The sequence below is a fragment of the Mya arenaria genome, chromosome 10 (assembly GCF_026914265.1).
Source record: "Mya arenaria isolate MELC-2E11 chromosome 10, ASM2691426v1".
Classification (NCBI taxonomy): domain Eukaryota; kingdom Metazoa; phylum Mollusca; class Bivalvia; order Myida; family Myidae; genus Mya; species Mya arenaria.
The window spans coordinates 11592553-11662570 of record NC_069131.1 but is presented as its reverse complement, the minus strand read 5'-3'; the positions used below and the strand labels follow the sequence as shown (position 1 = coordinate 11662570).

Genomic DNA, 70018 nt, shown 5'->3' with positions numbered 1-70018 from the left:
TAAAGCGGCATAATCTGCCCTTTGTTGCAATTAAAATGGTGTAGTAAAAAAAAAGTTATCTTTGTCGTTTCATTATCGGGGTTTGATAAGGTGATTAGTTTCATCAAACACTTTGACAAACCTGTTTCCAAAATAATGTTTTGACAGTGCTCCGTCAGACGGCCGTATTGTGGAAAGATTTGTCGAAGTGTTTTAAGAAACTACACCCGCAATCAAACTCTTGTAATAGACCTAAGGCGGGGCTCCGTAAGCGGCGTAGTCTGCGCTATGTTTCATTTGAAATTGTGAATAAATAGGAGAGTTATCTTTGTTATTCTTCATTTTAAGCAAAATGTTGCCTTCCGACGTAGCGTATATCACGTAAATTATCCCGTGGTATACACACACTGTACGAGTATGTTTCGCATTTAAAGAGGAACTTTTGCCTGCTGTGCATGTCCCTATACGATATGTTTGACTTTTATTCACAATATCCGTTACAATAGGCTCTGAATGTCAGCATTTACATTGATTTCATGACAAATACGCGGCATATGTAAGCATCCGTGTCCTATGGACAGAAATTATATCTAGAAGTTGATTGACAAACACCCATTCACATACAAAATATAATAATTGCTCTGCCAAACTCAGGTATAAATAAACATAGTTATGCATAAGACATTTTACAGTGTAATATTCACACGTTTTCTTTATAAAATTAGATTATTTAGAGTAAGCCTTGTTGTATTACCTAACGACAAAATGTTGTTTTTACATTTCTGGAAACAAAATTGTTAAGATAATTTCATCGTTTCATGTTCAATGCTATTATTAAATTGACTCGCTTCAGAAAACATAGACTTCGAACAAAATAAATACACCAACTTGCAATCAAAAGTTTATTTAAGACAGTTGTTAGTTATAATTATAACGAAAATTTATTCAGCACTATTCTTAAGACATATATCATGGAGATTAATGGCCGCTTTTAAGGGTTCGATAAGTTCCCATTGAGGCTGTATCTGAACCCTACGGAAATTCCACCAGCCCCTGATTGATCCTATATATTATATAGTTAACTGTTCGCTGCTATAACTTTTTATGTTCGTATTACCAACACATTATTACCACAACCATATAATTACCACAACCACATATTACCACAAACCACACATGTACCACAAACGACACAAGTACCACCAACCACACAAATACCACAACTGCATTAATAGCACCACCTTTTTAATATTAGCACAACCACATAAGCACCACAACCACTTACAGCCAAATAATAGCCAAACATTTAAGTGATACACGGGACTCACCTAGTACATATACTTTACGAGCGAGACCCTGGCCCCTAAATTGTTACGTTAGATTTTGAATTTAGGAAGCAGCGATTTATTCCATAGACAATACAATTCATTTTTCTCGCTCTAGTTTTCCTAAAGTAATGACTTTTGTAGAGAGAAAATGTTCCTAATTTGGGACCAATCCGTCCGGCTGCTAGAATTTCCGCCACAATAAATTCTACGAATTTATCCACAAATTCTAGCCACGCATTAAAATAATCGACATAAATTGGTATCTAAGAATTCGCATACAGTGAAAAGGAACATATTGATACCGACGTCGGACAAATGAACCCTGTCTGGTCTATAAAACCCGGCAGTTGTGTAGTCAATATCTACCGAAAGACACCTTACCCTATAAATGGACATGACGGCCGCATTGCCGAACCCATTAACCCCCTTTCGTTTTCTTTCCATTGTTTGGTTAACATTTACTCCAACACCACAACATCCCCGACGTTGTAGAATATCGCACCAAATAATCGTTGTATCTGTAAACACAGAGTATAAGTAATTTATTTCGTGCTTAATAATACGACGTAATTTGTAGAGGCTCACAGTATCAAGATCATTTCCCCCGAGATGAAGCAGTATTGCTTTTGGTTGTATGTCGCTAAATAATATCTCACGTTGAATAATATGATGGACGTCGGTCCACTTCATTCCACGCACACATTTCCATCCTATTACATTGCCAGGAAGCTTAAGGTTCGCCATGTTCCGGTCCATTGCTCTGCGGCCAGCCCAGTACAAAATGGAGTCGCCTATTATCTATATGTCTATAATGAACAATAGCGTATATGGATGCAGTCACAACGGGCTCTACATTTAGTATGAATTATAAGACTTCCAACGGCCGAGCCGTTGAATAACGTCCATACTAACGCCATCATTAGCTAACTGCGTTACCCTGCCTATTCTAAAGCTATGAGAACGGAAATGAAGATCATCAAACTTCGGTTCGGATAGCTTTTAACAGTATACTAGAAAATTGTGACCTTTTGAGCGGGGATCCGTCTTTATGGCTGAACAAATAGCCAGCATAGGTTGGACGACAGTTTACGTAATGTCGTAAACTACGGATCGGACAGAATTTAGCGTCTGTTTCGCAAGGTATTATCAATTCAATTGGAGACCCCTTATTTGATGTCTTTGAGATTCGGATTCTAATTTTAACGAGCTGATCGTTGTTTTGGAATGATATATCATCAATCATTAAAGGGCGATCGCTATGTAAGACTGTCGTAAAAACCAATTCACTGATGCGAAACATTCCAAAATAAGCCAGAACAGATGCTGCATTGAAGAGTAATAACTCGTACTTATCATAACAAAGAAGCGGTTGTTTATTACATATTAATTTTAACTTGTGCAGTAATATTGGGGCCCTATTGTCTTTTGACGTTTTTAATTTTGAACATCCCTCAAGCAATTTCTGAATTAAGAATACACCATTCGGGTCGTACCAGTTACATAGCTCATGCTGGTATGCTAACCCGTTAACATATGTTCGAATTGTGCTTGATGCGTAACCTTGCTCAAAACAATATGATATGAACAATACTATTTGTTCCGGTGGTGCCGGCCATTGCGTTGGCAAATTGTAAAGTATCTTAGATTTTTTAAAAGCTTTAATCGCAACGTTGTATATCAAACTGGTATTAATGGCTAAACTACTGGACAGTAGCTTGGGAATTCTGCTTTGAAGACGTTCCATAGGTGGCTGGGCATTTTGTCGGACTGCCCCTCGGCGTCTGGCGCTAGTTGTCGGAACGCCTGTAACGCAATATTGTACTCTAAACATTGCATTGTTAAGAAACGGACAAGAACCATGACTGTCTCCGATTAAGATGACTTTGCATTAATGATGGGGACCACCGCCTTATTATCGCAGATAAATCGGATTTTCTTATTCTGCAAGTTCGAGCCCCAAAGGTGGACCGCGACAACAATAGGAAACAGCTCAAGAACTGTTATGTCAGACGTTATGCCAAGCACGTGCCATTCATGCGGCCATGGGGAGGCACACCATTTTCCTTCAAAATAACATCCAAATCCGTGGCTTCCGGCCGCGTCGGTGTATAATTGAACATCACCATTCGATATCCAGAACCGGTCATGGAAAACCGAAATACCATTATACTTTTTGAAAAAATGTAGCCACATCTTTAAGTCCTCTTTAATCGATTTGTTTATGCGAATATGGTGAAACGGCCTAGTTACTCCGCACGTGGGGTTTATGAGCCGCCTACAGAACTGTCGCCCTTGGTAAATAACTCTAGCAGCGAAATTGAGCATTCCAATAAGACTTTGCATGGCCCGTTACGTGACCTTCTCCTTTGTCAACATAGCACTTATTCATTCTATAATACCATCTGTTTTGTCTTGAGGCATACGCACCACCATTTTGGCCGAATCAAGCTCTAACCCAAGAAAGCATCATACAGTAGTCGGACCTTCCGTTTTGTCGTCAGCAATAGGAATTTTTAGCGATATCAGTACATCGAGTGCCAAATTCAGTAACTCCTGACAAGATTGTGGCGTTGTGCTACCGCCAAGATAGTCATCTAAATAATGCAATATCTCTCCAAATTCCATTCTACGGCGGAAACAAAATTTGATAAAGCAGGCAAATTTCTCCCATGTATTGCAAGCCAGTGAGCATCCGAAAGGCATACTTTTATGAACAAAGTATTTTTTATTGAATTTGAAACCAAGTAGATCGAAATCTTGTGGCCTGACAGGGAGCAACCGGAATGCATTTTTTATATCAAGTTTAAGCAAGGAACAATGTTTACCTAAATCTTGTAACATATGAACGGCATCATCAAACTGAGTGTATTGAACGATCGCTAACTTGGGATCAATAAAAGCGTTTACTGACTGTCCCTCGGGATATGATAGATGGTGGATCAATCTATATTCCCCTTTTGTTTTCTTTGGAACTAAGCCTATGGGTGAGACGCGCAATGTTGGCATAGGGATATCATCATATGGTCCAGCGACTCTTTTAGCAATGACTTCTTTATCATTTTTTTCTGCGTTATATATCGTAATTGGTTTGCTGACTTAAGATTTCGATATTCTACGTACAGGCGGGGGCCTGTATAGTGCAAAGGAAAGCCACCAGTGAAACCCGTCCATAAAGCGTCACGATCTGGATGATAATAAAACGAAAGTTCATGTTTTAACTGACTAATATTGATTGGTGAAATAGCGATGCGCGTAAGCTCCAGGTGTAGGTAAGAATCTGTAGTATGAACCTCGTGAGAAGCGCCTAGCGCCCCGAAATCCGCCCCTGTTGAAGCGAAAATAATTGTTTCCCGCTGCCTTAGACCCATTATTTGCTTGAAAAGGTGCTTGATGAGGGAGTGATTGAGTAACTGAACTTGACACGTTATTCGTACTCGCAACGGTTGGACAGTATATGCGTGGGTGGGCTTGACCACACACTGTGCATACATGTAAATATTTACAGCTTGGCCACGGACAATGACCTTTGTTAAACTCAAAACACTTTCCTATGGAGTTTTGTGACGTACGTACGTCATTGCTGGATTCCCTCGGTGACATACATCTTAACCACAAGTCATGATTAATGCAGACCATGAAGAAGGGTACATCGATTGCCTTAACCGGAATTGTTCGTCGTATGAACGCCAAGCATACCCAACTTGCCTTCTAGCACATTCTCTAATGAGGGACATATATTGAAGCATTTCGCATGCGCTGTGTGGATGTTTCTTTATGTAAACAGACATATACACGATGTAATCATCGGTCCATTTTTCAATAGAGTTCAGTTTATCCTTGCATGCATTGGACTTGGATTCAAGCACGCTATTCTCAGCCAAACGCAAATTTGTCCCCCTTCAGAAATCAATCAAACCAACTGCCCCTTTAAGCATCAATGCCAAACTTATGTATTCGCCCGCCTGAATCTGATTAACCAATTTATTTGGAATATGTATCGCCAAATCATCCCCAATACACCGACTTCGTTCTATTTCGTTAACCGTACCCTGGCCCCTAATAGATCCATTATCAACCAGTTTTGCCGAATTAGGCTGGTCAGTCATATAAGCTGGACAGACATTTGCCAAGGAGTTTGGACTTGGGTCAACAGTTTGAGAGCCCATGGGAGGGCCCAGAAAATTCACACCGCCACATCCAGAAATTTTGTCATTGGTTACCAAAGTGCAAAAATCAACAGAATTTGAACAAGAACGCACTATACCTGCTGGAGTCTCTGCAGGGCCCGACGACAACACCACGTGCTCAGGTTCGACTTCAGGTCCCACGCTAGGTTCAACGTCCCCATCAGTTTTCTTTCTTGAATTAGCTGCCTGCCGTTTCTCGTTCAACAGATTTGCCAAAGAGCCATATGGTTTCCTTCTTCTTACACCTTTGCCCCTCATTGTATCGTTTATCTGACGATTACTTTGGATTTTGAAGAGAAAAAATATTTTGCTTCTTGTTCGGCTTGATTCGGTATTGAAAAGGAAGTACTGGGTCACGTGATAAACACTAGTCTATGACGTCACTTAAATGACGTATTACTTTTGCCTGTAGGATAACTCTTAAAGCTTAATTCACTTAACCGATAGAGGTAACCTCCCATAAGGTGCTACAATTATTATCCCCCCTGAAAAAACAAAGCTCGCAAAATAAATGTGGTTATTTCCTACTGAAATAACCAGTATTTATGTATGCACCAGATTTCATATTATATAGGAATTATGTCAAATGTCACTACAGGGAGCTGAGCTAATTTAGCATTTTCATCCGCGTGGACATGTATATTAGGATTAAAAGCTGAAACTAACAATTATATTAATTTACAATGCACCAATTTCATTTGACTTTGTTTTTGTGTAAACCGGTATAATATGTAAACATACAATATCAATGATTATATTGATAAGATTGTATAAAAATGAGGCTAACTAATAAGGAAGTTTTGGTAGTAATATTGACTACGCCAATTGAATTTGCCACGATTGGCGTGCATGTTATAGGCCAGGCTATATGCTACAAATATATGTTCTTTCACGCTCCAGCCCTTGTAACTGAATCAGGGCGACTTATTTTACGTATATGTCTTATAGAATCAAACTCAGTGACAATTTATTTGTGTGGGGACATACTTATATTATGTAAAGGTTATTGTCGTTATCATTAATTTGTGAAAACTATCCACTTACTTGGCCAGCCACTGTTAATATCTACCACTTCGCCTGATTAAAATAAAAAACGACTGCTGATTTACTGGAAAACTTAACAAATACTGATGTCTCGACGAATAGGTGTTAAGATACGGAACACGACAGGTCACCAGAAAAGCGTCCTATCATAATACCCCCTATGTATTCTTATAAATATGTATCCTTCCATAGATCAATAAATAGAGCATATATAGTTTTTAATATTTAAACACATTTATAAAGTGCAATCATATATATTGTTTGTCTGTCATTTACTGATTACATAATTATTCTTCATGAGTTAAGCAATAATTATAAAACAATTCATTTTGAATCACTCATTTGAGCATCATATAAAATTTATATATATATATTATTACTTATATTCAATATCAATGTAATACTTGTTTGTTTACACATTAAATAATTATCATCTGCAGCAGAACTGCTGGTTATTATTTTAAAATAAGGTGAAAGACATCCAAGTTGCATTAACATTGGAAAAACGTATGATTAGAAAAAATTAACTATAACGGCAATAATACTTCATGACCGGAGATGTAGTGCCTTAGTTAATTTAAGTTATCTCATTTTGTATAAACAATCTAGGCAGACATTTCTTTAAGAAAATGTTTGTTTTTTTGGAACAGATTAGAAATTCGAAAGTTGAATTAGTCATAGAACTTTTAGCGTTGATAAAGATTACAGTTTTGTTCAAAATACGAGATCCATTAAACGCTCAGTTTCAAGTTGACTTTCAGAGCCTGTTTTAACGAATATTCTGAAAAGTTATCAAAACGGTATGATAGGGACTCGCTCAGCAGTCAAAACAAGCACTTCTTTTTGCATATTTTAATGCCAAACGTACTCTCATCGACAGCCGCAAAACATCAGAGCGCACCTTACATAGATTACACAATCATAACAACATTCGTTATCTTCACGGAAGTCCGAGTTAAGAATAAACGACTCGATAAAGAAAATCTGATATTTTATCAATTCCAGTTTAGACTTCCTAGCAGAAAACTGAACGTGTACAATATCACTGTTATTTACTGTTACCTCATAAAAGACATGATTGTTTTGTTTCGAAATCGATTTTGTACTTAAAATTAAGAGACAGATTTGTGGTCATGAGCTCAGGTAAAATAATACAATAAAAATACAGGGATAAGCTAAGAAGTCAAAAATTTATATATTAACCCTATTGAAAAAACAGGGAATTTAACTAAACAAACGCTATGCCCTTCTTTGAGGGAATCATCAAGGCAGTCAGTTAAAGTTGCACTCTCACAGATAAACCATTTTACAACTTTTTCATTTTTTGTCTTGAAAGAGATTTTTTGCGTAAATATCTGCAAACCAATGATTAAAGATTGCTGACAAAAACTCAGATCGTAGATTTTCATATTTCCATTACTAACGATCTAAGAAAAATGCATCAATTTTTTAACTTCAAAATAAAAATCTGCGAACTAAATTTTTATTAGCAGTCTTATATAACTGGTTTCCATGAATTTTCGCAAAAAATTGCTCATTCCAAGACAAAAATTAAAAAAGTTGTCAAAACGTTCAATCTGTGAGATTGCAGCTTAAAGGGATTTATCCGAAAACTAGATCTTAGTCAGTCTTTTTTCAAAACAAAAGCAAATATGAACATTGATTGCCAAGGATACATTATTTGAAAATAAGTCAAGCGCAATAAATTTAGCACTGTATGAAAAAGGAGCAACTTTTTATTTCAAGATCTCAGGACTTAATATTATTATCTTATGATATTATGAGTTGGAAAAGTTAAAAAGGTACAAATATCAAGATCACAACAACAACACAGTGAAGTTAAACCTTTAAAATCATTCTCAGTAATCACTTGATATTAACCTGCCAAAATAGTTGTCAAATAAAGGAAATAAGCAATCGTCTTTTTAAAGCGTCAGTTATTAACTATTTAAAACGTTTACGGAAAACAGTAAGATGATGACGAGCGTTATCGGTAAACAGCGTAATCATATGATAGGTACTTATTGGAATGACACGTGTAAACAATAGTTCGAAAAAGGCGATCGGTTTAAGCTTGGAATTGAAGTCGCATATTTGTCTAGACCAGACAAAATAGGTTCCGAATGATTTTGTAATACAAATTTATTCAATTCTGAGTTAGTTCATGTTTAAAAAAAGATCCGACGGTGTAAAACAACAATAATATTACCAGAACAGTTTGCGGTGTATTATAGAGGGAGACTAGAAGGTTGTATAAACATTCGGGACTTCGTTTCATTGTACGTTGATGTATTTTTACCAAATGCTTTTACACAGCTTACACAAATATTATAATAGCAATAGTGAATGAATCAACTTGAGAAAGTTATACAATCTGAATCAAACATTTGTTTGTGCAATTCAAAATAATATATCAAACTCATAGAATTTACCAAAACACGTCGAGAATATTAACCATATACTTTGTAAATTGATCCGCTTAAATGGATATATCGTTAACATTTAATTTCGTTCAAGATTTAGTTGAAAACATAACACGTTTATAAAAAACCCCAAAACATTCTTATAACGAAATGCACTGTAAAACTAGCATAGGATGTATATCTCTTAACATAATATTTGTTCTTGCAGTTGAAAACAAATTGAGTGATAAAAATTACCAATAAATGTCGAGCATATTTAGTGAATTCTTTTACATGAATTCGTTTAAACCTATCCTTATCCTTTACTCTCGTTTTATTTTAAGTTGAATAACTTTTTTAAATAGACATCTCATTCTATAGCTTATCATTTATGAAATGCACTGTAGACTTTACAAATCTCTTAAAAAGTAATATATGCGTCTCTTAACATAAAGACGTACATCAAAACATGCACAAAAATCGACCATGCAGGTTAATATTTTGTTTCAGGTTTTCGGGATTATCCTTTGCAGTTCTTGCTTAGTGAAAGGTAAAACATTTCAACAATATATCTTAAAAGTAATATTTCCGTAAAAAATAAAACAAATGTTATGTGATGTAGAAAACTGATCGAACTTTTAAATTACATACAGGTACAGTTTGCAAATCAAAGGTTCTTACAATTACGCGATTGTTGATGGCAAATAGTTTACATATGCTATTAAGGATTATTATTACGAGGATCTTGTACATTGATGTAGTCTTATACATCGTGAGCTTTTGCATATGGTGATTATTCAATTGAAAGGTGAATGTCGATAAAGGTAGATACCAGTTACAACAGTATTACCTTCAAACACTGTTTCAAATACAACGATAATAACTGAGAATCATCATTAACCAAGTATTGGGAAGAATGAAGAACCATAACTGAAACTTAAAATGTGTCAACATACAAATACTCAAGCGATTGCATGTGTTGTGAATCATCATAAAATCGTTTACTCATAGTCATTTTTCCTCGCGATATTTCATGTTAAGTCTAAACTCAATATCTAAGTAAAATTATTAACATAAAATACTAATCGAATACTTCCATATATGTTTGCCTAAATCAATGTATTTTCAATTACTTCCTTAAAAACTTTGTTACTTGTACTTTATTTTTAGGGGGTTTCTACGCTGATAAAGTAAGAGACCTATTTGAGAGACATTTCACCAACAAAGATAATGAATGTTGGGAAACGACAGGAGCAGATAAAACCACGGATGACAAGGGCATGGCTAAAGCTCTGGTCAACGTGTACACACAAGATTGTCTCGTCTACAATCATCAACCCAAAGATAGTTTTTTTTTACGCAGAACTGAATGAAAAACTTCGGGACCATACAAAAGAACAAATTTGGCTGGACACGGAACAATTGCTTAATGAAGGGTTGGATATTTTAGGCCTCAAAACATGGGATCTTCTTTACAGAGCTTGTAAATGTGACAATATCAAACAAGGACACACTTTTACAGTTGATGCCTTCTGGAGCACTTCGTTACTTCGAGAGGAGGCTAACGAATTTCTTACTAAAGATTCTTTGTCTATATTTTTTGAAATACATACTACATGTGGCGCAGATATTTCGTCTTATTCAGAGTTTCAAACGGAAAAAGAAATCTTATTGCAATCAAACCGTACGTTTTATGTGACCGAATATGTTGCAGATGAGGCGGGCATAAAAACCAAGAAAGAAGGAGTTAAGGGTGAATTCGAATGGGAACCAATGAAGGCGTTTGCAGTCGTGACAGGCATTATTCCAGCAAGTAGTTCCAAGTCAGGCTATTGCGATTGCTCTGATGGCGCGCCATCTTATGGCACCAGCAGATCTGCTGCTTCGATGCCTACGAGCTTCCTTAGTGCCGTAATTTTCGTTGCTTTTCGACTGGTTTATTGAACGAAACAAAGTAACTTTGTACTTTTTAAGGTCAACATTAAAGTAGTGAACACTTTTACGATTTCGTGGAAAAATCACATAATTATATACATAAATGCTAGTGCATATATATCTAGGTCCCATAAAGCTTGTCGTGTTTCATTACTGATATTTTATCACATCCGTAAATATACTGATTACTTTAAGCCTTTAACTTAAAGTTTAAGAGTCAGCACTTTTGCTAACACTTGATTTAAGTGTTTTCCTGTGATGTATGAATCCGGTCGTTGAGTACCTATATACTTGTAGTACTTTATACCTTATGCTTTATTAAGCTAATGGTAGCACTTGTGGGGCCTCAAGTTTAATTTTGTAATAACTGCTGCGGCAAGTTTGAGGTAATGGCGTTAATATTTAGGTTAAAACCCACGAAGACTCGTATCCCAGTGAAAGTAAGTCACTATATCAATTCTTACCGACCAGTCAAAGACGATACTCGCATCATTTATCGGCAAAGCTATGTTTATGCATGTGTGGTCCTTGTGTGGATGTTTAAATGGCTGTGTCTCTAGTTCAGTGTCTTTAGGCCATTTTCCTCAAAATGGTTTAAATGAATTACTTGGATTTTATTTAAACCGGGGATATTCAGGCTATAATTTGAAGAGCTCATGTTTTTGAAGATGAATTCCCGAAACAAAATATAGGGTTGAATATTGCATCTTTCCATAATTTTGCTTTCAGTCCTTTGATTTTCTGAAAGTTTTGCAATTTCATGTTATTTTTAAAACATTCTTTGGCTGATTCGGAGTGTTTTGGCATGTGACGTCATTTTCTTCAAATATTTTACATAGGTTATCATTTGGGAGAAAAGATTAGCTAATATATGTCGCTATTATTTTTAATGATGTTTTCTTTATTTGTTCCCAGTTTTAGTACAATGGTGCTTTATATTATGAAACTCTATGATCACACAGTTTTAAACCTTTTATTTTATATGGCAAACTGTGTGTGATGCACATAGTTTCAAAACATGACTGCATCGTATCTTTGAAAAGTTTTTGCATTAGGTGCTCTGAATTGTATTCCTCCCTCTGCAAATGTAGTTGGGATCTCTAATCATTGAAGTACTTGGGGTCTACCTATAAGTTCATCATTATTTGTTTTATTATTTAGTTTCCTCAAGTTAATGCATACTTTGATAAGATTTGCCTTTTACGTTTTTCTTTATTTAGGATTGTTGGGACAAAAGTGATGTTTGTGCACATAAACCCCCAGTAAATTTAATTTACATTTTACTGACGGCGGTACCTAACAATCCTTGATAAACATAACTATTTTATATATATATATATATATATATATATATATATATATATATATATATATATATATATATATATAGTATTTATGCACTATGCCAGTGTGTGTATACCACGTGATGTATTGCGTCATAAATGCTTCGTCAGAAGGCAATACCATGCTTCCATTATAGACTTTAAACAAAGATAGCTTCATAAATATCTTAAAACATAGCGCAGTCACAGTCGTTTACAGAGCCCCGCCTTCTGTACCTGTGATTGATCAAGAGTTTAATTTCTTAAATAATTCAAACTTTAAAACCTTTTCACAAAACATGCGCTTAATAGAGCACTGTCTATACATTATTTTGTAAAGAAAGACAGGTTTGTCGATGTGTTTGAGGAAACTAATCACCTAGTCAAACTAAGGTAATAAAACGAAAGCGGCTTAGACTGCCCTTTGTTTCATTTAAAATGGTGAATAAAACAAAAAAAATATCTTTGTATCAAGTTTTCTTCCGATATAAAATAACCGCTTCCGTTATAGCATTTATGACGTAATTTATCACGTGGTATAGGCTCACTGTGTGCTGTTTGTGGAGTTTTGTGCTGTTCTTCCTGTTCTAAGTCTTTGGTGTTTACCCGGTGCCATTAAACCGGGTTTATGTTTAAACATTTTGCTACAGAGTTTGTTTCTGTAGTTTTCCAAAAAAAGTATTAATGCTAGAATGATCAACTATTGAGCTTGTCCCTGGAGATTTCATTGTAGTATTGTTTTGTTTTTATGTTTAGGTTTTCAATGTACATCCATAAAAAGTATATACTTACTCACGAAGGGATGAAATTATTTTATCTTACAAACAGTCCTATGACAGTTGCTTCACAAATTTTAATTTTCATTAATTATGTATATACAATACAATGACATTTTCCGGGACACGCTAAGTTGTCCAAACCGTATTGGAAAGACAGAGAATTCCACATTTTTTCTGCTCGACTTTACAGGTTACCTAAAAACATAAGCAAGTTTATAAATCCCCAGAAACCCTTATGATAGGTCTTTATTGCAATGATACTTTCCCTCAGTAGAAAACTTGTATTCAATAGATCATTTTTATTTGTCAGTCCTATATCTGCCATAATATGACAGCTGTTTAATCTATGAACCACTGCCTTTTTACTCCTTGTTATAAACTTTAAACGGGGTTTATGTGTAATCGTTTGGCTACTGAGCTTGTTTCTGCAGTTGTACACATAAGTATTGGACTTCATAACAATTCAGTTCCTTATATGTATGACCATAACTCTTTAATTTACATTCAATGTTATGCTATGAGCTATTGTTCTTCAACAAGCATGGGCTCAAAACGTTGCCATTGGGCTATTCCCTGTTATTTTAATCACAATAACATACTATTATAGTTGACTTTATTACCAATGATGCCGAAAGAAAGCTACAGGATCATGCATACCGGTCAAACATTTTATGATGATCATTTTTAAAGGTACAAGGTCACTAAACATGGACTAGGAACTTTGAAATCAATACAAACAAAGCACATACACACCACTACAACCATACCACACATCAAAATGTATTTGTTTAAAAATATTGTAGTTTGGCTATGTCATTTAGATATTTGGTTGACGTTCATTTCTTACAACAAGCAATACATCTATTGCATGATGCATTTTATGTTATTTGACATTATATATTTTCGTCAAATAAATTCTTAAAAAATGTTCAGAATTCTATTTTACCCTTTTGCAACAAAACTCGTTCTTCTTGTTTGAATATACTATAGTTGTAGTTAGTTTAGTCACCTGGCCCAAATTTATCGGAGCTTTTTAAGCGTAATTGGCTTAAAGCTGATTAAAGCACTCTCACAGATTGAACGTTTTGACAAATTAATATTTTTTGTCCTGAAAAGAGCCGATTTTTGCGAAAATGCATTCAAAAATTGATGTTTTATGCATTTTTCTTAAACCGTTACTAACGGTTTAAACCATAAAACATTAATTTTCGAACGGAAAAATGAAAATCTGCGATCTGATCTTTTGTCAGCAATAAAAAAATTAGCTCTTTTTAAGACAAACAATAAAGAAAGTTGTAAAAACGATATATCTGGGAAAGTACAGCTTTCAGTAGCTTATTTTGATAGGCCAACATACATATTTAAATTGAATTTTGATAAATGAAATGGTTTATTGTAATTCTCATAAAGATAACTCCTATCGTAAGTTTAAAAAACAATAGTAAATATTACATAAATTATTGAAAAGCAAAAATAGTGAGCTTAGCTTAATCCTGTTATTAAGGTCTTAAGACGTTTCGAGAAATTGGGGCCAGCAGGTCTTATCTTGTTATCGACATTCACAAATAAGTAAGACAAAGGAAGGAGAATCAAGAAACCAAAATTTCAAATATATTGAATTTTATAATGTGCTTCATGCTAAGACATGTCAATATTTCAGAACAAAAGTGTTCTTTGAGGTATTTATTTAGCCCACAACGGAAGTAGAATGATGTAATTCTGACGTCATGCCTTGAAGGGAACATGTCCCTGAATTTTTATGTAATTGAAACACTTGTTATTATTAAGTAAAACACAAATATACAAACATAAATTCAACTGGTAGACTTTGTATGTTATTAAGCATTAGCAGGCACATTTCTGCATATACGTACACATATTCTAATTTTTGCAATATTCATTTTTTTTTCACTAATGACTTTCTGTCTTCTCGAGTAATATTTTGTAAACAAAGTAGCAAAAGGCACGTCAAAATTAGGCACTTTTCGATCCGCTGAACATGATAAATATATTAAAAGGTATTAATCCCCAACAATGGTGAAACAAAATATATTTCTCTCAAAATATATATTTTAAGAATACCTTTCAGCAAATACGTTTGGCCTGACATTTAAGTCACTGACGTGCTTCGATGATTGACTGTTTTCCATTAAAATGAACGCTGGTGCTGATGTTCAGAATGCAAACCACGCGGAGCATGCATATTATCATGTCCTATAAAATGTTTGTTTTCGCTGAAACATTTCACCAAATATGATAATCACTGCCATATACAGTAGTGGATCTACCGGGGAGGGGGCACATAGGGTCCGTGCCCCCCCCCCAGCTGGCCGGCATTAGCCTACTTATCCGTCGACCGTGGTTCGATTTCCCAAAACGGTTAGATATCTTTGTTGATTTTTGAAAGGTTTATCACAGTAAATGATATCTTTTTAATTCAATTTATCTGCTATACATTATTGACAAATGTTAATTCCATGTCATTATATGATTAAAATAATGCATTCAAAAATAATTAATATGTTTATAATTAGTTGTGCCCCCCCCCCCCCTCCCCCATTGAGAAAGTCTTGAAACCGCCGCTGATATAATTTGTATTAGCATGTGAGCAAAAGTGTCGATATACACTTGTTTTTGCATTATTATTGCATACCTTGATAAAGAATAAAACAGATACAGCAATACTGTTATTGTTTTCCTACAACTCCTGATGGAGTGATAAACGAAAGATTTTTAGGAAAAGGGGCAATAAAAACACAAAGCAAGATATAATTATATCGCATGCAATAAATGACATCTCGGACCCAAATAGCTTGAAAATTCATGTAAGGACTATGAGTCAACGAATGAAAGACTCATGTTAAACTAATAAAAAAATACACAATGAACATAACGTCCTATACATTGTCATATGCTATGATAATAGCTTCATTATAACCTGCCATATAAGATACAACAGACAATGATTAATAACATAGAATGTATCATTGGGCTACATTATATGTGTCTTGGTCGTTGACGTGATCACTCGAACCTAAATATGGTTTTCCTGCACCCCGTATATCCCGTACGGTTCGCCAACTTACCTCTTGACTTATACTAATATTACAACAAACCTGAAAGTGCAAACATTGTCCCTCATGCATACATTAAAATGAAGTAAAAAAATGATAACAATCTTTTTGTTAAATGACAGCCATTGTCAACATTTTGGATTTATCTACAATCTTTAAAAGGTGTAGAATACAGACACATACACAATTTATATATTTTCTTTTATAATATTGTATAAATTGTTTTAGATCATGTTTATATTGTATTTATAAGACCTGTTTTAATTGTAAAAGAAGAACGGATATAATGTATCATTTATATAATGATTTGATAGTTTTGCGAACTCATATTTTTCAAACAAAGCTACTCCCTTGCGTCTTGCGATTTTTTTAATCATTAAACTAGATATAATGCTATAAATGGATTATTTAAAAATATGTACCAATTACAACATTGATTGTGATGCGTTTTGAACTTTTTGTGTATTCATGACAAAAATAAAAAAACTGAAATTAATCCCGTTCTTCTGCATCGTGCAGTATGACATGAACAAGGAAAATAATGAGACAGCAAAGAATGGACTAAACATAGAAACATTGCCACTTCATCACAACTGGAGGAAAATAAAGACCAAACCTCACACAAAGATGTTCATGTGCTTTAACAGTTTCGGTTTCAGTTTATTATTCAGTATATCAGCATATGCATGCTAAAACATTATACTATATACACAATAATAACTCAAAAGCTGTACATATTGAAAACACTAAAAATATAAGCTTAAAATAAGAATTGGAGCCTTGATATGAGCTGCAGTGGTGCAGATAGTATATCGCCAATGTTTCACTCCAATTTTTGTGTACTGCTTTGCATTACTAGGCCTTTGGCCTTCTGGCTTGGATTTTTGTTGAAGGTGTCATGCGTTATGGCCATGATGATTTTGTTTGCTGAACGAAGCTATTGACAACGACGCCAAGGCCGTGAATGACACCACGGCTATGGCAATACCTCGATTTCCCCCTCAAAAACAGATCAGCTCACGATCAGAGGTGTATATCAATGCTTATGTGAAAAACTACAGAAACAAGTTCGATAGCAAAAGTCTAAAAATAAACCCGATTTAATGGCATTGGGTTAACGCCAAAGACATACTTCTTTTCGGTTATTCCATAATGTTACTTTGACGAATACGTAATTGGACTGTGCTGGCCCAGTTAGCTGATTATGATTTTTATACTTGAGTCGCAATTCTCAAACTAAAGGTTTAATTAGGTTTACAACTTGAACAAACATTATAATTACCGTTGCCACTTTTTTATCTCTCCCTTTCGTTTAATTTGTAGTACACTAATTATACCTTTCAAGACCAATATAACGAGGATGCTGGGATGTTGGTTGATGCTTTTATTTACGTGGAAGTTTCTGAAATAAAATTTGTAGAAGACATTGTACATTGATTATGGTACAGATTCTAGAGACACAATTATGTTAAAGTTTATAAGTATTTGAAAAATGCTGTAAAATTAATCATTTGAAAAGTCCCGCTGAAACCGCGAATAAGGTAATCGAAAGTTTTTGTGTAAAACAGTTGCAGTAGTGGGAAACAATTTTGTAACATGACACAAATGGTAACGTACATACAGGAGCAAAAGAGCACACATCAGGTAAGTCATTTGCATATTTCTACGTTATTTACTCGCTTTGACATGGCCTACCGGTTCATAAACTTTCCGAATATGTGGGTGTTGTCTTTAAGAACGTTAAACCTTTTCAGAACATTCAAACAATATTTTTCAAACACGGTATGCCAACATACACACATTTGACCAAACAACCGTTCACATTCGTTGTTAGTGCTTTCAATCGGCCTTCTCGATCTAAAAGAAGATACTTCTATTCTAAAATTCTTTTCATTGCAGTTTAAAAGAAATCGTCAAAATAAGGGGTACTGTAGAAATGTCAACGTGCACACTCGTTAAATATTTTGTTATGTTTTGTCAACGTACGTACTTCTCACATGCTATGGTATCATTCTTAACTTGACATCATGATATTTACATTAAAATATATTACAAAATTGTTTGAATCATTTTGTAAGAGACATAGACTTCCATAGACTTGGCCGTATAATCGTCGGGAGCTAGTACAGAATGTGCTTGGATACAAATCGCCTTTTCTGCAGGTGTAAACAACAGATAGAATCGACATGTTTGCGTTCCCTTTCATCAAGTTAATATCTCAGTCAGCCGCGAAACTGGAATTCAAATAAAAAAGTATGTCAGATGCTTGTAATGGTATTACCGTTTCCATCCGCGGACATGTCTCACCTAAACGTTACAAATGGCCCTAAGTTTTTTCTTTATGTCTCTCGATTCCCTTCGTTACATGACCTTCGGTGCTTCTCTAAAGAACTTGCGTAACCGTTGCCATTCGCGTAGATTTTTCTACTTTACTTTATAAAATGCGCCAAAATACCTTAAAATGGGGGAGTTAATGTCAAAGATATCTCAGGCTCCGCGCATGCTAGTAAGACGGGACCAGTATTGTTTTTTACGTATCTCTAAATCATACGTAACGCGACCTTCGTGGTGTCATGGACGTAATTGAGTCACATGATTGTTACGTCGCAAAGTGCCCCCTAAACGTTACTTTTAAACGGGGCCTGTCCTACCTTTTAATGGGAAGATAATGTCGCAAACATCTCAGGCCTCGCGAATGCCAGGAAGTAGGGACCTGTCTTGTTATTTAGGTCTCTCGATTCCCTATTATAATTGCGGCTTTAGGGCGTCTTTGACGTAATTCCGTCACTGGTTTCTAACGTCAAAAAGTGCCTCATAAACGCTAACATCCTCGCAAATACCTCAGGCCCCGCGAACGCTACGAATTTGGGACAGGTCGAAGGCAAACCGGATAAATTCCGTAGCCGAGCCAGATAAACTTTCTCCATTGACGGCACTACCTATTATTCTATTTATTATGTTACTCTGTGAATTAAAAAACGATAAACTTCCTGAAAATTATTAAGTACCTTTAAAAAAGGGGGACAATTGTTTGACATCGTCACACTAGGTACTTATGTTGAAATGTGCCCAAAAATTTGTTCTCAAAACTTTTCAAATGTATACAATACGTTTGTTGTCAATTGCATTTAAATACGTTAATATCAACTTAAGACATAGAGGCCCGGTTGTTCAAAACTCTTGTTAAGGATTTAACGTTAACTATCATCGTTAAATGTTACGCGGTCAACGTTAAAATAAACGTTAACTTGAACGTTGACAAAAATGAGTTGTTCAAACTTAAAACTTACGCTTACAGCGATAAAGTAGGCGTTAATTTAACGGCTCTCCTTACGTTGGTCTGGACCAACGTTAGAGTCAATGTTTAATAGTCAGTTGACGTTAAAAATGGCTGAGACAGTTGGTGCTTTTCTCAACAACAGAAGAAACGAGAGGATTAAATTATTTCTTTCGATCCACATGAAAAGTAATGACTTAGAAATGCGATGCCGCTACTGTTTTGATATCTATGGGATTGAATCAATTGTACAGCTGCTTGCCCAAGTCTTTCAACTTAAGACATAATGGTCAGAAGCTGTGTCAGTCCGGGAGCGAGCAAGTGTGTTTGGTCAGAAGTGGTGAATTGATTAGATATGTCGACTATACCGTCCCTGACATTTGATGCTATCCTCTGACTGGTCACTGCAAGTTGAATCACCAACCACATGTCGAAACATTTTATACAATAAGCGCAGTGTTTTATAGTACTTGTTTCTATGTTACCTACACATTCATTTACAGTACCAACAGTAATCAGTAATTCTAAACAGGCCATAAAATGAATATGGTTACCAAAAAAATTGCAGAATATTTACCTGCATAAATGACCCTAGTCCATATAAACATCCGCTTCTGAGTCTTTGTTGTTTTCCTAGCCAAGATCCCAGCGCTAAGTAAATTTAGCGCAAACATAACGCGCACCTGTTCTGGTTAAACTCCACTAATAAAATGCGCATTTGAAATCAGGTAGTCATCTTCAGTTAAGGGCATCAATATTTGATAAAAATGTGAACACATATAAATAAGGTTTTTTAAAAGCTTTAATAAAACAAATACATTTATTTATATATACTAATCAGGAAAACAGTCGAAAAAAAATCAACCTTATGAATAATGAATCAAGAATATTGATGTCCCAACAGGGGAGTTCACTGCGTAGGATAAATATATTAATAGTGGCTAACCCAATATGGCAGTGAAAAGTTGACAAAAGCCGATCAGCGTCAGTTTATCATGGAAAACTTAAGTTATAAATAAAAGGTATAAACCAGTATATCATTTATGTGTCCCTTTTATGTTTTCTTTTAACAATTCAGTGTTGTTGTAATATAATAGTCTAATATTTTATTTTACACTGGTATAAATAAATCGACTTGTGGCGTTATAGGGAACACAATAAATATCCAAATGTTAAAAAACGTTCCCTTAACGCGCACTATTGTGGCTAAAATGACCCTGAGGTGAAATATATCCATGATGACAGATTGGGCTTCCACAAATTCACTGTCAATGTGACAAGTGTGGGAGACCAACTCACTTTCCTATTTCCATATCGGTAGTTTACCATAAGCGGAGGAAGCCACTACATGTACAGTTTTAAATCTAATTTATCTAATTAAATAATATTTTCTTCCACTGTTTACATCATCTGAACGCTTGAAATTATGGCAAAGATAAGTCGGTAAATTAGAAACGGTCGGACGCTTCACCCCACTGATAAATCGCTCCTTTTATAGATCAACCTGCTTCACTTTAATTAACAGGTTAACTGTTTACCTCAAAATACAAAATAAGCATAACTATTGCATTAGAATCACCAGTTTTGAACAACATAATTGTGAAAATGCAACACTAAAGTATTGCAAAATTATATTTGAGGAGGTTCCGGTTAAAACACCCCATCCCTTAAAGCCTAATATTTTCCATTTCTGTTGTGATCCCCATTTTCATATCATGTTCTGTTTATATGAGTAAAACATGTTTTTGCTCCAATGCTGACATATTTTACAAATTAAGTTTTCAAACTGCCCGTTGTGGCATAAATATTGCACATGGGTTCACAAGTTTGGTCTTAAAGCACTGTATATTCCCTGTTTGGTCTATATAATCGAACACCATTTAAGTGTTTATACTTATCACGCAGATTAAATTAAAGCATCAATCCACATTACATTTGATAAGTGAATATAAGGTAAACTAGATTCTTATACTAGTAATAATATTATTTTTTCAAAAATTGAACGGTATTAAAAAAGCTCAGCTGATATCCTAGTTAAGGGCTTTTGGTATATATAGATATACATGTGTATATATATCATGTTACATACTGGATACCTTTACGTATAACGGTGGGTTTACAAAAAAAAACCCGCATCCTTAATTTTTATATCATTATTCATTCAATCTTGACTAAACTTGAGCAGAGTGATGAAATGAATAATGAAATACAGCACTGCCTGTGACTAAGATATAAAAGTTTAACATTGTAAGTGGATTAACCCTTCAAGTGGACGGGGAAAGCTTAATTGTATTTTTTACCACATCAGACCACAGAAATTGTAATGGATTATGGAAATACAAACAGGAAGTGAGCTTAACGCTGATGTTAACGCAAACAGGTAACTGTTACATCAGTGTTAGCTAATGCTTACGCCGATAGATTTTTGAACAACAGGATAACGCTGAGTTCGTTAGTTTACGTTAACGCTTACGGTTAACGCTAACACGTCAGCATAAGCGTAAGTAATTTAACTAGAGCTTTGAACAACCGGGCCAGAATATTTTATTAGTGCATACACATGGATCAGTCACCAAACATTATCTGATGATGTAACAATTGTTCCGCAAGTCACAGACTACAGGTTACGGTTCAAGATCACCGTGTTTACAAACAATCGCCACATGTTACTTGGATTGAATTCATTTCATGTTAATATTAAAGGATAAAGTGTTGGATGAACTGCACTGACAAACAGATAATTCATTTCTGTTGTAAATGAGACTTTGTCATTCACCACAGAAATGGAATTAACTAATGTTGAATGATGCACAGTTTTCAGCATTTGCGGGTGGGGTAAGTGCACATGAGGATTTTCTGGCCGATTGCACTATTATGCAGAGTGATGGGACTTTATGGGAAAGTGATTGTTGAGGTTTGTTGTTGGCGGACTATTGGTAAAATATCCTTATTTTGAAAATAGGTTTGTCGAAGTGTTTGATAAAACTAATCACCTTATTAGATTCCGGTAATAAAGCGAAGGCGGGGCTCTTGACGCTGCATAAACTGCCCTTTGTTTTATTTAAAATGGTAGAGTAAAAGAAAAGTCTTTGATTTAAGTCTTCATTTTAAGCAAAATGTTGCCTTCCCATGGAGTATATATGACGTAATTTATCACGTCACGTGGTTAACACACACTGTACATGACTGATAAATAATTGAAGGGTCGAAGGAGCGAAAGTGCAAAGTCGAAGGGACGAAGACACGAAGGCGCGAAAGTACGAAACTATGGAGGAAAATTATTATATAGCAATGAAAACCTTTGCAATATCGAAATTGAAATTGCACGTTATGATAAAATGCCTCTGTTTATATTTTGTGTATATATGCCAGCATGTAATGCCATTGATAACAGTAGGTCAGTTTTATACGCTAACAATATAGATTGGTTTTAAAACTCATTCGACTTGAATAATGAAAAACAAAATACGATAAGATTTGTGTACAGATAATTTAAGCAATATTTTCGCTCCTTTTTAACTGATGATTTGCGGCCACGTAGCTATTATTTACATAGTTTAAATTTCTTTTTAACGTGTTGAGCGCGAAATGTCTCTATTATAAAAGCCTGCAAGCTTGCTAAATAACGCACTTGTGACTAAATGGAATTTTTGGCAGCTCTTTTTATCGACATATCTATGTGTATGTGAGTTAAACTTAGTTGAAATTTACAAAGTTTAGGATTTTTTTTTTATTTGCCATATTTGACATTAATACTCTACTTTTATATAATTTAAGTAACGACAAAAAATAAAATTTGCATAAGCATCGCAAATGGCAAGACACGGATTTTGTTATATCCTCAACTTCATGTTCATATTAAATGTTGGCTAAAGTTCAGTTTACACAAATATGAAGCAAAATAATGAAACTATGGCACTAAAATCATTTCAATTTACGACTACAATTGACTGAGATCTTTATTGGAACGCGCCCTGCCTTAGTACAACTACGAATGTTAACCTACAAGATATCATTTTGCAACAAAAAGTACAAATTTTGAACAGTTTGGACTTGGCGAGAAAACTCGACGTAACATGAATTCGTCATATCGCGATCTAAAATGTATTGTTCAATTCAAGGGTAATGTGTCAAGTAGCATTTTTCATACGAAAACAAGTTTGCCAAGGTGGTGTCCCTTTTTAACGTGAGAGGGGGCGTACTCTAGGGGCACAACCTTTTGACATTTGCACCTCCCTCAGAACCAACATTTAATTGGTTTAAAATGTTGGCAGAAGGGTACTCACCAGGAATTTTTTAATTATTTCTAATCCGCAATGGTTAATTTTGAGCGTATTTCTTTCTTTCCGTTAAATGTATTAATATATATTATCAACTATAAATCACAACAATTTCAAGTGATATAGATTAATTTGTTGTCATGATATTTAGATTCAATGGGTGGCGCTGAAAAAACGAAAACTGTTGGTTCGATAAACTTTATTAAAAGAAACTATAATGAATATTTTATAGTTACAACAGTGAAAAGATTGAGAAAAGAACACAGAAAATACAAATAAAAGAATGTACAAATACATGACTGTACAAATACATCATTTCACAGATGGTAAAGACAAAACATCTTAAAAGGCGCCCATATATTTGAAGTAATAGAATAACAAGATGCCCATGATGTCCTATGCTCCACCGCCTTGACTTTTCTGGTGTGTTTTTTACCCCAAAAATGTGCATACTAATAACAGGCACTATACTGAACCCAAATTCAAAGGGAAGCAATCAATGATCCTCATGGTTCACAGTCGACAAAGGGAGACAATCACTACAATACTACACAGCTCTCTGTACAGTTATCTCCCTTAGAGAATACTTCTGCTAGAGCTATAGCATTTCAAGGGCCATAATTTACTCATACATAGGCGGATCTGACTGGTTTAAGAGAAGAATCTAACTCTCATGGATATCAACTGTATGAGTTTGATTGAGATACAATCAAAACTTTACACTGTATCGCATTCGCAAGCAATTGTTTACGGACACACGTATGGACACCACGCCATAGCATAAGCTATTCTGGCATTTGGCCAGTAGAGCTATAATCATTCAATACTCTTTAACAAAGGTAAGAGAGAAAACCCACTGCACTGTCTTCAGTACAGGTTGTTTTTCTTAAACTGTAATTTTCACCTCTTTAACAAAGACAAGGGAGTGAAAAAACTACACTCACTGAATACAGGTTGTCTCCCTTAGACTGAAAGTAGTGGCACTGATGTCGCTGGAAGTCCCCGGACATTTTTCATTGAATGTAAGTCATATGGTAAATGCCAGATTGAGTTTTGACTTAAATCAATTAAGAATTATAATTTTCAGAAAATGTTTTACATTTGAGTACATTAGCTTATGGGCACGTATGTAAAGTTATCTTCCCTGACTTTAGGTAATAATATTGTCACTGTTTGATCCACGTTCTGTTCTGATTGTATGAACGTCAGCATATTCTGTCGGACTTGGCGGCCTCTTTCTTGAAGGTGGTTTGCTGGCTGTCTCCAAATGTTTGATGTCTATATCTGCATAAATTAGGTTGGTATCTGAACCCTAGAAAATATAACAATGCCCTTGAGTGCTGACAATGTATAAAAACAAACGTAGTACGATTGCCTGATCTTGCTTAGATCAATTTGTTTTTAAAAACTACATGAGTATTTTGAGACAGAGTGCTCACACGAAGTAAAAACATTTTGTTGGAGGCAAAAAGAAACAAAAATAAACAACATCGAAAAATAACTGACAACCGATTAAGATTATCTGATGTGTTCATGAAATACAAAATGATGAAATTGGGTTTGATTAGTATTTTGCTATATTGCTTGAGGTTTTCTTTTGATGTACTGACGGTTAATTTTAGTAATAATATTGGTAATACTGTTTTGTATATGCGTTCACCTGTAAACACTAAATATGATATTTATTCACATGGGCCATGGCCTTCTGGATGTTATGCGAATAAAACTTTGAAACTTTGATCTTGCTCTAAGGAAATGGTCCAGAAAACTGTTAATCAACTTAAAGTACATGTTTAAGGTTTATTTCAAATACATGTGTTCATCAGTTAAAAGACTATTAAGACTGGATTGCTCTTGTATATATTTCAGACCACTCAAATGTGATTTGTCATTTACAGTCGATGCAATTAACACATTACCTTCGTTTTAGGCCCCACTGTTTCTGTTCTTTGTGTTCTGACTTTGTTAACTTGGGCGTATGTAACCTCTTCGTTCAAATCTACTAATTCATTTCCCTGCCAACAATTTGGTAGTAAAGATGTGTATGGTCCGGAATATACAGATATAATTCTTTGGTCTATAATGTTCATATCATGTGTTTTCAGATACTATTTTGACTTAGCATTTAATCGACACACCAGTGCCACTTAATCCATTTATCGGTGCCATTTACTCGATATATCGGTGCCATGAACATACCAAATCCATGGTTATTACCTATGTACATAGTTTGATTACATGAGATGAATTACTCACCATGTTGGACAGGCTGACTGAAAAGGATGTTGTAAAAAGTCATAAATAGTTCATTATTAATATATAAACCACCATCTACACTAATTGTCAACAGAACGTGCATTCTAAAAGTTGAAAATGTTTTTTAAAACAACTAAAACTAAATGAAGCTAGAAATTTAGAAATTGAAGAGATACAATAAAACATATGAAATATACGTACGGTTCGCTTGAATTGGTGTGTTGATTCTTCTTTAAAAACCCTACATTAGAAGAAATACATGTCAAATGAAAGCGAGGAGGTAGAGTAAAAAAATCAATGGATACAAAAGATAACCCTCGAACATGATATTTCAAAATTTGCTACCATTTCTGTAAGAAGTTACCCCAAAACACAACGAAAAAAAACACAACACAAATACTAGTTAACCTTACGTTTTCTGGCCAATACGATGACCGGTGATATAATGACAACCGCAATAATAACGCTCAAACCAATGACTATCCACACCATTGGTATATCGTTACTGTTGGTCAATGACGCATCTTTACTTTTATTTGGAGTTTCATATGTTTTTTGTGTCGAAGCTGTTATGGAAATAAAATCGGAACTCTAAGTCACAAGTTTTATTTATTGAAATCAATAAATAGCGGGATGTTTTTGGGAAAAAATGATATTAACGAAATTATAGGTTTAAACATTGGGCTCTCGTGAAGTTTTTAAATACGTAAAGATTAATAAAGAAACAAAATATAAATAACAAGCACACGCACGCACGCATGCACGCACGCATACCAAATATACTAAAATCAAAACATACCTCTTCCAATTGCAAGAAATGAAATGGTCGCACTTGTGTCATAGTCTCCAAATTCGAAAAAAGCTGTGCATGTATGGTTTCTGTGTTCATCTGTTTCTATTGGCAGTGTATGAATCTCACATTCTATGGACTTATTGCAAACGAGGAGTTGTGTGTTTCCGTTAACCGACCAAACAATATCCGAAAGTGGTTGGCTCTTTGCCGTGCAAGTTACGCTTGTAGTGTCATGAGCATTTAGCCATACTTCGTCTTTAACCGACAAGATTACACTCGGTTTATCTGAAATAGGCAAATGGGAATTGAAGAATAGAAAAAGTCAATTATTTATTTTTATTATGTATAACTATCTTGTCATTTATCAACGCCTCTTATAAATACAAAAGTCAGGTAATGACTCCAAAGGGTTTTAGAACTGTATAAATTAGTCGAGATACGCACATGGTACTTGTACTATATGCGACTTCGATAGTTGAACATCAAAGTTGGAGCAATTGACACTGCAGGTTATAGTTTGACCATTGTTTTCTTTACTGACATTCACAAACAGCATTAAAGACGAATTATGTATTTTGTCTGTCCCGTATCCGTTTACACGAAGTAGTTGCCCATCTGTTGTCCAGGATATCAAGCAAAAGTCATTGTTTTTGTCCGTGAAGCAACTGAACTTGAGAGTATAGATGTCCTGCGAATAGCTTGTTATATTTGGTACGTTCATTGTCAGCGTCGATGGTGGATCTGTGAGTGATAATAAATCAAACAAAATCGCAACAAACGGATGCACGCGCTCGTCGCTTTTTTATTTTCGAAAAAGGGGCATAGTTAATCAAATACTTTAGTCAAAATGATAGGACTTGATACACACGTTTGCGTGGCGTTAAAAAAAGTAGTATGAATTTGAAATGTCATTTTGATGACTTTAGCATGATTTAAAGCTGCACTCTCACAGATTAACCGTTTTGATCGCTTTGGAATGAGCTATTTTTGCGTAAATATGTGAAAACCAGTGATATAAGATATGTGACAAAAGATCATATCGCAGTTTTTTTCCGTTCGAAAATTATTTTTAATGGCTAAAAGCGTTATTAGCGCTTGAAGAAAAATGCATAAAACATCAATTTTTGAACATAAGTATGAAAACCTGCGATCTGATTTTTGTCAGCAGTCTTATATCACTGGTTACTATGCATTTTCGCAAAAATAAGTTCGTTCCAAGACAAAAAGTTGTCAAAACGTTCAATCTGTGAGAGTGCAGCTTTAAGCTTTCAACAACACTTAACGTTTTGCATGTCGACAACGTCACAGCTATGCCAATATATTTACTTTTTTATTAGAACGGACAAAATTAGAAACAAATGGTTTGTTATAATATTCATGTTTAGATTATTGCTTCGGGCAACAGGTCAGATGTCAACTCCTACACCAGGAAATGTTTTGACGGTTACTAACATAACCATGCAATAAATGTATACTAGAAAGGCCTATACAGAACCTAATGATTTATTTGAAATCTGCTTGAATATGATGCTTGGCCACGTTTATTTTTTAACCATGTGTCCTGATCAAACATATGACATGCTACTTTTGAACTATGCATCCAACTGATGCACACATTTAAGAATAATTGGTTCAGGAACAACAATGACTTTAGGATTCGGGATGCGCAGCAAAATTAATAACACTGCATCTTCCCATGTTAACCACGATTCTTGCTAACATACATTTTATTTTATAAGTATATGAATTACCATTTTACAAAACAGAACAGTACTTTGCACAAAGGTAATAATTAACTAACTTCGTGAAAACCTATAGCTTTTTTCAGCGCATTTAATTGCATAAAACAATATAAAATCAAAACTGACATGCCTTGTAAGTGGAGGCGGATTTCTTCACTATAGCATGGCCCGTATTTTGCATGAAGGTATACAGTAATCAGTATATTTGTTTTAAACACCGTGGTAAAGACGCCCAACACTGGATTAGACATAATAGTTGACGGAACAGGTATCCAAGTATTGCCATCACTGTTGAAAATGATAGGCTTTTCAGTAGCCGAGAATTTGATTGGTTTGTAGGTTATTGTAACATTTCCCCCATTGAAAGCTGGCTGTGAATAACTGAGATTGCCACAATTTTTGCCAACAACTGAAAAAAGAACATCATTACATATATGCATTTATATATATAACTATAGAAATAATAGCTTACGAAGTTCCACGTAACGACTTCCATACATTGTAAATATTACGGTGCAATATAAAATATAACTGCGTTTTGAATAAAACATCCAGCAACCTCATGTTTCGATTAGATCAAACTGTTAGGAATAAGTTTAAAGTTTATACCCTTTTCCTTAAGCTCGATTATGACTAAAGTGGATACCTAATAGAATCAGTCTCGCGTCCGTTTATTGGGTAAAAAACAATACTGGTGTCCATTTTAAAGGGGTAAGACACCAGATGGTCCCGAAATCGGTATATACATTATTTCCACAAGACAAGCCAAGAAATGTCAATACGAGCAAGCATGAGGCCGAAAATACATTAGTTTACATGATTAAAATAAAATTTTGTCGCTGTCTCAGCTGAGTTTACCCGTATAAAATTAGCGCAACTGGTTTCCAGTTTATAATGTGTATATTTAGCATGTGGAAGGCAAGTGATTAGCACAGATACAAATACCAAAGCTATTTTAAAATTTACTGGAATTTACGTGGTAGACAAACCAAGTATATTTGAAATTGGAAAAATACGCCAAAACTGCGAATGATACATGTATCATAAGCGATGTGATAATCAGTAGGTAGGATTTAATGCGTTGTACACATTGATATCAATTTTATGTAAGTTTTTGACAATTTTCTTTTTACTTGCAATTGTATCATCTATGTTTGGTTCCTTTAGGCATTTTTGTTTAAAATAAATTGGTTAACGGATCCGCCGCCCAATTATTTCGAAATCTCCAAAAAAAAAAGAAATGAAAAAAAGTCAGATTTTTTATCTGCGCACATAAAATGATGTAAAATCTGTTGCCTATTCCTTGGCAACATAAGGATGCAGTTTTAAAAAATGTTTTCAAAATGGCGGCCTCAATTGAGCTGAGATCATACAATATTTTTTTTCTCATTTTCAACATACCATCTGCATGTAAACTCAAACTGCTGCTATTAATTAATGATATTTCGATCTTTTTGTTTTGGGTTTCCCCACGAACGCTATGAAAAATATATGCATTGTAAAAAAAATAGTAACTTACAAGTCTGAATTCCTTTTTTGTTCGCACCACCCGTCCAACATTTTTTCAAAAAAATCCGTTAACCAATTAATAAAAAAAATGGCCTTACGAGATCGATGAGAAAATACCCCCTTGTTGGATATCTAACCCAAATCTGACACCTATACCACAATAATACTCTCACTCAATTATTACTTACCTCCCTTGAAGCAAATGAACAGAAACACTATGAGGAATGGCACATTTATTTTGACACTCATATAGACACTTTTTATATTACAGAAAACAGAATATCTTTAAATTTCGATAGTCTCTGCTATGTTCATGTACGAACGTACTATTTAATACAACAACACAAACAAAGGGAACATTTATTTAAGCTTGATATACCAGAGTTGCAACTTTGCTTACCAGGAAATGAGTATATTTGAAACATAGAATTATATTGATTCTTTGCTTTTGGGCTGATAAAATTGTTAATATCCGTTTCCACTTTTAAGACAATAACTAACCTAGTGTTGTCAAAATTGCTTTTGTTTTTATCTTCCTCATTAAGATGTCACTTAAAGGCTTCAGTTGTAAGAGTCTTGCAGTAAGTTTGTTTTCGAGACTTTCCAATCTTATGACAAAAGTCATATATAAGGTATTTTATCTAAGAATATGAGCAAACATTCGTGTTTATAATATAGATCCAAGTGCCCTTAATATGGAATGTGATGCCGTATAACCCAACATGTAATAGTTATCATTTGGAAAAGTGTTAGCTTCTGTAAATTATAATTAAGTTGTTGATTATAACAGAAAACGGTCGTTGTTCATACTGTATTAACTGCATGTATCGGCGTCGTGTTGAATATCTTCCGGTATTTGTTTGGACGCACAGTATGCTAGTCTTGAATAATATGTCACGAGGGTGTCAAACTCGAATTAAGTATAATAAGGTTTTGACAGTGATCAAACGTCCTTTACACTCATCAGTGTGGTTTATTCTTCACATATCCCATCATAGTTCGAACTTGTTATGGATTGCCCCTCCATATTCAGATGACAAACGTAAAACCAAGCAGAACCTATATAACTGTTATCTAAAATCACAGTTGTCCTGTTAGCGCAGTCGTTAGCGAACCCGCTTCTCACTAAGGCGTCACGGGTTTGATTCCCGGCAAGTAAGAAAGCAAGATGTTTGTTTTCTGCTTATATGCTCTTCCATATCAAAACATGACATATTGAGTACAATTGCGAGCTGAATAATGTGTTTTGTTTTTATTTGTGTTTGTTTAAAAGAGTATTAAATCATGAAGAACTGTAAATTAAAATGTTTATTTTGTATATGATAGCATGCATCAATTCAAGGCAAAATCTGAGTAACTTGGTCAAAGGATATAATAATAAACCCTTGTCTAGCAATCATAGACTCTGGGTGTCACCCCCTCCCTTCTTGGAATCAGACATAACGTACTTTCTGATCTGACTTCGGAATACAAACTTATTTGTAACTGATCTTCGGAATTATTGAAAAAAGCGTTCCAATACTGCTGAGTTTTCAAATGTTTCATTTAGACATTGGCTCCACTTGTGATTTCTAACATGAATCAGTTATAGCACACACGAAGCGGGATAAAGGGTAGCCCGGCATGGTAAGGGTTAAAGGGACTAGACACCAGATGATACAAATGCAAGTTAAAAAATATCAAATACTTACATAAAATCGATATTGATATGTACACAGCATCTTACTTACTGATGTATCAAATCGTCTACCACTGAAATCCCAGTTGATTTAAAAATATTGTGGGTATATGTAGCTGTACTAATCATGTGAATTTCTCTTGCTAAATATACACACTATAAACTGGGAAACCAATATCAGCTATTTTTAAAAGGGTTAAGTCAGCTAAGACAGCGATCAAATATTCTTTTAGTCATGTAAAATGATATACTATCGGACACATACTAGCTCGTATTAACAATTCTGGGCTTGTTTGTCGAAATACTGTATTTGCGGTATTTTGGACCATCTGGTGTCTAGCCCCTTTAAGGATCTGCCTAAAAATGTTTTCCGATAAAAAATATTTTCTTACCAAACGCTACACCGTCCTCCATTAAGTGTTTGTTTGATTAAAAAAGCCCATGATCTTTGTCATAAGGAGCCATATTGGGAATTTGTTTTTAAAATGGAATCTCAAAAAGAGATTCTTGGAAAGTGCATGATATTTTTTTTACGAACCATTCAATTGTATGCATCTAGCAGTCCCGGAATGATTTGAAACACAGCAAGTGCAACACTTGACAAAACAACCAATTCCTTCATGCACCATTAGTATGTGTTAAACATTTAAACCGCCTTTATTAAATTGTTTAATATTTTAAATCGCTTTTACCAGCTATGAATGTTATCGATGGAGAAAATATCGATGGTAGTATACAAACGAATGTATTTACTGCATCACATGGGTTTGCAACTTTCGGAGTTATGATATTCAAAAATGTTTTTTCTTTTCAACCGAGTGTATGTCTAAGAAGCAAGTCAATGGAAACTGACCCTTGGGTACATGAACACAGCCACGGGATAGGGCAGAATAAACCGTTCTGTTTCTTTGACTTTTGAGCAAAGGTTTCTTCACCTTCATTATTATCCATGAAGTTCGAGACCGACTGATGCACCAAACACGAGAAACCTACTGTATAATGTATACTATTAATCGATATTGGGAGATTTTGGTCGGATTTGCCTTTTTTCATTAACCCTGTACCAAAAGTCTCTGCAACAATGTGACTTCTGGTTGTCACACGGTTTGGCACAAACAAGAATTGACTATTTGTAAAAAGGGGAAGTAACTATTTTCTGATTTAAAGGTCAAACTATACTAAATCTCAAAATGTATTTTGGCTATATTAACGCACTGATCTCCCTTAACAAGTATTGGCGATCTGTGCAAAACCCCTATATGTTTTTTTAAGCTTTATAAGCTTTAAGAAGTCAACACTCATGATGGAACTAGCTTTAACAAATTGTGAAGGTAGCTATATTTAATCATTTTTAACATTTTCTGGTGGAAAGAGTATCCAAATTATAATACACGAAATAGTGGGGGTTCGGCGATCTCTCCATAGCAATCTCTCTTTTTTTGTCAAAATATGGTGTATTCTTATGTATTTTAGGCACTTGATACAGAATTATTTTAAAAATGTTTTTAATTAATTTCAGAAAGAAACACTATCTGTTATGTTGAAGTTAAGTTTTTAAGTTGACAAACGACTGTAAAATCACATAATTGTAACAGAACAAAGGAAATGGTCACATACAAACCTTATTCAAACGCAAATGAGAAGAATCAACGCTAAACTCTCACCTTTTCTTATGCACAGATAATTGTATTTGATGAACCGGTATCTATCTCATATAGACTTTCGGATTTTGCCTGCCCAATCTCAACCTGATAACGAGCGATATGTCGTTATTGGTAGTATGTTTCGTTTATTTATTCTTTAAGTTATATGTTGGAAAATAAACGTAGTAATACAAATTACACGTAAAACCTCCTATCCACCCACCCCACCCCGACCCTTCAAGTCATCTCTACGGCCAAATTGTAAATCGGGCCCAGTTGTGGTGTATACAGATACCAAATTTGATGGTCAACATTCGGAAAACCTCGGACATTTTTATCGAAAACAACCTCGGAAAGATATGAACGGTTTACAATATCAGACATCGGTACATTCTGGGGATTTGTGGCCACGTAGCTATAATTTACATAGCTATAAATATATTTTTAACTAGTTGAGCGCGAAATGTCCGAGTTTCTATATATCGATCATTCGCGAGCAGCTAAATAACTCAATATATAAAACCAACCTATGATTAAATGCAATTTTGGAGTTGTTTTCGTCTGGAGGCAATTTCAGTAAGGGGCTTAATCGATTGAAGACATATTTGTGTGAATTGGACATTGAAAATGACATGAGGTTTAGGAAATAAAAAACAATCCATACGATCCATAAAAGGATTTAAGTAACGGCTAAAATTATTCAATCTGAATAAGGGTCACAAATGGCAATACATGGATTTTTTTATCTCTTCAACTCCATGCTCATTTTCAATGTCGGCTAAAGTTCAATTTACACAAACATCTAGAAATATAATGACTATGGCGCTAAGATTATTTTAATTTACGACTAAAATTGACTAAGATCTATATTGACCCCCCCCTGCCTTAGTGCAACTACGAAGTTTAACCTACAAGATATCACTTTGCAACATAAAGTACACATTTTAATGTTTGACGGGAAAGCTTGGCGTATAATAAAATCGTCATATCGCGTTCTTAAATGTATTGTTTAACTCAATGGTTACATGTCAAATAGCATTTTCCAGGTCGCCAAGGTGGTGTCTTTTCTTTGACGTTAGAGGGGGGCGTATCCTAGGGGCACAACCTTTTCCTAAGAACCGGAATTTGAATGGTTTAAAATGTTGGCAGAAGGGTACTCCATAAGAAAATTTCAATAATTTCGAGTCCGAAATGGTTAATATTGAGCGTACTTTATTGTTTTACCTTCTCCAAAATTGACATATAAAGTAAATTTGGACGATTTAAATGTTGAATTTATAAATTTATATTATCAACTATAAATCACAACAATTTCAAGAGATATAGATTAATTTCACTGTCATTCACTGCTATTTAGATTCAATAGGTGTCGCTGAATAAACGAAAACTGTTGGTTAGATAAACTTTATTAAAAGAACCTATAATGAATATTTGATAGTTACAACAGTAAAACAAATGAGAAAAAACAAGACAAGAATACACAAATACAAGACAGTACAAATACATCATTACACAGATGGTAAAGACAAAACACCTTACAAGGCGCCAATATGTTTGAAGTAATAGTATAAAACGATACCCATGATGTCCCATGCTCCACCGTCTGGGCTTTTTTGTGTGTTTTTTTTACCCAAAGAATACAGGCACTATACTGAGCCCACATTCAAAGGGAAGCAAACAATGATCCTAATGGATCACAGACGGAAAAACTAGATCATCACAGTCGACAAAGGGAGACAATCACTACAATACTACACAACTCTATGTACACTTTTCCTCCCTTAGAGAATACTTCTGCTAGGGCTTTAGCATTTCAAGGGCCATAATTCACTCATGCATAGGCGGATCTGGCTGGTTTAAGACAGAAATCTAGATCTCATGGATATCTAACTAATGTATGAGTTTTATTGAGATACAATCAAAATTAAACACCGTATAGCATTCGCGAGTGAAAAAACTACGCTCACTGAATACAGGTTGCCTCCCTTAGACTGATTTTTTTCACTTTACAACAATAGCAATTTTGATAATTTCAAGGGCCATAATCAAGTTGTGAAAAGGCGGATCTTGCTGGATTTAAGAAAGGAACCGACCTCTCAAGCAATAGTTAACTACTTTATAAGTTTGATTAAGATACATCAAAGCTGAATAATTTTTACAAGTTATACAAGCAACGTCTTTGCAAACGAGCTGAAGTAAATTAGTATAATCATGTATATACATATTATTTGCTTGGAAATATCAAAATTCTTAATAGATTGCTATCAGTGGGACTGATATCGCTGGAATTCCCTGGACATGTATTTATGTTTTATCGGATGTAAATAATATGTTAATGCCATTTCTCAGATTGATTTATGGCTTAAATCAATTAAGAATTTTATTTTTTAGAAATGTTTTATATTTGATAACTTTAGAACACAGCTTATGCTGTGCACGTATGTAGAGTTATTATCTTCCCTAGTTAGGTATATATTCCAGAATTCGGAATATTTGTGTCAAACACTGTGGTAAAAACGCCCAACGTTGCATTATACATAACGGTTGATGGAACAGCTGTCCATGGTGTAACAACATTGCTATAAAAATCGTAAGCGTTTGAGTAGCCGAGAATTTGAATGGCTGAAGAATATTGTAACATTTCTCCCTTTAAAAGCTGGCTGTGAATAATAGAGATTGCCACAAGTTTTGCAAACAACTGAAACAGAACATCAAAACATATATCTTTTATATCAAAGCTGTAAAACTACTTTAGAATAGCATACAGTGTTACACACACATACTCATACATTGTTAGCATATAAGATGTAATACACTCTTTTTTACGTTGAATAAAAACTGCTTAAAGGTATTGTATGTTTTGATTAGATACACTTATTAGTTATTAGTTTAAAGTAAATACTAAATTAAACTCGATTGTGAAGAAAGCTGAAAGCTTATCGAATCACGTAAGAGTACGTTTTTTGGAAGAAACAGGACTCTTGTTAATTTTGAATGGCCACGAGAAAGAACCCAAGGTGGGGATCCAACCCAAAACCTCTTTGGGTTATCTGCAGGCAACTATACCACTAAACCTCTTATCCTGGTAGGGGATTCAACCCAGTCCTTTTTTAATACAAGGCAGACTGATATACCACAACACTAATCTCAACCTAGTAGGGATTGAACCCACAACCCTTTGGATGAGAGGCAGACACCTATACCACTTGACCACCCTCCCCCTAGTGGGGATTAAACCCATATTCCCTTGGTTTAAAGACAATACCTATATCACTTGACCACTCTCAATCTGGTGGTGATTGAACTCAAAACCCCTTGTGTAATTGGGTGACATCTTTACCACTAGACCACTCTCACCCAGGTGGGGATTGAACCCCACACCCCTTGTGTGAGAGGAGGACGCCAAAACCGCTTGACTACTCTGAACCTGGTTGGGATTGAATCCTGATCCCCTTGGGTGAGAGGCAGACACATATAACTAGACTACTCTCATCCTGACTGGGATTGAATCAACAACCTCTTGTGTGAAGAAAGGCACCTATATCATATATATAAGACCACTCTCATCCTGGTGGCGATTGGACCGTAACCTCTGGATGTGAGACGGGCACCTATACCACTAGACCACTCTCACCCAGGTGGGGATTGATACCAAAACCCCTTGGGTGAGAGGCGGACGCCAATACCGTAAGACTACTCTCAACCTGGTTTGAATTGAACCACAAACCCCTTTGGTGAGAGGCAGAATAATATACAGCTAGACTACTCTCATCCTGGTTGAGATAGAACCAACAACCTCTTGTGTAAAAGAAGGACACCTATACCACTAGACCACTCTCACTCAGGTGGTGATTGGACCCACGAATTTTTGGGTGTAAGGCGGGAACCTATACAACTAGACTTCTCTCATCCTGGTTGGGATTGAACCAACAACCTCTTTTGTAAAAGAAAGGCATCTATTCCACTAGACCACTCTCACCCTGATGGCGATTGGACCCAAAACCCCTTTGGTGACGGGCTGTCACCAATACAACTAGACTACTCTCATCATGTAGGGGTTGGACCAACAACCTCTTGGGTGAGAGGTTGACACATATACAACTTGACTACTCTCATCCTGGTTGGGATAGAACCAACAACATCGTGGGTAAAAGGCAGACATCCATACAGCTAGACTACTCTTATCCTGGTTGGGATTGAACCAACAAACCTTGTGTGAAAGAAAGGCACCTATACCACTAGACTCTCACCCTGGTGGCGATTGGACCCACAACCTCTTTGTTGAAAAGCTGAAACCTATTCAACTAGACTACTCTCATCCTGGGGCTGGGATTGAACCAACAACGTCTTGTTCGAAAGGCAGACACTTATCAACGAGACTATTCTCATTCGGTGGAGATTGAACCAACAACCTCTTGGGTGAAAAGGAGACACCTGTACAACTAGACTACTCTCACCCTGGTGGGGATTGAGCCAACAACTTCTTGTGTAAAAGGCAGACACCTATACAACTAGACTACTCTCATCCTGGTGGGCATTAAACCAACAACCTCTTGGGTGAAAAGCAGACACCTGTACATCTAGACTACTCTGACCCTGGTAGGGATTGAACTAACAACCCCTACGGTGAGAGGCTAACACCAATACAACTAGACTACGCATATCCTGGTGGGGATTAAATCAAGAACTTAATGTGATGAGAGGTAGACACCTATACAACTTCACTACACTCATCCCTGGTTGGGATTGAACCAACAACATCTTGGGTGAGAGGCAGACACCTAAACAACTAGCTTTCTCTCATCATTGTGGGGATTGTACCAACAACCTCTTGGGTGAAAGGCAGACACGTATACAACTTAATTCCATTCACCCTGGTGGGAATTGAACCAACAACATCTTGTGTGAAAGGCAGACACCTATACAACTAGACTTCTCTCCTCCTGATTGGGATTAAACGAAGAAACTTTTTGGTGAAAAGCAGACACCTATACAGCTGGACTCCTCTCACTCTGGTGGGAATTGAACCAACAATCTCTTGGGTGAAAAAAGAAGACATCTATACATATAGACTACTCTGACCCTGGTGGGGATTGGACACATAACTCTTGGGTAAGAGGCTAACACCTATACCACTAGACTACTCTAGTTCTGGTTGGGATCACACCCACAACCTTTTGTGTGAGAGGCGGACACCTATACAACTAGACTACTCTCATCATGGTGGGGATTGAACCCACAACCTCTTTGGTGAAAGGCTGACATCTATAAAACAAGACTACTCTCATTCTGGTGGGGATCACACCCACAACCTTTTGTGTGAGAGATTGACGCCTTTACAACTAGACTATTGGCATTCTGGTGGTGATTGAACCAACAACATCTTAGGTGGGAGATTGACACATATACAACTAGACTATTGTCATTCTGGTGGGGATTGAACCAACAACATCTTGGGTGGGAGGCTGACATCTATAAAACAAGACTACTCTCATTCTGGTGGGGATCAAACCCACAACCTTTTGTGTGAGAGATTGACGCCTTTACCACTAGACTATTGGCATTCTGGTGGTGATTGAACCAACAACATCTTAGGTGGGTGACTGACACCTTTACCACTAGATTAATTTCATAATGGTGGGGATTGAAACCAAAACCTTTTGGTTGAGAGGCGGATACCTATACCACTAGAATACTCTCATATTTTAGTTATTACTTACCTCCTTTGAAGCAAATGAATACAAAGGCTATTACGCATGGCACTTTCATTTTGACATTCATTCTCGCATTATTCACTAACAAGTAAAAACTGTAAATCACGATCTTTTAATTCCGTTTTTTTGTGCTATTTCAATTAACACACATACTATTTAATACGCCACCACAAAGAACGATACCACTTTTTAAGCTCGATATAGAAGTTGTTCATATTTGCAAACTAGGAAAAGAGGATAATAAACCTTAGCTTTTTACCGATGCACGTCCTGGTAGCTGGTTAAAATCGTCATTAAACGAATCCGCTTCCACTCAAAAGACAATTACTTATCTTGTAAAATACTTATTGTCACGTTATTGTGTGTTACCTTCGTCATTCAATTGCTACTTAATGCGAAGTTTAAGTGATAGTGTCAGGCTGTAAGTTCATGGATATTTTTTTCAAATCTTATGACAGTAGTAGGTGATATAGGCGCTATATTGTGTATGTAATGTAGGTCCAAGTGCCCTTTATATGAAAACTGATGCATCGTAACCAAATATATAATTTTAATCATTTTAAAAATCGTCAATTTCCGTCAATTATAATAAAAATATGATATAAAAAGTACCGGTCCTTGTTCATACTGAATGTCATCAAACGCATTTGGGCGTCGTGTTGTAACACGGATGACGTTCTTTTTGGACGCCCAAAATGCTAGTCGTTAATATCATGAAACGAGGGTGTCAAACACGTATTAAGGAATAAGGCTTTGACATTGATCAAATGTCTTTTACACCCATGAATGTGGTTAATATTCACGTATCCCATCCTAGTTCGAACTTGACTTGCCCCTCATAAAACCGAGCACAATATATATAACTGCAAAGTTATACCACGGTTGTCCAGTTAGCGCAGTGTTTAGCGCACTCGCTTCGCCCTGAGGTGTCCCGGAATCTATTTCATGAAGTCCACGAATTTAACCATAATAAGCCATATTGACATTGATGAAATGTGGATGTGGATAATTTTCACGTATCCCATCCTAGTTCGAACTTAAAATGGCTTGCCCCTCCTACATAAAACAGAGCAGAATGTATATATATATATATATATATATATATATATATATATATATATATATATATATATATATATATATATATATATATATTACTTATATATATATTCAATGTAATACTTGTTTATTTACATATTAAATACTAATCATCTGCAGCAGAACTGTTGGTTATGATTTTAAAATAATGTGAAAGACTTCCTAGCTGCATTAACATTGGAAAAACGTATGATTAGAAATATTTAACTATAACGTTGTCGGCAATAATACTTCATGACCGGAGATGTAGTGCCTTAGTTAATTTAAGTTAATGCTTTTAAGTATAATCAGTCTAGACAGACATTTCTTTTTGAAAACTGTTCGTGTGTTTTGGAACAGATTAGAAATTCGAAAGTTGAATTAGTCATAGAAATTTAAGCGTTGATAAAGAATACAGTTTTGTTCAAAATACGAGATCCATAAAACGCTCAGTTTCAAGTTGACTTTCAGAGCCTGTTTTAACGAATATTCTGAATAGTAATCAAAACGGTATGATAGGAACTCACTCAGCAGTCAAAACAAGCATTTCTTTTTGCGTATTTTAATGCCAAACGTACTCTCATCGACAGCCGCAAAACATCAGAGCGCACCTTACATAGATTACACAATCATAACAACATTTGTAAAAAACTCGATAAAGAACATCTGATATTTTAGCAATTCCAGTTTAGACTTCCTGAACGTGTACAATATCACTGTTATTCACCTCATAAAAGATACGATTATTTTATTTTGAAATCGATTTTGTACTTTTAATTATGAGACAGATTTGTGGTCATGAGCTCAGGTAAAATAATACAATAAAATACAGGGATAAGCTAAGTAGTCAAAAATTTAAATATTAACCCTATTGAAAAACCAGGGAATTAAACTAAACAAACGCTATGTTCTTTTGTGAGGGGATCATCTAGGCAGTCAATTAAAGCTGCACTCTCACAGATAAACCATTTTTACAACTTTTTTATTTTTTGTCTTGAAAAGAGATTTTTTTGCGTAAATATCTGCAAACCAATGATTAAAGATTGCTGACAAAAACTCAGATCGTAGATTTTCATATTTCCATTACTAACGATCTAAGAAAAATGCATCAATTTTTTAACTTCAAAATAAAAATCTGCGAACTAAATTTTTATCAGCAGTCTTATATAGGAATTTGGCATGTGACTGTTTATTAACTCTCAATTTATTGGAAGTGAAATTATTTACATGATTTGTAAGAACTTAATTATATTGATATCAAATGTTTGTTTAAATTAAATAAAATAGATGATTACATACATGAACTATTTTTTATTTCTTGTTTGTCAATATGAAGAGTAATGCAATGGCTTTTGAATTTCATAAAAGAAAAGGATGGAAAAATGTATGTTTATTGTTTAAGCAATTAATTAAGTAATAAAAGTATTTTTTTCTCTTTTTTTTTTCAAATTGTGCTATCTTATAATACAGATCGTTATTTGTTTAATTTTGGTACAAATGAAGTATATAAGGTATGTCTAATGTTACAAATAGCAAAAATTCAAATGCAAATCATGGTGACTTGACTAAATGTGAATGCTAATTAAATCAAAATAGTTAATAAATAATAATGTTCATTTGAAACAATTGAGAGTGTAAGTTTGGTTTGTGTATGCCATATATTCCCCGGGGGGGGGGGATCCCCAACCTAATAAATTAATAATGAAAAGTATATTACTATGCGCAGTGCTATAATAATTCACTTATTAAAATAAGTAAATGTGCTGAGTAGAATTTGTAAAAATTATGTCTTGTTTTTTTATGTATTATTTATTTATCATATGCCTTGACAATTGATTATAATTTCATAATATATTATTTATTCTTTTATTGTATGTATTCTAGATCATTAAATAAATATAAGTAAATATGCATTCAGATTTCTGTATTTAGTCTTAAATAATAAATGTTGATATTGCGCTTAGTTTCATTAAATCCCTTGGTCTAATATCAAAATCCCCTGAAATTAAGACCAAAATCCCCTGGAATTTAAACGAAAATCCCCTGGAATTCAGACCAAAATCTCTTGGAATTAAGATCAAAATCCGCTGGACTTTAGACCAATATTCCCTGGAATTCAGACTAAAATCCACTGCAAAGCCTCTCAAAAATATGGCATGCATGTATTTGTGTCTGTCTTTTACCTTAAAGGTTGTACCCACCAGGAATACTTTTTGTATCCTCTCAAAATTCAGACTAGGAAACTGACTTGAGGTTGAATATATAAGATTATGTTTTTCATCATCTTCAGACAAATAGAAAATCAGCTAAAATCTTATTTAACAATAAATGTTTGAGAATGCTAAATATTAGCAGTACACAGGGTATAAATCTTGTGAAACACATAGCAATAACGTGCTAAATAATGCACGTGAATGTAGGTAACTTGTAGTAGTAGAAGTCAAGTATCATCTTGGTTTATTACAGCAGAAGCAGTGATTACGAACTTCGTAATCACAGCCCCAGAAACAGAAGCGTTTTTATTAAATCTCCCAGGTTGCGGAAACATGGCACATCGCAGGTGCGGATCCAGGAATTGATGTTAGAGTGGTAGTAACTTAGGGGCGCAACTTTTGACATGTGCTCCTCCCTCAGAACCGAAAGTATATGGCATAAACTGTTTTACGGGAATTTGGGGTTACTCCCTCATGTATGAAGTCGGAAATGGTGCATTATGAGCGTTTTTAATTACCTTTGTTTCTCCGATATTGATGAAAACAGTAAACTTCGATTACTTTAGAGGTGGCGCACGCCGGGCGCTTAAACCGCTAGTGCTTCGACCAAATTCCTTGAGCTACACAGTCGGTCCAAGGCCAATTCCCCGCTATTTTGGCGCGAACACAAAACCACCGACTGTCCCCCCGGACCTGGGGGGGAGGGGGGGGGCATGCTTACTATTGACTGGTGCATTACTTTAGCGACAGCGATAGGTTTTCCTATTACTTTTCCTTGTTTGAATGTAATATCTTAATTGTCTGTTAATATGTTCACTGATAAAACTTTTGCGGCCTGGCACATTGCATCTCATCAGTCATGGCAGTATTCTTCAAGTTCAGGCTTCTTATTTTCAAAATTCAAAATGTTTATTTTCTAAACCATTAATTGATTTATCAACACCATATTCACACATTCTCATTTACAAGAGATGAGATTAAGTTAAAGGCTTAAAGTAATCAGTATATTTACGGATGTGATAAAATATCAGTAATGAAACACGACAAGCTTTATGAGACCTAGATATATATGCACTAGCATTTATGTATATAATTATGTGATTTTTCCACGAAATCGTAAAAGTGTTCACTACTTTAATGTTGAGAGTCAGCACTTTTGCTAACACTTGATTTAAGTGTTTTCCTGTGATGTATGAATCCGGTCGTTGAGTACCTATATACTTGTAGTACTTTATACCTTATGCTTTATTAAGCTAATGGTAGCACTTGTGGGGCCTCAAGTTTAATTTTGTAATAACTGCTGCGGCAAGTTTGAGGTAATGGCGTTAATATTTAGGTTGAAACCCACGAAGACTCGTATCTCAGTGAAAGTAAGTCACTATATCAATTCTTACCGACCAGTTAAAGACGATACTCGCATCATTTATCGGCAAAGCTATGTTAATGCATGTGTGGTCCTTGTGTGGATGTTTAAATGGCTGTGTCTCTAGTTCAGTGTCTTTAGGCCATTTTCCTCAAAATGGTTTAAATGAATTACTTGGATTTTATTTAAACCGGGGATATTCAGGCTATAATTTGAAGAGTTCATGTTTTTGAAGATAATTTCCCGAAACAAAATATAGGGTTGAATATTGCATCTTTCCATAATTATGCTTTCAGTCCTTTGATTTTCTGAAAGTTTTGCAATTTCATGTTATTTTTAAAACATTCTTTGGCTGATTCGGAGTGTTTTGGCATGTGACGTCATTTTCTTCAAATATTTTACATAGGTTATCATTTGGGAGAAAAGATTAGCTAATATATGTCGCTATTATTTTTAATGATGTTTTCTTTATTTGTTCCCAGTTTTAGTACAATGGTGCTTTATATTATGAAACTCTATGATCACACAGTTTTAAACCTTTTATTTTATATGGCAAACTGTGTGTGATGTTCATAGTTTCAAAACATGACTGCATCGTATCTTTGAAAAGTTTTTGCATTAGGTGCTCTGAATTGTATTCCTCCCTCTGCAAATGTAGTTGGGATCTCTAATCATTGAAGTACTTGGGGTCTACCTATAAGTTCATCATTATTTGTTTTATTATTTAGTTTCCTCAAGTTAATGCATACTTTGATAAGATTTGCCTTTTACGTTTTTCTTTATTTAGGATTGTTGGGACAAGAGTGATGTTTGTGCACATAAACTGGTTTAAACCCCCAGTAAATTTAATTTACATTTTACTGACGGCGGTACCTAACAATCCTTGATAAACATAACTATTTTATATATATATATAAGTATTTATGCACTATGCCAGTGTGTGTATACCACGTGATGTATTGCGTCATAAATGCTTCGTCTGAAGGCAATACCATGCTTCCATTATAGACTTTAAACAAAGATAGCTTCATAAATATCTTAAAACATAGCGCAGTCACATTCGTTTACAGAGCCCCGCCTTCTGATTGATCAAGAGTTTAATTTCTTAAATTAATTCAAACTTTAAAACTTTTTCACAAAACATCCGCTTAATAGAGCACTGTCTTTACATTATTTTGTAAAGAAAGACAGGTTTGTCTATATGTTTGAGGAAACTAATCACCTAGTCAAACTAAGGTAATAAAACGAAAGCGGCTTAGACTGCCCTTTGTTTCATTTAAAATGGTGAATAAAACAAAAAAAATATCTTTGTATTAAGTTTTCTTCCAATGTAAAATAATGCCTTCCGTTATAGCATTTATGACGTAATTTATCACGTGGTATAGGCTCACTGTGTGCTGTTTGTGGAGTTTTGTGCTGTTCTTCCTGTTCTAAGTCTTTGGTGTTTACCCGGTGCCATTAAACCGGGTTTATGTTTAAACATTTTGCTACAGAGCTTGTTTCTGTAGTTTTCCAAAAAAAGTATTAATGCTTAAATGATCAACTATTGAGCTTGTCCCTGGAGATTTCATTGTAGTATTGTTTCGTTTTTATGTTTAGGTTTTCAATGTACATCCATAGAGAATATTTACTTACTCACGAAGGGATGCATATGCATGATCATAACTCTTTAATTTACATTCAATGTTATGCTATGAGCTATTGTTCTTCAACAAGCTTGGGCTCAAAACGTTGCCATTGGGCTATTCCCTGTTATTTTAATCACAATTACATTCTATCATAGTTGACTTTATTACCGATGATACCATAAGAAAGCTACAGGAACATGCATACCGGTCAAACATTTTATGATGATCATTTTTAAAGGTACAAGGTCACTAAAACAAGGACTAGGAACTATAAAATCAATACAAACAAAGCACATACACACCACTACAACCATATCACACATCAAAATGTATTTGTTTAAAAATATTGTAGTTTGGCTATGTAATTTAGATATTTGGTTGACGTTCATTTCTTACAACAAGCAATACATCTATTGCATGATGCATTTTATGTAATTTGACATTATATTTGTTCGTCAAATAAATTCTAAAAACATGTTTAGAATTCAATTTTACCCTTTTGCAACAAAACTCGTTCTTCTTGTTTGAATATACTAAAGTTGTAGTTAGTTTAGGCACCTGGCCCAAATTTCTCGAAGCTTTTTAAGCGTAATTGGCTTAAAGCTGCACCCTCACAGATTGAACGTTTTGACAAATTAATATTTTTTGTCCTGAAAAGAGCCGATTTTTGCGAAAATGCATTCAAAAATTGATGTTTTATGCATTTTTCTTAAACCGTTACTAACGGTCTAAACCATAAAACATTAATTTTCGAACGGAAAAATGAAAATCTGCGATCTGACCTTTTGTCAGCAATAAAAAAAATCGCTCTTTTCAAGACAAACAATAAAAAAAGTTGTAAAAACGATATATCTGAGAGAGTGCAGCTTTCAGTAGCTTATTTTGATAAGCCAACATACATATTTAAATTGAATTTTGATAAATGAAATGGTTTATTGTAATTCTCATAAAGATAACTCCTATCGTAAAAAACAATAGTAAATATTACATAAATTATTGAAAAGCAAAAATAGTGAGCTTAGCTTAATCCTGTTATTAAGGTCTTAAGACGTTTCGAGAAATTGGGGCCAGCAGTACATATCTTGTTATCGACATTCACAAATAAATAAGACAAAGGAAGGAGTATCAAGAAACCAATATTTCAAATATATTGAATTTTATAATGTGCTTCATGCTAAGACATGTCAATATTTCAGAACAAAAGTGTTCTTTGAGGTATTTATTTAGCCCACAACGGAAGTAGAATAATGTAATACTGACGTCATGCCTTGAAGGGAACATGTCCCTGAATTTTTATGTAATTGAAACACTTGTTATTATTCAGTAAAACACTAATATACAAACATTAATTCAACTGGTAGACTTTGTATGTTATTAAGCATTAGCAGGCGCATTTCTGCATATACGTACACATATTCTAATTTTTGCAATATTCATTTTTATTTACTAATGACTTTCTGTCTTCTCGAGTAATATTTTTTAAACAAAGTAGCAAAAGGCACGTCAAATTTAGGCACTTTTCGATCCGCTGAACAAGATAAATATATTAAAAGGTATTAATCCCCAACAATGGTGAAACAAAATATATTTCTCTCCAAATATATATTTTAAGAATACCTTTTAGCAAATACGTTTGGCCTGACATTTAAGTCACTGACGTGCTTCGATGATTGACTTTTTCCATTAAAATGAACGCTGGTGCTGATGTTCAGAGTGCAAACCACGCGGAGCATGCATATTATCATGTCCTATAAAATGTTTGTTTTCGCTGAAACATTTCACCAAATATGATAATCACTGCCATATACAGAAGCTGATCTACCGGGGAGGGGGCACATAGGGTCCGTGCCCCCCCCCCCCCCAGCGGGCCGGCATTAGCCTACTTATCCGTCGACCTTGGTTCGATTTCCCAAAACGGTTAGATATCTTTGTTGATTTTTGAAAGGTTTATCACAGTAAATGATATCTTTTTAATTCAATTTATCTGCTAAACATTATTGACAAATGTTAATTCCATGTCATTAAATGATTAAAATAAAGCATTCAAAAATAATTAATATGTTTATAATTAGTTGTACCCCCCCCTCCCTCATTGAGAAAGTCTTGAAACCTCCGCTGATATAATTTGTATTAGCATGTGAGCAAAAGTATTATTGCATACCTTGATAAAGAATAAAACAGATACAGCAATACTGTTATTGTTTTCCTACCACTTCTGATGGAGTGATAAATGAAAGATTTTTAAGAAAAGAGGCAATAAAAACACAAAGCAAGATATAATTATATCGCATGCAATAAATGACATCTCGGACCCAAATAGCTTGAAAATTCATGTAAGGACTATGAGTCAACGAATGAAAGACTCATGTTAAACTAATAAAAAAATACACAATGAACATAACGTCCTATACATTGTCATATGCTATGATAATAGCTTCATTATAACCTGCCATATAAAATACAATGATTTATAACATAGAATGTATCATTGGGCTACATTAGATGTCCAAAAACTTTGTCGATAGTTCCATCAAGCTTTGAATTTAATCATATGAACACTAGCAATGATTACAATTGTTACCGAAATATGTAGACCGTATTAGATATGTTGTTTTGTCCAATAGCTGAACCGAATACATAACCCGATAATAAACAGTATTAATTGGTAATAAATTATAATTTTACTTTAGTTAATACTTATATATCGCATTTCTTTAATTCTGTTCGCAAATACACACAAAAGCCATATTGGGCTTATATAAGACCCCTTGATATTATTTACACGTTTATCTTTTGGTGGATATCTATCACTAATCAGTATATCGTACTTTCTTGGTGACCCCTTTCCGAGTCAGACGAAGACATAAAACATATCCCTGATAGTGTTGGTGTTTTGGTCGTTGACGTGATCACTCGAACCTGAATATGGTTTTCCTGCACCCCGTATATCCCGTACGGGTCACCTACTTACCTCGTGACTTAAACTATTTTATTATACTTCACTTCTATAGAACATATAGTAAAAATGCCAGGGCAATATTTTCGACTATCACCCCGCACTATCACCCTCTGCCGCACTGTCACCCTCTGACGTCATGAAATTGAAAATACGCTACAAATACGCCGCCATGTTGGATTTGTATGTGAAAAATTATGATTAATATAAAACTGGTATTGCAACCTTGAAATGCACTAATTATAAAACCTCACTTCTATAGAACATATGAAATTGGCAATACGGTACGCATACGGGATTTACTGATACTAGTATTTTACTTAAAGCCTGTATCACCTGAGCGCTTTGTTTACCAGCCGACAATTCTTGCCAAAATGGTAGCAAGATTCGCAGCTGTCAGTGAAAATGGTATTTTTAGTCTTTAAAATACTACAGTATTTGTTCGGTATAATAAAATAGATATTGACTGCCTTTAGGGTGACAGTGCATATTGTCAACCTTCGGAAAACACTGAGACAATATGCAATGTCACCCTCAAGGCAGTCAATATTTATATAATAACAACAAACCTGAAAGTGCAAAGATTGTCCTTTATACATTCATTGAAATGAAAAAAGTGATGAGCAATCTATTTGTTAAATGCCAGTAATTGTCAACCTTTTGGAGTGATCTACAGTCTTTAAAAGGTGTACAGAAGCATACAACATTTATATATTTCTTTTATAATATTGTAAACATTGTTTTAGGTCATGTTTTTTTATTGTATTGATAAGACCTGTTTTTCTTGTGAAAGCAGAACGAATATGATTAATATAATGTACCATTTATATAATGATTTGATATTTCTGCGTCCTTTTTCTTAACAAAGCCACACCATTGCGTCTTTTAAATCATTAAACTTAATATAATGCTATTAATTCAACACTTAAAAGTATGTACCATTTACCACATTGATTGTGCTGCGAGTGGAATATTTTGTGCAATGCATGACCAAATAAACGGATTGTCATAGACTGACTATTTAAAAAACTAAAACCAAAACTGAATTTAATCCCGATCGTCGTGCAGTATGACATGAACAAGGAAAGTAATGAGATAATAACGAATGGACTAAACATAAAAACAGGAAGCGTTGCCACTTCATCACAATTGGAGGAAGTTAAAGACCAAAATTCACACAAAGATGACAATGTGCTTTAACTGTTTCAGTTTCAGTTTATTAATAATATCAGCATATACATGCTAAAAACAGTTTACACTAAAGCACAAACATGCATATTTAACCTTGCTTTTAGCTGCAGTGGTGCAAATAGTATATCGCCAATGTTTCACTCCAATGTTTTGTGTATTGCCTTGTATTACTAGGCCTTAGGCCTTGTGGCCTTGGGAGTGTGGTTAATGTGTCATGAGTTATGGCCATGGTGATTGGTTTTGCGCAACGAGGCTATTGACAACGACAACAATACCCTGAATGACACCACGGCTATGGCAGTACCTCGAGTTTTCTCTCGAAAGCAGATCAGCTCACGATCAGAGGTGTATATGATCACTTCTTTGCAGTTCTATTCGATAATGTTACTTCGACGAATACGTAATTGGACTGTGCTGTAACAGTTCCTAGTAGCTGATTATAATATTTACACTCGAGTCTCAATTCTAAAACTAAAGGGCTTGTTTAATTCAGGTTTACATCTTACATCGAACATGATAATTCTCGTTGTCACGTTTTGATCTCTTCCTGTTGTTTAATTTGTAATACATAATTATACCTTAAATATCAATATAGCGGCGATGCTGGTTGATGCTTTTAATTGCGTGGAAGTTTCTGAAATAAAATTTGTAGAAGACATTGTACAGTGATTATGGCACAGATTCAAGGAACACAATAATGTCAAAGTCTGCAACTATTTAAAAATGCTGTACAAAATCATTTGAAAAGGCCCTAGTAAACCAAATAAGGCAATTGAAAGCTTTTAAGTAAAATATTTCCAGTGTGGGGAAACAATTTTGTAACGTGACACACAAATGGTAACGTACACACAGGAAACAGGGCAAAAGAGTACACATCAGATAAGTCATTTGCGTATTTCTACGTTATTAACTCGCTTTGACAACCGACCAACCTACCAACTGCATCGGTCCATAAGCTTTCCGAATATGTGCTTATTGTCTTAAAGAACGTTAAACCTTTTTAGAACATTCAAACAATATTTTCCAAACACGGCATGCCAACACACACACACATTTGACTTAAACACCGTTAATATTCGTTGAGAGTGTTTTGAAGCGGCCTTCTCGATGTAAAAGAAGACAATTATATTCTTAAATTATTTTCATTGCAAGAGTTTAAAAGAAAACGTCAAAATAAGGGGTACTATAGAAATGGCAACGTGCACACTCGTGAAATGTTTTGTTATGGTATGTCAACGTACATACTTCTCAAATGTTATGGTGTCATTCTTAACTTGACACCATGAAATTTACATTAAAATATATTACAAAATTGTTTGAATCAGTTTGTAAGGGACATAGACTTCCATAGGTTTGGCCATATAATGCAAAACCATGTCGTCGGGTGCTACAGTATGTGCTTGGATACAAATTGCTTTTTCTGCAGGTGTGAACAACAGACAGAAGCGACATGTTTGCGTCCGCTGTCATCAAGTTAATATCTCAGTCAGCCGCGAAACTGAAATTCAAATCAAAAGGTATGTCAGATGCTCGTAATTATGTTACCGTTTCCATCCGCGTACATGTTTCTCCTAAACGATACAAATGGCGCCCAGGTTTTTCTTTATGTCTCTCGATTCCGTACGTTACATGACCTTCGGTGCTTCTCTAAAGAACTTGCGTGGCCGTTGCCATTCGCGTAGAATTTTCTACTTTAATTTATAAAATGCGCCAAAATACCTTAAAATAGGGTAGTTAATGTCAAAGATATCTCAGGCTCCGCGCATGCTAGGAAGACGGGACCTGTATTGTTTTTACTAAATCCTACGTAACGCGACCTTCGTGGCGTCTTGGACCGTAATTGAGTCGCAAAGTGCCCCCTAAACGCTACTTTTAAACGGGGCCTGCCTTACCTAATAATGGGAAGATAATGTCGCAAACATCTCAGGCCTCGCGAATGCCAGGAAGTCGGGTCCTGTCTTGTTATTTAGGTCTCTCGATTCCATATGTAATTGCGGCTTTAGGGCGTCTTTGACGTAATTTCGTCACTGGTTTCTTACGTCAAAAAGTGCCTCATAAACGCTAACATACTCGCAAATAACTCAGGCCCAGCGAATGCTACGAAGTCGGGACAGGTCGAAGGCAAACCGGATAAATTCCGGGCCAGATAAACTTTCTCCATCGACGGCACTACCTAGTATTCTATTAATCATGTTACTATGTGAATTAATAAACGATTAACTTTCTGAAAATTAACAAGTACCTTTAAAAAAGGGGGACAACTGTTTGACATCGTCACACTAGGTACCTATGTTGAAATGTGCCCAAAATGTGTTCTCAAAACATTTCAAATGTATTCAATACGTTTGTGGTAAAATGCATTTAAATATGTCAATATCAATTCAAGACATAAACAATATTATAAGTGCATAAACATGGATCAGTCACCAAACATTATCTAATGATGTAACAATAATTCCGCAAGTCACAAACTACAGTACACAAATCATGTTTCAAGATCACCGTGTTTTAAACAATCGCCACATGTTACGTGGTTTAAATTCATTCATGTTAATATTAAAGGATAAAGTGTTGGATGATCTGCACTGATAAACAGATAATTCATTTCTGTTGTTTCAGCATTTGTGGGTGGGGTATGTTCACATGATGATTATTTGGCCGATTCCATCATTATGCAGAGTGATGGGGTTTTATGGGAGAGTAATTGTTAAGATCTGTTGTTAGCGGACTAATTAATAAGATACTGAAACATTACTTGTGCTTTTCTCTGAGATTTCGGAATAATCTGGCAAGGCGGAAGAATTTGTCGGGTAAACAGGATAAATTTCGTAGCCAATCAAGATAAACTTTCTTCATCCACGACATGTATATTCATGTAAGTAAAATAGTTAAATAGGCAAAAGATTGACCAAAGAATACAATACCATGAACACTTTGCATTCCTCAACCTCATCAACAAATGATGGACCAAAGAATAAAAGACAATAAAATGAATACTAATCATTCCTTAAAGGGGCTATACACCGTATAATAAAATAGCAAAAAAAAAGAGAAAATTGTCAAAACTGACATATCTTTGGTATCGATATGTAAAATACATTGAAACTAACTTACTGAAGTACCACATAGTTTACAATTAATATATATTTTTCGCAGCTTTTCGTTCTTTTCCATTAAGAAAGACAACTAGGTATGCATACCTAATAGAATTCATTATAATGCGCGATCGCCTAGTAGTTGGCGATTTCGTTTACATTTTTATTTACAATTGTGATATCAAAGAGTATTTTTTTTATTAAATGATTGTCCTGAGATTCGTTACTGAAAAATAAATAAATTTGTGGTGCCAATCTGGTGTATAGTCCCTTTAACACCATCAGCAAAACATTAACCAAACAATACAAGAACATGAGCACTATGCATCCCTGAACATCATCAGAAAAATACTGACCAAAGAATACAAGAACATGAGCACTGCATTCCTGAACATCATCAGAAATAGACTGTGGTTGTCCGGTTAGCGCAGTGGTTAGTGTACTCGCTTCTCCCCAAGGCGACCCAGTTTCGATTCCCGGCCTGGGCGCATGTGAGTTTGGTAAGTGGTCACCAAGCCGGATAAGTGGGTTTTCTCCGGGTACTCTGGTTTCCCACACAACACAAGATCACACTCTCGTGCCAACAAGAGTGAGTAAGTATAGGTTATCACAGCTTTCTTCAAAATCGTGGTAAAATTTTAACGTTCAAACTGAAGACTGACCAAAGAATACAAGACCATGAGTACTATGCATTCCTGAACATCATCAACAGAAGCTTGAACAAAATACAAGACCATGAACACTACGTATTCCTGAACATCATCAACAAAAGATTGAAGAAAATACAAGACCATGAGTACTACGCATTCCTGAACATCATCAACAACAGATTGAACAGAATACAAGACCATGATCACTACGCATTCCTGAACATCATCAACATAAGATTGAACAAAATACAAGACCAAGAGTACTACGAATTCCTGAACATCATCAACAAAAGATTGAACAAAATACAAGACCATGAGAACTACGCATTCCTGAACATCGTCAACAAAAGATTGAACAAAATACAAGACCATGAGCAGCAACAGACTGACCAAAAATACAAGATGAAGAACAACATGCATTTCTCAACGTCTTCAGCAAAAGATTGTTTGTAAACACGGTGATCTTGAACCATTAGCAATTGTACAAACAAGTTACCGAAACATAACTTAAATCTCATACTGTTGGCAAATATTACAATTCGCATGAATTGATTTTATGAAAGGCCTGGTAATTTCAAAATTATTCAAAATTACAGGCTGTAACTGAAAAGGTCCTTTTAGGGTTTTTTTCTATACAAAAAATTGTGCCAAAAAGTGATGGCCACTACTACAATTGATATAAAACAAGAAACGTAGCAATGCAACGAAACCAGGTGTTATATGATTGACAGTAGAACTCAAGCCTTTATTGCTACATTCAGGTTTCACTTTGTGAAAACTGGGTTAAAATAATTCAGAACAACCAACTTCTGAGTAAGCATATTGGAATGGCTGCTTACATAAATATTGAGATAAGCATTAATTTAGTATAACGGTAGAGTAAACCTCAGGGTATATGGTATTTGTCTTGATTTAAGAATATAAAAAGGCATTTTTCAAAGTGAGTTTTGTTAAATCTAATGCCATGCCCATTATGCATCATGCCTGCAACAAAAGCATATCTATCATATAAGGTCAACACTAAACTGTACAGATTTGAAGCCTTTGGGCAATTTGGTTTCACAAGATTGGGACTTCATGTTTTGAGCTTAACTGAACCCAAACATTGTTTGCCCATTAGACAGCACAAACAAACTTCCATAAATGTATAAACACGACCTGCTGTCAGCGCCAGTAGCAGAAACATTAAAAATGCGACTTCTGTTGTCACTGTTTTCCTGTACGAAGGTAAAGTACGGCGTGTCCAAGAACCATGGCAGCACAGCCTTGGTGTTCAGGATGGTCACTGAGCCGAGTCTGCATTGTCTTGGGTTACCGGTTTCAGAAGCAAGCACAGCAAACTGAATGTGTTAAGTAAGACAATTATGTTACAAGGCCCTAACAATATGGTTTGGTTAGGGCTACATCTATTTGAACACACATTATTTTTTAACTTTATATTTTTTAACAAGTGACTACAAAAAAGTAGGGTCGGCGCCAATATCGCAGGTAGGGTGGAGTTACCCGAACACATGTATTTATTTCAGGCCATAGAGAACTTTGAGGCCAAAATGGTACATACATACTTGACCATTCCGAAAACAGATGCCAAACACACAATGGCCTACGTGATGTAATACGGTAAAAAAATCGCCCCTATTGGGGGCATTGCGTAGGGTTAAGGGAAACCTAACAAACAACACCAGTCCTAACTTTCGCGCGTGCGCGATTTCTGAGATATTTTTGACATTCACAGCCCTATTACAAGTTATTTTGGTGCCATGTAAGCGTATAGGAGAAACTTGTACGGGAAAGTCGTATGGTATATTTTGAATTATAAATTGTGATGTCGTGTCAAGGAAGTCTTGTACGTCCGAATTATAGTTTTTTTCAAGCCGACGTAACTAACATAATATGGTGAAGGTACAAATGAACCATGGTCAGGGTCACAAATCCAATGAGCAAAACTGATTTCTTCATGTACAGTAAGATGTAAAAAATTAATACCGTTGTTTAAAAAGGTTAAGAATGTATTATTAGAGTTGGAGTGATATGTCAGTATTTTCACACAAAGTCAGTATAGTTAAAGTTATTTGTTTAATTAAACAGCAACAATACCTATCTTGTCAATTTTAATTTTGCGTAGCTGAGTGTTTTCGTTAGTTATCCACAGATCATTAAAACACACAAAATACATTGTTTGTTTATTAATTGACACTGTAATAAGGTTGGTTATTAACTACAATGTACGATACCGATGCACCTGTGACCACTGTTTGCCAATTAGCATAACGAAGGAAATTAATAACTGTTCCACGAAATAATTTTCTAAGAAAGGACGTATTTTTAGTACATTCTTTCCTGTTAATTAACTTATTTTTATAAAGAATATTCATCACAACTGTCATATATTGCAACATTTCTGAAAAAACACTTACATGGTGACAAAGGTTTGATTTGAACACGCAAGTTTTAGTATATACTTAAAACACGTTAATGCCAGTTGGAGCCAACATCGAATTAAACCACACTTTAGGAAGAAGGTCAGTTTCAAATTCAAGTAGGCAAGAACATTCATACTAACTTAAGCAAAATAGTAGGTTCATTTTATATTTCTTCATGAAGTTTTCTCCCACCTCAGATAAGTAGATCCAATAATGCTAGCTATGCTAGAAATTCTTATCTTGCCCACGGGCGAAGATAAAATGCCCGTATGGAACTTCTTTTTAATGGTCTCCAGATTGTAATTACCTCCCTTGTTAAAGGCTGTCGTCTGTAACATTATGGAAACATTTTCTTGTGGTAATATTTAGAACGTTAATTAATTATTTCTCGCTTCAAATGTCACCATAAAACAGTTATCACGCACCTTTCAAGAAATAATGCTTCACTCTCCTTAGAACTAATTAAAGACCGATTTCACTAATAACATCATCTGAATCGCTGCGCGCATATCCATGACAACCACGAATGATCGCATATCCATGCGCAATTATCTTTACTAAGCACAAAAGAGTTCCAGCAAAAAATACATTTTTACTTAATTTTGTTTAACTGAGGTGGGAGAAAAAGTATCTACCATAGCCGCTCCTGTAAGATAGGTTCATCCCGACCCTCGCGCAGGGTGTTTTGCGGAAACTCGGTAAACATCGTTTCCGCAAAACACATTACGCACAGGTCGGGATCAACCTATCTTACACTCTCGGCCATGGAAGATACTTATAATCTCAATCTGGTTTGCGATTTTCTTTAATTTTCAGTTTTGTTATTTGTTTAAAATTTTAATTTCTAGCTTTTGATCATATCGTCATATAAATTATTAAATGTTGTAATTATAGAATATATTACATAAACAATTTAATACAATATCTATTTAATAAATTAACAGTATTATAAAATATCAAATCCGTTATTATAGAATGTACTATTAATAATATCTGTCATGTGTTCCCGTTCCGGATAGAAAATCCGACCCGAGTGCACCTGCGTTGCCAGGTAACGAGGACTGCATTTCTAGCATACCTTAAATTACAATTTTTGTTTTGTTTGTAAGAAATATATTTGTGAAGTTAATGTTAATGGAACTCATCTATTGAAATCTCATAGCTATGAGTATTACGTCACAGCGCGTGACTCATCTGGCATGGGGGATGCCAGATGGAGTTTTCCAGCACGGCTGAAATCACTAGAAATGCCTATCCGGTGTGCTAGAAAACATAATACTAATATCCTTATTTAATTACTAGTATAAAAAGTGTAAGGTTGAGCAGTGAGTTATTTTACATTTCATCCCCATTACTGGAACCAGCAATTGTATACTTGTTTGAATATAAAAACTGTTCAAGAATGTAGTCTTAGTTGCATATAAAATACTTGCCCTTCTTCGGATGTAAATGCGATTGTAAAGAATTCTACACATGTTAAAAATGTGACGTTTGTCTTAGCCAAACAATAAGGTAAAATAGATGAGATCAGAAATGCTTTTCTGGATGCAATTGCAAAACTTTTTACCGTAACAGATTGTGTTTGCGTTCGCCTGATTATACTGGAAATAAACGTGTCTCATGTGTAGATGACCACAAGAAGTAAACTGCTCTGTTGATCGCATTTTGTGTATGAAACAGTTAGACAGATTATTTAAATGTAGTAGTTATTACAGTGATGAAAAATGTGGACACCATATTGCAGGTCGTTATGGAGATGATTGTTCAAAAATGTGTGGTCTTGGCTGCTTAGAAAATACTCAAGTATAACATTGGGTCTTTTGGACTGTAGTTATTAAAACAAGTCATGTTTTGTTTGCGATTTTTAGCAATTTACCATGGCACAATACCATTTTAAAAGGAGCAACATTTTGTTCCATATTAATTCCTTTTTATTTCAAAAAATTCAAGAGTCCAACATATGTCACTTCTAGAGGTTGTCGTACGGTGTTTGAAACCTTTTATAAGGATGAATTTGAGAGAATTTTACCGCATTACAAAATACGTTATTACCAAAGGTAAGTTAGCGACATCGATTTTGGACCATCACTATTGGTTTTCGCCTACTTGACATTGTTTCCGACGATTGAACAATTTTTTTCAAGATATAACGGTATTTTAGCAAATCGGCATCTTACTTTAAGCAATTCACAAAATATATAAAGGGTGATTAGCCAAAGGAAATACGTACAAACACAGTAAACACAAAGAATTGTATAAAGTATTGAACATTTTATTTTATTATATAGCTTGTTAGGGTCCAGTTAAACAAATTTAAGCCAAAAAAGATTGGGCACCTTGATTAGATACTCATACGTTTCAAAACAACAAAGTAGGAAGTGATATTCGGATTCAGCAACAGTCTGTGGACATAGTTTACATTAACGTTAATTTCTACAATATTATTAAATCGACAATTTCAATTCCTGAATTACAAAAAAATCGATAATGCTTTTCTACGTCGAATTTTTCACAAATTGATGATTTTATGTATGCAAGAAGGCACATCAATCATGATATCCCGGTTCGGATGAAAAATCTAACACTCGGGTATACTGCGTGGCCGGGAATCTAATGGTGTGCATACTGATCCGTCTACAGTTGTGCTAATTAAGTTAACATTTAAATAATAAAATATAGCCAATGGAATTCCATTTAAGAGACTAACAAAGAACTTAATATTGGCAAGCGCACTGATAATGTTGAAAGGCGTTGTCTCTCACTTTCTTATTGATAATTCTACATGGGTTATTACGCTGAGAAACTACAAAAAATGCGATTCATGTACATATGTTTGAGAATCGACAAAAACGTAGCGTTCAGCTCAGTAGCTCCCCTATGAATTGAGTTCCATTGGTTGCCTTGAAAATAAATTCACAATGTATGTACTATGTTCTCGATGTGTATCAAGTTTGTAAAGTGTTTCCATCGTTGTAAATTTAACCTACGATTGAAATTAAAGTTCGAACTAAAGGTCAGACAGTCAATAGAAAATAGCCTGCAAACAATCATTAATGGTGAGTTATGTTCAATATATATGAGTTTATTTAATAATATACATGAAGTGTATATTTAGTAACAATTGGTAACAATTAAATACCTATTTTGTTGACATCCCATAAATTTCATCGCCTTCTTTGCAAATATCAACGAGAACCGTAGAATGACTAGAGGTGAGGCGCTTTGCCCTTGCTTTCAAGATCCTATATTTACACATCAAGTTCCATTCCTTAAATGAGCTGCCTTTCGGCAGTTGTGATTATCATCCGATGAACGCAACATCTTCGGATATGTTCAGATTGCGAATCATCGAAATCAATATTCATGCAAATTATTGATCTTTTAAGTGTTTGTACTGTGTCAGAAGGTCCCGTAAAAAGCATCAACATTTTAGAAAGTCTTAAATTATGATTTTCTAAATTATTGTATTGTTGTCATTAGTGTTTCAATTTAAAAGTGATTCCAAGTGGTTGATCTTTTCCCATGTTATTGTGACGTCATTTGATAAAATGTTTTCCGTTACAGGCGCGTTGTTCTATTTACAGAATTGGTGAGAAAGGATTACTGTAATGTTTTCTTAAATGAAATGAAGTATTCTTTATCAATTCTTGAATGAAGTAATGAACTATTGGTGTAAATATAAGTAAGGAATCGCGGAATTGATGTCATTATCGGGGATATGAACGCAAATGGGCTGGTCGCGTACGCGTGGAGTCCTTCGGTTTCCACAGACTATGACAAACCCAATTGTTTGAATACATTTTATGTTGTTTGTTAATAAGTAGCATAATTTGTTTTGAAATCTAATTTGCTAATATTAGAAAACCATTTGTACCTTTAAAATCTTAAACTGTACTAGGTCCAAAGTTTTTAGAATATATGAAATTATTCAGGATTGACAAATACTGTCAATATACTGCAATTTTATGTGAATATTTTTTATTTCAAATTATAAGATATGTTAATATAATAAGATATGTTAATAATAAGATATGTTTCCAAGCCTCTGACAAAAAAGTAAACTATTTAAAAAAATGCATACTGTCCTTTTTTATATATATTATTCACTGAACACAGGTGACATCAGAACCATAATTTAAATGAAGTTGTATTGTACAATTTATCACAGAGATGAAATGTTCAATTTCTGAAGAGGCGTCATTAACGAGACAAACTGCATTATGCTATTGAGTTAAATAGTAGTAATACATATTTAGTGTTCTGCTTTAAAAATGTCAAACATATAACCATTTCGGATAATCTTAAGGGCAATGCCTGGCTCGGAAACAATAAGGATACCAAAAAAGTTTTCATAGATCTCAGTTAGTAAATGGTTATGTTATGTTTAGCGTAAGTGAATCGGCTAATGCTTGAGACTGTTTCAAATTGCCTTTGATAATAATTTGTTTTGTAAATGACCAAATACTCTTAATTAATAATTGAAGTTCTTGTTATTGATATGCTTTGATAAGCAATACATTTTATATGTTGATCAATGTTGTGTAATATATGATTAAGCATTACTCTTTTATAGATAATTAAACTTTGATCAGTTACCTGATATTCATAATAACATTTGATTCATTTGAAAACATAAAGAATTGTTAGAATGTTCCGATAAAAGGTTGTGTCATAATTTTCAGTTCTGACCATATTAGGACAACGAAAAACAACATGTGCAAATTTACCCTCCAATCCTGATCTAAGATGTCTAAGTATGTTAAAGTGTTTTTATACCTTCTTATTGCAGATTTGAATGTATCGTACAAAAAAGGCAAACTCGATTTTTTCACCAAACGCAAATTTTGATAGCACAAAATAATTGGAAAAATGAACATTAATGTTTCCAAGGACATAAGTCGAAAAAAAGCCTCAATTTCCACTGAATTTTGAATTAACATAGCACTCTTCTGCGTTAAAACAGATGCAGTATCAACTGTGAAAGTGTTTTTATATCTTCTAATTGCAGATTTGTATGTATCACACAAAGAGGCAAAAAGCAAGCAAGTACCATTTCTCCAAACCGTCATCTTAAAACAGTTTTCGTGTACGACAAAATAAAAAAGGTACAGCGCAACATACTTATTGAGCAGGGAAGGTCGCTAGAAAAACTGATGAAAATGCTAGATACAAACGAACCACATAGCCAAATTCGGTATCTTCACTTTTCGTCGAGCCAGAAATCATCGACTTCTCAAAACATATTCTATAAACAGTCTCTTTTGTGTTTGGATCAACAAATGTATTGAATTCATTTGAGAACATAATCCGCCCAGAAGAATTAACAAACAGTATATAACTGTTTCTAAATACGTAGAGTTCATCAGATCGTAACTCGATTTGTTCACAAAACGCAAATTTTGATAGCACGAAGTAATTAGAAATCTGAATATTAATGTCACTAAGGACATGAGTCGAAAAAGCCTTAATTTTCTCTGAATATTGACTTAAAATAGCTCTCTCCTGCGGTGATACAGACGCAATGTCAACTGGGATAATATCTGTAGATCCAGCACCAGATGAATCTGTTATTGGAACGAAATCGAAAAATCTGCTGAACGTCTGTGTTACAACAATGTCCTGGTTATCAAAACGAATACGCCACTGCATGTTCAATAAGCGTTCAGTATCGGACACAACTTGAGCATAAGACTTCCGGTTGTTTCCTCTGAGCAACACATACATGAAGTTGTCCACTTTTCCGTTTTTACTGACGTACATTACTCCTGGAATAGCTGTCCAGCTTCTTGCCCATGGCGAATTGAAGTTTACAGGGAATTGCTTCCCGCTGCCATCAAGTTTTTTTATCATATCTAAGAATATATGTTCATGTATATAAGGCGTCAGTGTAAAGGTAAGATGAATCTTAAACTTTGAAACAATAAGATCAAGAATGGGAGGTCCACACTTTCCATCTGGCTGTACTAATCGGGTACTTGGACAAAATACAGGCCTACACACCTAAAGGAGACAAAAGTTAACACTAAATCTTTCAGAATGATGGCAAAATGAGTATTATATTGAGTTAAACATCTGCTTTTGTTAATATGTTTTGTCTTATTTGTTTTTCACGATGTACACTTATTCCTGCAATTTAACAATACTTAAAAGGTTGTCATGATATTGGTGTAAAACATCAATTTAATGGCGTTGGTATATCGCGCATTTTCTACGTATACATTTAAAGTAAAACATTTATGATTAGACACGAATTTACACTTAAATGCGGAAAGTTATTTTGTATGATCATAGAAATAGTTAATAAAAACATTGTTATCGTCATATCATGTCACAGTAAAACTATAGAATCTTAAAATTGAAGGTAAAGCGTGTAGAAACGGTTTAAAGTATCGGTAAATTGGTCCATATTACCTTGCTTAAAAAGACAACTGGATTCTTGTAAGAATCCCATTTCTGGTTATGAAATATAAAGTTATTTTAATAAAATCCGAATTAAAAGCTTGGATTGGAAACTCTTACAAACATATACTGTAAATCGTCATCATAAAATAATACATACGTTGTCGATGCCCCATGATATGCACACACGTCTCAAAAAGGCGCTTCTAACACCGACTGGCATGCTCATCTCGGTAGATGTTTTGCCCGCTAACATCACTGTAAAAGAACCTGCAGGCCCGAATGGGTTGTTGGGTTTGCCGTAGGCCATAAATGCATGTTTTGGATGTTGACACAGGTTTTGATCTCTATGGCAGCACTGACAAAACAAATTTCTGTACCAAATAACACGAGGATATTCTGCCGACATAACTGGCATGATTGGACCTTTTTCACAGTCATTTACTAATTCCGGTGATGCAAGGATATCTGACCCGTTGCATGTGTTTATAAGGTTTGGAAAACACTGTAGGACCCTTCGTGGTATGTGTGATGTTTCTTCTGGCAACTCGAACGTAACAAAACAAAATTGCTGGTCGTTAAAGTTCATTTTTACTCTAGTCATTACTTCGTCAAGCGATTTAGCTTTGATATCATGTGTATGCATTTGACATTGAAACATAGTTTTAAAATTCACAATGTCATTGGCATGGTGGCATTGTGCACATCGCTCATTCTTGTAGATCAATTTTCTTTGAGGGGAATAAACCGGACTTAGGCTTCCCCATAATGTTAATATTTCTTCTCCACATTGATTGATTTCACTGGTGCTTTTCTGCAAACAATCAAATAAAAAAATGAGAAAAGGAATACGACGCAATCTGTTTCATGAATGTGTTCAAACTGAAACAATTAAGGCTTGGTAAACTCCTGCGAATCAAAAACATTGCGAAGCATGAATAATAAATTACAGGCAGGTACAAGGCATTGTTAATACAAATATGACTTTCAACAAATATTTAACCTACATGACCTACATAGTAAAGCCGACGGAGATTGTAGAGTAGGTTGGCTTAATTGATGATAAGTATCACATGTGCATATGTAGACAATTAAAAAAACGCTTTTGTTAAGAAAGCCTACAATAGCAATCATTTGATTGAATGGCTTTGCTCAAATCGTATTGAAACGCAGACATCAGGACTTTTGAAAACTTAAATTGTTGTTCGATCTATATAAAATTATTATAACATCACTTAAAAATACAGAGGTAAACTTTCCGTACGTACATAAAATTTTAACACGTGTGAAAATGTAAATCAATCCAATATAATGATCTGTTTACGGTATTTAAACAAGTAAACAATCAGGTGACAGGTTAAATTCTGTTTGCGGTATGTATATACATGTGAATGTTTAGCTGATTATTTTTGCTCAATACTTGATATTTTCACACCTCCCGTATTTCAGCTCGATTATTCAAAGAACTAGGAGAGCTACACGACTCACCCTTGTGTCGGCGTCGCTTGCTTGGTTTTGGTTTTGCATGTGAACATCTTTAACTCATAACCTTAGCAAAATACATCATACATTGCATTAAAACTTAAGTTAAGGCATAAGGTCTCAACTATACAAACTACTATATTACAGATTCTAAACACTATTTTAAATACGACGCAAATTATGGGCCTTAACTATCTCAGAAAGGTTTTCTATGTAAGCACTAATAGGTTAATATTTCATCAACCGATTAATGTATTGCATTGAGATTTAACACAATGGTACTCAGCAATCCAACATACTTAAATAACCATACGACCCTTTATTATTCCACGAAAAAATTCTGGTTAAGATTTTGCAGGTACGTGAACATGTCAGCAAATTCATCATGTGTTCAGAAATGTGTTCCGAAGTATCCAACCTACTTACTTGAATAAGTAAGATAACTGTATCCTTCAAATAATGCAGAGTTTACATCCTTTGTAAATAGACTAAGACAATCTGGTAAAGTTTTACATGTACGTTATGTACTATTGGTGTAGACTATGAGGGGAAAAAGGTTTTGCTTTCCCCCCAGGGGGAATATTGTAGACCATACTTGTATAAAGGTGTATCATCTTACAAATATCTTAAGACATGTTTACGCCCTGGCCGTTAGTGCGTTTGGAAACAACAACATTTTAAAGTTCGTATTTAATAATTTTAAACTTTCGAACATAGCTATCGCGTGTAAAATACTACTGGTTTATAAAAAGAAAAGTGTAAAAATGTTTTAATAAACCAACTAGGATGAATAAATGTCATCGACAATTGTTCTTATGAATGATATAAAATTTAATTCAATTCTATTTGAAATAAAAGTGCAGAAAACACGATATTTCTACCTTATGTGACGAACTTAGATCACAATAAAACTTAAACACTCGCCAATCTCAGAAAACTGCGTGTTAAAGTATAAGATGCACTGTTACAATCAGGTTGTCAGTTAAAAATATTTTCCCTTAATGCGTTACTGAGTAAATAGTGAAAGGTTAATCACCAAAAATCTATGTTTTGTATACATACGTTAGTATTGATTATAAATAAGAGTGTCACTTTAACCGACATGCTCGTAATAAAGCAGCATCCTGCTCTTATCTATATCAGATTTATCTTCAAATACTGATGATCTTGCACTTAGGGGGTGCTCTTCAATTCATGTTAATACTGTTATATGAGTGTAGAAAGAAACCTTGAGAACCAAGGTTATTTTTTTGCAGAATGTGTCATATCTCAATTTGTTTACCTGTGTATAGTTTGGTTAACAATTAATCAGACAAAGCATTCGATTCCTTCAAGAAGGTGACCAAGTTTAGACAGTGAAGCTATATGGAATTGATATTAGTCCTTTTCTAGGATTTAATGAGGCGCCATTGTTGGGTTACGCATTGTGAAGCTATGAATGGCTACTTTTACTGAACAAATATCTTCTCCATTGTTTCGACCAATTTCTTTCCAATTAATTATCGCCGCTTGTTACCTACATCAGTATGACAAACGTAGAATACCTCGCTCAAACCACTGGGACATCTGAAGATGTAACAATGACCGTGTAAATGCCTGCCTCTTGTTAGGATTGAAACAATGCCTTTTGTGAACTTTTTCAACATTGGCGAATTCTAGACTTGTAAGATTTTAACATATTTATCTTAGAACAACAGAGTCTCAAAACATCTCTGCAAAGTTGTCAATGTTCCACTGGTCAAAAAGAAGACATGACATTAACGTTATGTCATTGTTGCCCAAAAATGACATCCAGTCCGTAGGAGTTCTTGTTTCTGGACCAAATATACCGAATGTTGGCGAAGTTTTTTTTCCTTTTTTGCATTCAACTTACTTGAAAAAATCAGAGCGTAAGCATATCTCATTTTTTGGCGTTTTGTTTAAGATTTAAGAAAATCATAACCCTTACAATCCCCCTGGGGAGAGCTGGGTCAATTGGCATCCAAGACATTATATAATTGTACTCAACCATCCATCCTACATGAATAACTAAGTAAGATATTAACTGCATTTTGCATAGAACGCAACTAATTGCCCTTTATTATTCGACTTAGGAAGTCTGGTAAAGATATACTTGCATGTAACCGCATTTAAAGATATAACAGCAAATACATCATGTATAGCATTGAAACATCACACACGGGCTCCTAACCACCAAACATTTTCAAGTACTCTTGTTTTGCATATGAAATAAATCCTTACCTTATTATTCGAATAAGAATTTGCATGTATGCAAACATAAGTTAAAAACTCAACAATTACTTGAAGAATTAAAACTTTTAACAAGAATGTTTTAACTATATAATGCATAAAATTTGCCCTTAATTTTTTTGTCTTAGAATTCTGGTAACGGTTTTGCATATAATCTACTTTATAGTGAAGCATGCATGTTTCGCCTACACTTTGCCATCCTTAAACTTAAAAGCGGCGTCATGGACAAGCGCGCCTACCTTGCGACAGCTCTGACGTGAATAAACATGCAACACTGAATTATTTATCCGCTTTTGTACCAAACCCTTTTCAAGCTTCTACATGGATCGTACTTATAAAATCGTGTAAATAACAATAAAAGCCTGTGAACCGAATCATGCCAAATTTTGAAAGTACACATGTGTAATAATGCGAATGATAACGTCATGAGTACTGACTACTCTTAAGATACCGACTACTCTTGAAAAAGCCTACACAAAACGAAGACTAACCTCTGCATTTCCGAGACATGTTGGTATTATTAAATGACTTACTGGACATGTTGTGATCATGTACAGCCCAAACTTATCTTCTCTGTACTTGTTTCCAACTACAGAGGGAGTACACGTCAAATCATCGACTTCAGCTCTTTCGTTTGAGTACATTTCATCGAAACAGCAATTCATTGACTCAGTACAGTTTTTTGAACAGCTGCAATCTGTATAAAAAGTGAAGTTTAATTAGGAACGCATGTTAACTATTTTAAATCATACTCTACTTTTTCAGCGATAAATACTTATTTAAGTATCATGATAATAACTACAGTACTATAAATGTTTCTTCACATTTATTTCCTTTAAAATATAAACTGTATTTAGTATGACAGATCTGAAGTTCGTTCGTATACATTGTTAGCCGTGAACAAAGTTACGATATATTTTGCTTATATAGTCTATTGTAAAGAATAGATTATAAATAGCATTTTAACATTAACCATTTAGAACAACATAACGAAGCCTCATAACATATTTCTTAATGTCGTCTCTTAAATAATTTTGTACAAATGTTATAATATATAAAAATCATATGGCAGCATGTGTGACATTGATATTGTCAACCCGATAGCAGAATGCCACCCGAGGCGTAGGCCAAAGGTGACATTCTGTTTCGAGGGTTGACAATATGTCACAAATGCTGCCATATGATATTTATTTTATTATACCAAACAAAATTAAGTTAATAAAAAGTTTTACATTGTTTTAATTCATTTAATTAAACAAGTTTAACAAGGTAAACAAAATATAACATAATAAAATAATTATATTTAGAACAAAATTCCACCGTTGATTATGCTAAAATTCCTTATAAACTGACAGTTCTTGTCGTCTGATGTTTTCGTGTACACATTGAATAGTGACGTCACTTTGTATGTGTATAAGGAAGGCAATCACGTCATGATGTAGTTAACATTTTGAGGCAGTTATTTGCCCTTATATGATATCAAAATGTCACTGCGGTCACATTACTTGACAGTGAATTTTCGCTTGGTCACGTGTCAAAAAGGTTGAAAATGTTTTTGACAGTCAAAATGTCTCTTTCGGGTAATGGGATTTTACCATTGTAGACAAAAGTGGGGTATAATAATATGTTTTACCTGCACATTGATTGTCACAAGCGTTTAATTCGAGGATCCGGGATGCATTACAACTTTCTTCCAATAGCTGATGGCATTGTTCTTCAGTCATTACATCGAAACTGCCACTTGTAAGATCACTGCTAGCACATAGAATGACCAGTACCAAACACGAATAGAAACGCTGCATGGTGTATACCTTAGTTGAATAAAATCTAAGTCTGCTTTCGCAGGTTTATATACCAATATTGGAAACACTGCGGGAAAATGAACTTATTAACAAATGAAGTGTGTTGTGCTTGTCAACGGGTGTCATTTGTTTGAATAAAGAAAGTTATTCTTAGATTTTTCGAGATAATTAGAACTGAATAATTGTATTTAATTAAAAAAAATCTCAATTTGTATTAGTATATAAGGATATTCAAAAATAAGCTGTTTTCCGTTATAATTGGCAAGTTGCAACTTAATACATTGTTTGCCGTTTTAGTAAATTACTATAGCAGGGGAAAATGTCAAGCAACTGTTACCAATTCAATTGTAGAAAAACAATGGCAATCAGATAATGAATTATTTGTTTTAGATATTTTGAATATGAGAACTAAGAAATTATAATTAAAATGATAGATAATGTTCGGTAATATCGAATGTTGCGCAAAGAGGACATCAGTGTCAGGTTTAAATTTGATAAGAAAACTCAGAGGAAACAATGGTTCTACAAAGAATCAAGTGCTTTGTTGAAAGTATTCGAGGCGTAACGACATCAACCAATGGCACTTTGATGTTTTTGTCAGTTACTATTTCTTCCGATCAATGAGATTGCAAGTGATGATATCATACACTACATTTCCATATTTGTATTGCCTTTAAACACATTAACACAAATGACCAAATTACATGAAATTGTCTCATAGTGACCTAAAACTTTTATTTTGCATTGCTATTTCTTTTCTTTTCCCGACTCCTTACATTCCTGGTCAATGAGCTCGCTGTATATGAGATACTGCAAAAAGTTCAGGGGCGGGATCGAATCTATAATGATGTCATCCATCTAGTTAGGTGTCTTATGTCGTCATCAAATGTACGACATTTCCCTGGACAAATGATAGTAGGGTAATATAATTTACACTTTGAGCAATATTGTTGTTTTTTTCAGGAAAATCTGCGTTACCTCTAATATACCTCTGAATTCTATTTGATCAAAGGGCGACCATTTGGTTCTTTTCGTTCATTTGGAAACTTACTTTCGACGATTTCAAGCACTTGTGCAGAAAATCTAAACTGCCTTTTGGGGTAAAAAATCAAGTTTCCGAAGTTTCCTATCTTGAAAACTTATCAATCATGAATTCTGATTAGTATTGGTGTTATTTATTTACAGTTTATAAAATATAAGATAAACGTCAACGATCATCTGACCTTAGACAAAAAACACATGGAATTCTGAGGAAAGAACACGCTAACGATCAAACTTCTTCGAAAGAAAGCCCCATGGCGAAGCCCTACCGAACTTGCAACTTCCTAGCCGTTGCTATTTACGAAATAAAGTTAACTGATTACGAAAAGTAACTACTAAGTAATACAATCATATCAGACATGGAATGAAGGTTTATAGGTGACATTAGACAGTAGATGATTTCCAAAATAATGGCAGGGGTTCGAATTTTGGTGATGGAGTGGTGTTCGAAAGTAAATTATTCGTTTTAACCTGAATTTAAAAAAAAAATATAATAGTATGCACGGTTGTGTTCATTCTGAAGTGTGCCGAAAGTCCCCGCCGGAGAGTCATAATAAATGGACACATAAAGAGTGGATGTTGATACCGCCTTTTTTCTTGTCTTTTTGTTTAGCGATATATCGTTGTACTTTATCCCAAAACCCTAATCCACTGATTTATTTCACTCAAATATATAATGCATTTACAATACTGTTTTGGGATTACTTACATACATCTGTAGTGTATTATTTAAAACGTATGTATCGATTTGTTCACCATCTTTCAATTAAAAATGTGCAAGTAATGTGCACAGACACTAACTCATTTGTGTACGGGTTATGTCCATTTCCAAGTCGAAGAATATGCTGAGTTGATCTAAACATTATATATACAGTACACAACATCAATGTTTCAGGCTATGGGAATGCACTAATTATTCAAATCATCAAATAGTGATGCAATTGAGGGCATTTATTTTATATTTTCATCTACAACAAAATTAAATACAGCTTCTACTATAAAGGTGTATTGGGAAAAAAAGAACCTGTACTTGCCAAACATTACAGAACTGCGTGGCAGCATGTAATGCAAATTAATCATTAACTCAACTTCATGTTTGATATCTGACGACTTGTATCAGCCGAGTTATGACCCTTAAGATAACAAACATAAGTATGTTCTGCTTGTGGCAAACGTTTCAATTCAAGTTAGATCCAAACATTGTAATAAACTGATAACAATACTGTATGCTAATAAGTAACATGCATACGACTGTTGGGTTAAGTTATCAACACTGAAAAATGATCCGACTAAAGTCGTGGTATTATTCGATATTGATGTTAATTTGATCTAATAGTGATGCAGCTAATCGGATAGCAGTATATGAATAACCAGAATGTACAACGAAATCAATGAATACTGAGCATCGGAATGACTTAAATTTGTTATTGAATACCAGTCTTAAACTTTGTACGCGTGGAGAAAGTGTCAGCAAATTTACGGTCGAAGCCAGTTTTCAACGTTTAA

The 70018-nt window shown here is 34.7% G+C and overlaps 2 protein-coding genes across 6 annotated transcripts; one reads left to right on the top strand and one right to left on the bottom strand.

Moving 5' to 3' along the window:
• Positions 1 to 9363: 9363 nt before the first annotated feature.
• LOC128206137 (uncharacterized) lies at positions 9364 to 12166 on the top strand. Its single transcript, XM_052908411.1, has 3 exons — positions 9364 to 9490; positions 10111 to 10278; positions 10445 to 12166. The coding sequence occupies exons 1-3, from the start codon at positions 9427 to 9429 to the stop codon at positions 10882 to 10884; spliced, it is 672 nt and encodes a 223-aa protein (XP_052764371.1). The 5' UTR covers positions 9364 to 9426; the 3' UTR covers positions 10885 to 12166.
• An 11645-nt stretch (positions 12167 to 23811) lies between these two features.
• On the bottom strand, positions 23812 to 39172 carry LOC128206243 (uncharacterized). 5 transcript variants are annotated; one of them, XR_008256419.1, is made up of 9 exons: positions 38949 to 39172; positions 28529 to 28807; positions 27101 to 27397; positions 26663 to 26941; positions 26277 to 26429; positions 26065 to 26104; positions 25864 to 25880; positions 25527 to 25622; positions 24802 to 24919 (listed from the first exon to the last, which is right to left on the bottom strand). XR_008256419.1 is itself a non-coding variant. In XM_052908584.1 (8 exons), the coding sequence occupies exons 1-8, from the start codon at positions 39007 to 39009 to the stop codon at positions 24813 to 24815; spliced, it is 1233 nt and encodes a 410-aa protein (XP_052764544.1). In that variant the 5' UTR covers positions 39010 to 39172; the 3' UTR covers positions 23812 to 24812. The 5 variants fall into 5 exon arrangements, 4 of the variants coding, with proteins under 4 accessions (XP_052764544.1, XP_052764547.1, XP_052764548.1 ...); XM_052908584.1 differs by lacking the exon at positions 25527 to 25622 and having other exon boundaries at positions 23812 to 24919; XM_052908587.1 differs by lacking the exons at positions 25527 to 25622; positions 38949 to 39172 and adding an exon at positions 30096 to 30254 and having other exon boundaries at positions 23812 to 24919.
• Positions 39173 to 70018: the final 30846 nt, after the last annotated feature.

Coding starts and splice junctions, on each gene's coding strand:
- LOC128206137 (XM_052908411.1), top strand. CDS start 9,427: ATGCAGGTTAATATTTTGTTTCAGGTTTTCGGGATTATCCTTTGCAGT. Junction 9,491..10,110: donor CAGTTCTTGCTTAGTGAAAG/GTAAAACATTTC, acceptor CTTTATTTTTAG/GGGGTTTCTACGCTGATAAA. Junction 10,279..10,444: donor TCTCGTCTACAATCATCAAC/CCAAAGATAGTT, acceptor ACAATATCAAAC/AAGGACACACTTTTACAGTT.
- LOC128206243 (XM_052908584.1), bottom strand. CDS start 39,009: ATGAATGTCAAAATGAAAGTGCCATGCGTAATAGCCTTTGTATTCATT. Junction 27,398..28,528: donor AATCCGCCTCCACTTACAAG/GCATGTCAGTTT, acceptor TATCACTCACAG/ATCCACCATCGACGCTGACA. Junction 26,942..27,100: donor GCATATAGTACAAGTACCAT/GTGCGTATCTCG, acceptor TGCCTATTTCAG/ATAAACCGAGTGTAATCTTG.